This window comes from Anopheles coluzzii, chromosome 3 (assembly GCF_943734685.1).
Source record: "Anopheles coluzzii chromosome 3, AcolN3, whole genome shotgun sequence".
Taxonomy (NCBI): Eukaryota; Metazoa; Arthropoda; class Insecta; order Diptera; family Culicidae; genus Anopheles; species Anopheles coluzzii.
The window spans coordinates 84,341,745-84,413,388 of NC_064671.1; the positions used below are offsets into that span (position 1 = coordinate 84,341,745).

Here is a 71,644-nt window from a genome sequence, read left to right on the forward strand (position 1 = left end):
ATGCGATAAACAGCATGTTAACAGTTTCGATAATAACAATAATAAATTGCGTCGAAAGTGATTACTCACGCATCCCACTGGGAATGGGGAGGGAGTGGGGGTAGAGAGTGCGACGGCGCGTGTGTGTGCATGAGAAGCGAGAAGCGCGATCGAGTCCTGGCAGTCGGGATCGTTCCGTACGAACTGGACCTCCCGGGTGTTCGTGACGGAGTTGTTACTCCTGGCACGGCGGACGGCAAGGGTGGTGCATCGTGTAGAGCGAATTTGCATTTTGCTCCTTATTTTGCGTGGATGAGTGTTTTTGTTGTTGTTGTTACTGGCCTCATCGCCACTTCATACTCGTTTAGTTTGTTCAATTCAGTGGCATCGATCATTGGCCTTTGGTGGAACGCGCGCGAGAAGGAAGAAGCCTGAACGGGGAAGATTCAATTATATTTAATTAAATTTCTTGCACACCAACCACTCACCACTCTCAACACAGTTAATAGCTGATCAGGCTTCAAGTTAGGTCGTGTTATCGGTAATCTTTCCCGTTCCCGAGCGGGGTTCTTAACCCTTTTGGGAAGTTTTTCAGGATGTTTTTGTTTTCTGAGCGTGCCTGATTTATTTCGCAACCTCATGTTTGTGGGTGCTTCAGGGGCTTTGCTTTTATTGCTTATTTTCGGGATAGTGTACGAAAGAAACAACAACGCATGCCAGCATTAAACATTGATTTCGTGTTAGATACGATCTTCCCAAGACGAAGACTCCCCAAATAACTGTGGTAATGGGTTTTATTAGCAACCTCTTTTTTCGGGATAAATCGCTCTTTCGAACATGCATTTATCGTGCATTCATGGATTAAAACACAGATAACTGCAACGCTGCCCGGTAAGCGACGAACCCTTACGAAGAAGGTTTTTGTTTTTGTTTTTTTGTATTTTACCTTTCCAAACAATTACGCATTGTGCGAACGCGGGCAGTGTAATGTAACTTATTTACGACCGAAAAGCTCAACCACACCTCCAAAACCTTGACTCACACTCTTCGCTTCCTTCATAACACCTTATCCACGTATTGATCCAACCTCGCGGAGGGTCGGACGATTATCGAACCTCCAGAACGAACGTATTTACGTAATTACAAACAACCCATCAAACGGACGGCCGACCCGTTTGGGCTATGTATTGTGCAATTTTTGATCGGTATATAACTCTACCCTTCTGTCAGTAGAGAAGCCAGCAAGTAAAAAAAAAACAGTCTGCCCCGAAACGAATCGAAATCTAAGCGCGCCCGATTTCTCGGTAGCCACCACACAAACGCATACCCGTATCGAACCGATTAGGGATGAATCGTAACGTGCACGCGGAAGCATCACGTGCTAGCCCAATCGACAAACCTCGATCGTCGGCAGCGCGCAGCAGGTGCGAAGAGACGCAAGCGCATGCAAATGTTGTGCAGCTTCGGTTTCGGTTACGGACGGTATGGTTATGCGGGCTGCCCTACTGCACCGGTGGGCAAGATGGTAGAGAGAGAGAGAGAGGGAAAAAAACTCCGAAGCGGAAAGTATTGAAGTTCAATAGAAACATCGAGTGGAAATGGAAAATTGGTGGTGATGGTGCAAAGCGTGCAGGAATTTTCACGCCTCGTAAGTGGGAATGGGAAAGAAGTTGACGAGCGAGCTGACGAAAGAGTGGTGTAGCTGTGGTGAATTTAATCATGGTGAATTAAAAGCCGTGATGTAGACGCATTGCATACTTTCAGGCGCAATCGTTGTTTGAACCGACAGGGTGGCTCTGAGCATTAAATTTTACATGAAGAAATTTAAATACCAATAACAAATAAAGTACATAAACTGTTTTTTTAATTTAATTATCAAACACTTTTTTCTTTAACAGGCTGATTTGTAATATTTCGAAGAAAATAATCAGGAGAAACGGACCATAAAGGTAGGGTTGTTAAAAATAATATGAAAAACTGTAAAATATACTAAAAGCCGTAAAACAATCAGTACTAATATAATCAAAATTGTTATATTACAGTCGTTGCCGTTACATTTTCACTCTAACTCGCCTAATTTTGCCTTGAAGGCACCAATTTTTGGCAGCTTAAGTAGTGAAAAATTTCATGGAAAGAATTTAAAATATAACAATTTTTCTGACAATTTTCAATGTTTTAATAGAGTGAAGAAATGGCATGTATTTTTAGGTGTAAACAATGGAGTTAGAAATCAATTTTTTTTTCCTCAAAAAGCAATAAATTTACATGGTTTGTGTATTGTTTAAGGGATTTAAAATTACAATTGGCAAAAATCTGCTCAAATATCTTAAAAAATTATCATGATTCCTATAAATGTAAAAAAAAGATGACTTACAGACAAAAATAGGTGCGTTAGATTAAAAAATTGATGCCTTAGAGCTAAAATTAGGTAGCAACGACTGGAAATGTTTGTTATTGATTCGTGGCTAAGCTCTAGGAGGGTAATTAAAACTATTCTGCATTGATCTGTCAATGTGAATAACTAAATTATAATTTTCAAACATAAAAAAACTAATTATAATTATATAATTGGAAATAAATTGTTAACATTGTTAAAGATATTCATGTAAAAATAAAAAAAAATGTAATAACAAGCACAACTAGAAACTACTGTTGATAGGTGAACAACACAAAATAACAATTTGAAAACAATTGACACTGTAGAACTCAAGCGAAGGTCACTCTTTACAACCTTTAACCAGTATCATTGCACTCTTATTAAATCGTTCAAGTATTCTCTTAATACCTTCACGATAAATCACCTAAACTTGCGTGCGGCTGCAATCAACCCAGTTCCGTTATGCTTCGAGCACAATATGAAATCCCCATCCCATCCCAGCCCGTCCCACTTCCCACCATCGTTTCACGTGCAAGCGAGCGTCTTAAAATAAACCCACCGTACCGAACGATCTACCCGGATCTATTCAAGTGTAAGCCCACCTTGGCCGCGACTAAAGTTCACCTCCGTTTTCTTAAAACATCTTCCATCTCTTGTGCCGGTTGCTGCAGCCAGGCTAGGGTATGCATTTATGTAATCGTGCGCGGCGTTTCAGTTGGAAAATCACAGCCAAACCTTCTCCAGACTCACTGACACAACCAAACACACACACACCTTCCATGCATGTGTGTGTCGTTTCGTTTTGGTTGGTTTTCGTTGTCGCTTCGCTCCGTGGTGTAATCCACCTCCGCTGTGGCGGCATGCCTGAGCGCCACTGACGTCAGTGTGACGTTGTACAGATAAATTGGGACTTTTTTTTGCATAAAAATCTGCCACATTAATAGTGGCGTGACAGTCTTACCACCTGACGGGCGGGTGAGTTGCGCTGTTGGTGTTGCATAATGCCAAATTCCTTTTGCGGGCCTTCTTCGAGGGACCGTGCGTCGTTTTGAGACGTTCGATGCAGTCGAAGGATTGCAATTTAATGTGCGCACGAAAGTGAAAGCAGCAAAGCGACATGATGATCGTTACCACCCAGGACATGTTTAAATTGCGCAGTAGAAATGCAATAAAATGAAGCTAGCGTGGGCTTAACTCCGATTGCAACCCGCAAATGGGACTCATTTGTTGGCAGTTGTGAAGACGCGTGAAGCTCACCCACTACTCTGCGCACATGTGAACGCATTGTGTCAAAGAACCGTCTGTTCACCTCAATTCCAGTCGCGTGGTTTTGTGATGAGCCCACTTTCCAAACGAGAGAAAGAAAGACAGCATAAAAAAAGTCGCTACTGTACTGCACCGGAAAAGGGAAGTTACAGACGTGGCGCGTACGTGCAACAATGAGCTTCCTTCCTTGGTAGCCATTGAGTGGTGCTGGTTACAGCGAGACCAGTAAAAAGTAATCAAATTATATTGCAATTGAATCAATTTAAAGACTCAGTTCGGTTCGGTTTCTATATAAATGAAATAGAGACACGGAAAATAATGAAGAAATTGTCCTTGTTTAGTGCTAAAGCAGCAGCAGCAGCAGTAAACTTTAACCAACAAAATCTCAAATGAATCTTACTTTTTCTAGTCTTACACATTTTTTTATGAAATAGATTAATCCTAATAACATTCGTTCATGTTTCAACGGAAAAGTTTTGAAATGACGTGAAAATAAAAGAGAAAATCTGGCTAAAAAAAAACAGAGAGTAGAAGCCTGTCTATTCCATACTGCATCTCCGTACTACTTCTATGCAATGTAAATGAACGTCTCTGACGCACAATTGTTATTGACACATAAACGAGGTCAGAGGTGTAAATACAATCTTGAAATATTTACCTACAGCTTGATTGTGGCCTGACTTTGCGGTGCAAATTTATTGCCAACCAGTAAGCCACGGAGCGGGCACAATCTTCAACCCGCCCGTACACGAGGCATTGATCTTTCGAAACGAAAAGCGTCCAATGAAACCGTTAGAAGTCCGAACGATGTAAAAAGAACGGTAACATTCTCCGACACAGCTCTGCGGCGGTTAATTCGATGCGAAAAAGATTATCAAGCATCATACTTGACGCTTTCCAAATTGAACTTCTCTATTAACGGTAGAAGCTTTTATTGACTTGCAAGCATTGTACTGCTGCGGGATGGTTGCGCTGTTCTCTACGCTTCTTCCGTTTTTCATGGTTCGTGCTGTGAAAAAAAAACCAGAGGTCACCGGGTACGCCGGCGGGCCCGTTTGGCCCGTGGAAACTAAACCAAACGGCCCCAACCCGGCCGTGTGCGTGTGTGCCTTCCCTTGCGCCGTCGTCACACATGACCCGCGTTCCGTTTGGCCGTGCGGCGATGCACAACAATGAACTGCCACGCCAAGCTGCGCGTCCCCGCTCTTCTCAATGGAGCTTATTCCAATTGGAAATCTCACGTTCCGCACCCGTTCTACTGCGCACGATATGACCCTTCGGCGCTTGCCAGCTAACTTTATGGTTATATTATTATTTTTACACGCACACTCACACACACACACACACACACAAAAGCGCCTATACCGGGTACGTAGAAACACGAACTCGCTCCCTTGCTTGTATTTCGTGGAGCCCTCGCCACACAACCACCACCGTACAGGAGCGTTTTCTGTACACGGTTGCGCGTATAGTTCGCATCCGCGATTGCGTTTCCCTCTTGGAAAGCTTAACATCATCCCGGACGACCTTGAGATGTTGAGCAGCAGCAACCAGCGATGCTGTTTTAGAGATCGTTCGAAGATCGCTTACGCGACTGACTGACAAGCAAAACCAACGAAACTCCAATACAATCTAAAAAAACAGGAAACTTAAGCGCACGAATAGGACACGAACCCACGAGATGGCGTGAGATATTTTCGAGGTGAGACATCGATTTGGCTTTGGTTGGTTGGGGTTTAGTTTTATTTTTTTGTTGCTTGTGAATCCGGTCCCACTAGAATTGATTAATATTCCAGTCTAGTGGGTTGACGGAATTGGGTAGAGTTTAAATTGGATTTTTGGATTGTGGTGTGGTTGAACAAAAAATCAGCAACAAAACAAGTCAAAAGACTTCAACGCTTTGTTCGAGTTTGGGAGGAATAGAATATTAATTAAAAGTGCTTTGTTTTTTTTTTGCTTTCGTTGAAAATACATTCATATAAAATGGATAGCTGCTTTCATTATTTGACCAGGTTCAAGGACTTCAGATCAACGCTAAACATGGAAATATTTCGATTTGAGGGTCTGCTATAATTTATAAATCTGATTATTGGAACACGCGCAGCATGTTGAAATCGTATGCAGAATGTTTGTGAACAATAAAAAGACTAAAATGTGATTAAAAACACATTTTGAAATTCCACTTCCTTCTTGGTGCAGCATTGAAATCTTTAGTTTTACTAGCAGTTCACACCCGAGATTGGCATGCACTCAGTTAAAATTGTTTAACCACCAAATCCAGGCTTCGGGTTAAGTAATTTATACTTTTTATTTATTTTTCCTTTTCTTTTCTGAACCCAGATTTCATCACACCATGCAAATTGGCATGAATCATATGACCGTCCAGTATTATGAAAGCTTGATCCCAATCCATGTTGAGCTTAATGTCATACGATTCCCCAAATTTTGCGCCCCTCCGAATGGCGTGAGATACACGAAACGAAAGCAAAAGCAGCTGACCCATCCTCCCGATCGGACAAGGGGATATCACAGCCTGGTCACAGCCTCGCCGAGACCAGCTGAGCTTCCATGGGGATGCTGGCCACACAGACACACACAGACAGGAGAGATGGCACGGAAAGCAGGGAAGCCTGTTCTGGTGAGCCTTTCAACTTTCGATTCGTCTTGCCGCATTGGATTGTCGGAGGGGGCGGTAAGAGAGCGGGTGTATATTGTTTTTTTTTACTTATGTTGTGTTGTCACAGATACAGATTTGCTGCGAATATTGGTGAATGGGGGTTGGTTGATGCTGCTGCGTTGTGGTGTTTGTGTCGGCTGGAAACAAGGGAGAGCGAGAGCGAACGTGAAAGAGAGACAATGAAAACGGGGTGTATGTATGTGTCAGCATAAAAAAAGAAATAATAATCATTTCCTATTTGCGAGAAGTACAAGATCAATTGAAAAAGTTTTATTTATTATTAACATACAATAATTGGTTTTAAAAATAGAACAAACAATTAAAACTTTATAAAAGCATAAACAAACATCTTTCAACCCTTTTCTCTCGCTCTTCTATGCTCTCTTGCGAGAGCAAATTCAGTTGAAAACGGGGGAGCTTACGCACACCACCGCAAAGCTCAAAGATCTTTTGCAGTCGTTCAACGAGCAACGCACGGGTTCGTTTTCATTTCCAAGTTGGCAGCTACGCGTGACAGGCCGATTTTCGACGATACTCAAACCGGGTGTTTCGTGTAGGTTATTTTTTGTCGCCACCCCTTACCCCAACCCACACATATACGAAGCGGGAGAGGGGGGGATGAGGGTTGTTTCAATGTTTTGTAGTGCGTCGTGTAGCTTAGCCGTACACAGATTGATCGGTTGTTAAGGGCTGTTAAGGGTTGCCAACGTTAAATCTAAACCCACTCCACGGTAACACGTGCAAAAAGTGCGAGTTACAACGTGTGCTCAGCACACCACCATGTACGGATTGAATATGTGTGTTTGTGTGTATGTTGTGTGTGTGTTGTTGTTAGAGCTGTTTGATCGTATCCGTAGTGTGTTTGGAAAGGCAACGTCGCCTTATTAGCGGGCGCTCAAACAATAGGTCAAATTGGTGATTTTTGTGTTGCTGCTAATTTGTGTGAAACTTTCCCAGGGAAAGAATTTTTCCATGCTTAGAGCGAGATGGAGATAGTAACAGGGCCCACGGGCTGGGCGGCAGTGTACATTGTGGTTGTACGTGTTTGAATGAATTAACACAGAAAAGCTGGTGCAAGTGAAGTGGTTGAATATTGATCAATTTCTGTGCTCAAAGTCTTGTTTTATTTTTTATTTTATTGAATTAAATTTAACCACACACACACAATCTGTGACTGTGACGGGTGACAAAATTGTGAAGGTACCCCTTGCGGCAAAAATGGAAACAAAACTCCGTTGTAGCGGAATAGGAAAGTCGAGTGTCGCGAAGAAGTGATCGCAAATGGATGGATCGACCTATACGACAGAGTGAAAGAGTCAACAAGTGCGGAGGGGAGACTGAGCAGCATAAATGTGAAGAAAGCAAACCTCCCCCGGAACGGGCATGTGCGCTAGAGCAAGTGAAAGAGAGAGAGAGAGAGAAAGCATGAAAGGGGTAGAAACGAAACACATACACACACACACACACCACACCACCCCGTGGTGTTCAAGTGAAGAAGGGAAAAAAAGAGAAATCGGTAACGGTGAAATGTTGGTGACGGAACTGCGCCGTGAAAACAAAAGGCAGCCACCGAGAGGGAGCTGGAGGAATGTTGCAACTGCGTCCGCCCCACAGTTTCCACCCATAAATGCACCATTCTCCTCACTTCCTGCCTCGTGTTTCGTTGATTTGGAGGCAAAATTTTACTTCGAAAAGTGCGCCCGAGACGGACTCGGACAGTCTTTCACCGGTTTTTTTTTTGTTGTTTTCTTTATATTGATGCGGTTCTTTCTTGACACGAAACGCGAAAGAAAACGGAGGAAGTAAAGGAGAAAATTGTTGTGCAAAAATATCGCTCACACACAAACACACACCGCTGATATCACACCAGACTGACGGCGGATGACGTGTACGGCGGGTGCATCGATTGGTGGGGTGCAGCGCAAGAGAGTGGGGAAAGAAATCGGAAAGATTGGAAAGGGTTGATGGTTGATGATGATGATGATGATATGCGCAAGGATCACCCGATCGCCTCAGGGTCAGTGAAAGAGAAAACTGCCACCCCGCAATGCCGGTCCGGTGTGTGTGTGTGTCTGTGTGTGTGTCTGTGTCTGTATGTTTGCCATTTGCAATCTTTTTTTGTGGTCTGCAGTGCTGAGAAAGCATCCATCACTTGATTGTTTTTCCATTTGCAATTTCACCCAATTTAGTGGTGCATTATTTTTGCATCTCTTGCTGTTTTTTGTTATGTTTGTGTGCTCGGAAAAAGGTATAGATTTTCAATTAACAAACGTGAAAGGAAGTACAGCGAAAAAAACAGCATCAGAAGGAAAGATGAGAGGATAATAAGAAACAAGCGAAAAGCGGAATCAGTGCACAACAAAACGCAAGCAGCCCGTGAAAGCATAACGATTGTCGAACAGTCAGTGGAGCATTGGAACAAAAACAACAACTTAAAAAACGCACACACACACACACACACACAACTGCACGTTCACAATGAAGACTTTGAATGGTGGAAATTCGGGCACATAATCGGCTTACTCCGAAGCTTTATCAATTTACTTACTTTCGAAAGCACTTGGCGCTTGCTTCGGAGCTTCCGTTCAGCAGGCAGGAAAAAGAGAGGAAGTGTCAGTTGGTGCCGGACGGCTGGACGGATGGGTTAAGCAATGGAAACAGCTTTCCTGGGGCTCTTTCCAAGGGCGATGACTTTATGAACGTATTGTTGAATCGGTGTTTTTTTTTCATCGATTTTAATTCATATATTTCCTTCTTGGAGCGATTGGGCTTTGCGTGTGTTGGTTCATTTATCCTCGATCTAGCCTGTGGGATGTGTTAATGATCTCCAATCAACGCGTCAAATTAAATCAATGAAATTTTCCAACTGATTGAGTGATATGAATTTATTCAAGTATTAAATTGTCTTGTAGTATCAAAACCCATAAAATCAATTAGTTTGAGGAATTTGTTGTGTTTTTTTTTATTTTCTTGCGAGTAAAAATCAAACCATAAATGGTCAACCCACTAGATGTACATTGTAAGGCGAGAATTACAGCAAAATTGTAATTTCAAAAAGCATTAAGAGTTGATAATTTATTTAAAACTTAAATGTTACTACACTTCATCCGTAATTTGCACCAAGTATAATTGATTCAAAAGCTTGCAAAGTTCTATGTCAACTTTTACCTATTTCAATGACGGATTTAAAAGCTTTCGAAACTTATTAGAACCACAGAGCCGGATAGCCAGATCCGGTTACGAAGGAACAGTCACAATACGCGAATTGAGCCCATGAACCCCTAACTGGAATGTTTTTAAATCATACGAGTTGACGACTGTACCACGGAACCGCCAGCTTGTGTGTGCATGTTTCAGCTATTTTAATTCAACAAAAGCCTTGCTAGCCTAATTACATACAGTACGAGAATCCTTTCTATCACCAATATTAAAAGCTCAAAATATTATTTTTAAAGAAATGTTGAAATCGTGATCAACAAGATTGTATCTTGGCATTTAACTATTGTCATTTCCTTTGTGTTCCTTTTGTAAATGCTAAATCGATATTCTTTCAAAGTAGCTTCGATTGATTTGGATTGGTTTAGATTTTGGGTAAATGCCTCGGAATCCTTCAGATCCAGATAGTATATATCTGATTTGGCCTTTCGATTTGAGAGCTCTTAATGAGAACAAGATACAAAACAGAGATGAATATCACATTTCAAGGAGTCGAATGACACCTTCACATTGGCAAGAAAGAATTGAAAGAAGTGCATCTCAAAGAACTGGATTAATATAAACCTGTAATTTGTATGATATCTACGTCAGAAAGAAGCTACAAAATGTCCGTATAGTGTTAAGTTCAGTGCGAATAAATGTAATAATGCGTGTTTTAATAATACCTCAATGAACACTAATTTTTTAATTGTATATTCCTTTTACCTAGTAACCTCAACCAGTGACAGTGTCTGCCATCATAATCCGTCGAAACGGCCATTCCAAAATGTGACCAAAACTGTGGCTACATATATCTGTACTGTGGCTGTGGCTACATGCTTCAATCGAGACGTTACTCTAAGTGCAAAAAGCAAAACAACTTGTGGTCCACCTATCTACCCTCCTGGTCTCACATAACCGGTGTGAACCCGTGGCTTCGGCAAACCCAAAATGTCGCCCAGCGCGGCCAGCGACTATGTAACCGAAAGTGAAACCGGACGGCACAAGATAATCGTTGCTGTGACAAGTTTCGAGATAGTTACGTAAAGTGTCGAACACAAATCCCGAAAGCCCCAGGAACACACACACACACATACAGACCGCGGGACAGGGACGAGGAGCTGGTGAAACCAATCTTGTTCCTGTCTTCCTGCCACTTCCGCACAGCGGCGGAAGGAAGGCGAGAAAGTGCCAACGAAAAACAGTAAAACTGCCAACTAAACGAACGACAGAGTGTTTGTGTGTGTGAGTGAGTGTAGTGAAGCCAGAGGTTACTGCTTCGCGGGCACCCTCTAAATGACTGCGCGTGACGACGTGAAGAACTGACCCGCCAGGACAGAAGCTGTTCCCAGCAGGAGCTGCCGCAGTGTTCAGACTGTTCTCATCCGAAACGGAAGAACGATGGCATCCAGCGGGCGAACGCGAATGACGTCAGCCGACGTTCGGCTGTGCATCAAACTGCGCCACTGCCTAACAATGTTTGCGTGGATGGCGATCGTGCTGCAGCATCCCGGTGCAGGTAAGATCATCGCTAATGGAAGCCTCCGTGTAGGCAAAACAATCAAATCGTGTGTAAAGGCCACTTGAGATCGCAATCGAGATGCGATCGTACTTCGCCAGACACAATCGCAAAGAGCACACACATACACGATCAACGCACGGCAATAGAAAGCGAGTGGCACGGCGACCCTACGGTCAACACGTTGCGTGTGTTAAAATGAAAGTGGTCTCCCTATAGGGGAGGTAGCGTTCTCTCTCGCTCGCTCAAGTCTTCCCCTCTTTATCTATCCCTCTCTTCTGGCCACTGAAAGCGGTCGAACCGGTTTTTGCACCGGATCACTACCGCAAGCCGTCTGAATTGCGATCAGACAAAACAGCACACCATCGCACCGATAGCGACCGAGACAACAAAATATTTTGTTTATGTCCGAGTCCTTCAAACCGTTTGTCGGAACTCCCTGCGGAGGCCTTCACGTTCATTACTGAAGCCGTGCCATCGTTCTCACCGGTGTGAGGCTGCGTTGCTACCTGTGCCGCCGTCAGAATCACTCTTCTGGCGGGGTCTATAATTTTAGCTCGCTCAATGACCATGACACTTGCCGACTATTATTATGATTATGGCTCCAGGTCTAGGATCCGCCTCGTCTAGGCTTGTGCACTTCCCGCTCCGTGTAGGGTCCTTCGGAAGTATTGTGAGTGATAGGAAGTAAATTTGAAAATTATTCAAAACCCAGCTTGGGGGAGCCTTCGCTAGGGAAGTCATTTGTTATCGTGTCACTCGCCCCAAACCTGTCCCCCATTAAAGACCTTGGCTGGGGATTTATTCACCAAACCGGTAATGAAGCTCTGTTTGCGCTTCGATAACGCAGCGAACGAAGCTTCATTATCAGGCATGGGTTGTGTGCATTGACATTTTAAGGCGTACTTTTCATACCTCTCCTGCACATATTCGCGTCCTTTGCAGATGCTCAAGATCTCAACACACCGCCAGTAATCGTGGTGGACCGGCACTGGCGCATACCGGAGAACACGACCGTCGGCACGATGATTACGCGCGTCAATGCGGAAGACAACGAGGACGACAAGCTGGAGTTTGGGCTGGACGCACTGGTCGCCGGCCAGGAGCAACCGTTCATTATCGACCCCAACACCGGGTTCGTGTTTCTGAACAGCAGCATCGAGGGCCGAGCTGGGCAGAACTTTTTCGTCTACGTCACGGTGAGCGACGGCAGCGTCACCTCCAAGAACGAGGTGTACGTGAACATCCTGAGCAAAAACGCGACCGGTTTGTACAAGTCGCGCGGGTCGCAGTTTACGCCCAGCATCGATAACATACGTCAAATACTGCCACCGGGCATAAATCTGCCTGGGATTAGCTCGCGACCACAGATCCCACTGCCGCCGCTACCGTCACAGTTTACACGGAAACCACCGACCGTACCGGGGCCGGGTCTGGAAAGTGCTGAAGCGACTCCAACGCCACCACCGCCGTCCAAGCAAACCAAAACCTATCCCGATCGACCAATCGTCACAGGAAATGCGTCCACGGTGGTAGATTCTTCCCCCGCGACACATCCCGTCGAGCCGAGTGTCTACAATGGAACAAAGCTGTCTCCCATTCCACCGGTGATTAACACTACCGCGCCGCATCCCACGATTGCTGGCGCGAGCAGTACACCAACCACTCCAAAGCTACCGCTCCAACCTACGATAACCACCGGCACGGTACCGATCCATGCCCATCCGCACGAGGAAACCAACACCGTCAAGATACTGCTCCCGGTGATCATCTCCGTGGCGATCATCTTCGTCACCGCCGGGCTGATCGCGATCTGCTTCTTCCGCAAGTATCTGTGCGCGCTCAGCAAAACGCTCAAGAAGAAGAACAAAATCGATAAAGCCAAAAAGTCAAACCAAAGCAACGGCAGCAGCAACATTACCTCCACCGCCGAGGATAGCCGCAACTCGATCGGGCTGAGCCACTGGACGGGCCCGATGGCGTTCAGCAACCGGTACACCTCACCGTGGGAGCGGGACACGAACGGTCACCTGCAGGCGACGTCCCAGCTGTCCGAGGAGTCGAACGGGTCGATCGTGAAGGATCGCTGGGAGTTTCCACGCCACCGGCTGAAGGTGTTCAACATCCTCGGCGAGGGTGCGTTCGGGCAGGTTTGGCGCTGCGAGGCGACCGATATCGATGGGCACGAGGGCGTATCGGTGACGGCGGTCAAAACGCTCAAGGAAAATGCGAGCGAGGCGGAGCGGAACGATCTGCTGTCGGAGCTGCAGGTGCTGAAGTCGCTCGAACCGCACATCAACGTGGTGCGGCTGCTCGGCTGCTGCACGGAGAAGGATCCAATCTTCGTGATACTGGAGTACGTCAATATGGGCAAGCTGCAGACGTTCCTGAGGAACTCGCGCGTGGAGAAGTAAGTCCGATGAGTACACCATCGTCCAAGATGTCACTAATTGATGTTTTTCGTTTTGCAGACACTATGGAAATACTCACGGCAAGTCAAAGATTCTTACCTCGGGTGATCTTACCTCGTTCATGTACCAGGTCGCACGTGGGATGGATTTTCTAACATCCCGTGGGGTAAGTAGTGTCGTCGCGGAGTATTCCCAAGAGCTTCTGTTTATCCTGTTCCTGTATTCCCAACAGATCATACATCGTGACCTGGCCGCCCGTAACATTCTCATCACCGACGACCATACGTGCAAGGTGGCAGACTTTGGGTTCGCCCGCGACATCGTCACCTCCAAGGTCTACGAGCGGAAGAGCGAGGGCCGGTTGCCGATCCGCTGGATGGCGACCGAGTCACTGTACGACAACATCTTCACCGTCAAGTCCGACATCTGGAGCTTCGGCATCCTGATGTGGGAGATCGTCACGCTCGGCTCCACGCCCTATCCGGGCATTGCGGCGGCGGATGTGATGCGCAAGGTGCGCGACGGCTACCGACTCGAGAAGCCGGAACACTGCCGCCGGGAGCTGTACAACATCATGTTCTACTGCTGGGCGGCCGATCCGAATGAGCGGCCCGGCTTCCCGGAGGTGGTCGAGATGCTGGACCGGTTGCTGCAAACCGAGACGGACTACATCGAGCTGGAGCGGTTTCCCGACCACAACTACTACAATATGCTCAACATGAGCGGCGAGAAGCTGTGAACGAACTGGGGTTGCCCGAGGCTCGGAAAGCCCATTTGATAAACATACTCAAACGAGCAAAGGCGATAGAAATTGAAACCTGCACCACACGCAACCACAAGGTGTGCATGGTTTGCAAGTAATCGACTAGGTTGTGATAAGATTGAGGTCTGATTCCGATCGTAGGAATGATCGTTTGCTCTTATTTATACGAGCTCGTTCGGGAGTTGTATAGCGACAGAGAACAAATAGATAAAGTGTACCAGCAAATCCCGCTTCTAGTGTCTAGCAATAAGTACGATTGTAAGTTTCAGCTGGATTTAACCTGATTTTATTAAGCATTCATTTCTCTGTGTACATACATTGGCGTTGGATCAGATGATCTGCGTGCAACCCCTCCCCCCCCCCTCATCTTTTTTCAGCGTTCGGATGAAATTTGTTATTTGTAAGCATTTAAGCAGTGCGGTGTTTAATAAACAAGTGAATATACAAGAATATTGCGTAACGAGCAGATTGATTTTTTTTAAGTTATAACAACACTGAATTGAGGGACACCAGTGCTGCAAAATGTCGCTGTCATTGTCATTAAAAAATCTGACTGAAATAAAATCCACGTCAGCATCACGTACTCAATTGTGATGACCAGAGGTGATGCTTAAAACGAATGGTGTGACCAATGCACGCTTCGTGGCATTTTTACGACCAACGCTTGGTCAGTCACTATGTCATGACTTTTTTTTACTGTAATCAGTTTTGCAAAATGTCACTGACATAGTCATGACAAATTCCGGCTGAAACAAAACAATGTCAGCGTCACGAGCTCTACTGTGATGATCAGAGGTGAAACTCAAACAGTTGGTGCGATCATCACATGCTTGGTGACATTGTGTGCGACCAACTCTTGGTTAGTCACTTGGTGGTGACATTGTCAGTCGGTGATCATTATGATAGTCATGGGAGATATGCGGTGCGTGCGAGTGGTAGCAAGAAACGAAATGAGCATGGTTTCTCGCTCTGTTAAACCCGACAGACCATCAAACCAGACAGAGCGAGAAAGCATGCTCATTTTGTTGCTAGAGCCTACGCGCCAAGTATATTCCAAGAATATCGTGATTATCATTGGGATAAAATGTCGCAATCAAATAAGTGATCAAGAGTTGGGTGCTAAACAAAATGTCATCAAGCTTGTGATTTTTCCACCAACTGCTTGAGTCTTACCTCTGTTAATCTCAGTTGTGTACGTGAGCTGATTTGAGCTTCGTTTCAATCATGAGTGTTGGTGACTGAAACAGTGGCATTTCGCAGCACTGTTCACAACCAGAAATAATCATGAATATGCTTCCGCTGGCATTAAGCTCAGCTTGTCATTCAGAGTATCGCAGTTGACTCAAGCACTCGCATATCGTGTTCGGCATGTCATGACGCACTTTCATTGAGTAATCAGCAATGAGCATCAAGCTATCACTGATATGTTCATTGTTTTCGTAGGTGAATATCTCGATATTGTATTTAAGGATATTTATTAATCCTAAAAACTAATCATCCTTATTTCTGCTACATTTCTGGAATACAAAATGTATATTTCTGTAAAATAAAATTCTATACAAAAAAGAACTAAAACTACAAAGCTTTGCCGGTTTATGCATGAGATGGAGTTGTTTACCCTCCACCTTGTTTCTATTTTTTCTTTCATAGTGTTTCACCAACATTATGTCAATCGTAGACTACATAGTCGGAATCACTTGGTCAGATGCACGATTATTAACACCATCGGACAACTGTACCACCAGATCGGCTCACATTAAATTAGACCAGTTTAATTGTTGAAAAAACTCTTTTTTTAAGATTCTTGTTCATGGTTGTTTCCGCTTGATGGTTTCTTTCCACTTAATGGTTTCTTTCCGCTAGACAAAATAAGCACAACATTGTTGATGTAAACTGTCTATTTAATGTGAAAATACTGTCGCTTTGTCATACATCAGGAATTATATCCATATCAGCAATCGCGCATAATATTAAAAGCAGCATCATCGAATATGTCACCTATACAACCGATGTTTGCTACACAATTTTATGTTATTTTTGATCATATTACACGCGTCAAATTCTTCATTCCTCGCACATTCACCATACAATCGTTCTAAAGGAGTTGCCCATGAACAGTCAATCGGATTTCCCTCCATCGTGAGACTTGTGACATTAAGCGAGGAATTCTCTTGGTTGAAGCTCGAAATGAAATTATTGCTTGCTTGCACTACTAAGTCCTGCGCCAGAATGAGTGACAAATCTAGCAGAGTGAGATTATTGTTGTCCACTATGAGCTTTTTTAAATTCGGAGGAAAGAATACACTGTTCAGCTCAATTTCGGTTAGCTTGTTGCATTGTAAATATAAATTGGTTAAATTGCTCATCCCCGCCAATTTGTCGATACTGAAGCTGGTGAATTGATTGTGGTTCAACATGAGAGACGAAACACTTTTCCAATGGTTTAGGCATTCCGGAATCTTTGTAAAACGGTTTAAAGAAAGCAGCACCGATTCCATTGATGGCACATACCAACCACAAAGATCCAAATGCTCTAGCCTATTTCCACCCATTAAGAGATTTGACAATGAGTCGAGAGCCAATTGGCCCGTTATCGATACGATTTTATTGTTGTAAAGACTCAAGGCCTTCAATTTGGTAAACGCATTGAACAGCTCCATGTTCACCGTGGTGAGCATATTATTACCTAAGTTCAACAGTGTGACGGAACTATAGATGCTGCAGTTCCTTTTCGACGTGTTTACAACGTACCGTATCTTATTACCATTTAAATGAAGATCGCGCAAATAAGGATAATCACAAAACGTTGCCAAATCAATGTTGCTCAGTTTACATTTATCGATTCTGAAGTATGTCAGGTTTGGTGCATTACGAATACTTCGTGGAAGTCTCGTCATGTCACAATCATAAACATCTAGCTTCGTTAATGAACTGCCCTCGAAAATATCGATCCTTCGCAAGCCGGACTCTATGATGTGTATGACATTCATTGCTTTTGGGACACTGATCCTTTTCAATCTGTCTGACGAGTGAATGCTTAGCTCAACAATAAAAGCAGGCAGTTGTTCCAGTATTGAAAGATCCAAGTGCTTCATCAACACATTTTCCATGTATAAATTTTGCGAGGTGTTAGATATTTGCTGAAAAGCGAACGTATCTCCTTTTTTTTGAAAGTTAAAAAGGAAGCACAGATTAGGGCAACTCATTCGAAGACTCTTATCGCTTATGCTTGCTGCGTTTACCACGATCAGTAGTAGCCTGGTGTGTTGGGAATAGTATCGTTTTTAGTAAAAAAAAAAATCCGTTATTTCTTCGCATGTTGCATACACACCACACAGTCCATTGCACCATCTGAACACTTTTGCTGAAGTAAAGCTGCAGCTGAAATGCGCGAAACACTACAATCACTCGTTTTGCGTGGCAAGTTACGTGTGGGCCCGTTGCACCGAGTTTTATACAATAATGATAAAAACAAAACGAAACGCAAACCAAACCTGACCACCAAGCAGCGATTAATTTCGAATCGGTGTATCACAGCTCGAAGTAATGAGGTAATTTCGTTATTCGTTATTTAATGGCTATGTAGAAAATGCTTCCAAAATGTTCTTTAGTATACAAAAAGTGTCCTATTGATTTATCTATGTATCTGTGTATCCCATCAGTACACAAAGCCCTACAAAGACGCATTTGTAGAACGTGGGTAATAAAAAATCCATCACATTTAATGTCTATTTAATTTCCACTTCCTGTGTCGTGGAACCCTTCCGGTTGTAGATACTTCACTCAAAGCAAAAGGAGTGGAGATAGGGAGTTGCAATCTGTAATTGCACGTTAATACGTAACGTAATTTTTAAGGGGATTTCTTCCAATGTTACATTTTCGTATTCAGTATTGTTGGGATAACTCAATTGATGATAGTAGGTTTTTTACTGTTGAAAATTTTGAGGTCTTTATTAGGCAGCGGGCAACTTTGTTGCCGGCCAAATTGAAACCAATTTGATTTTTGTCTGGCAACATTTTCTATTTACCTTGGTCTTGGTAATCGGGTGTATCAAATGACACAGCAGCAGTGTGCGTTTTGTTCACATTCGCTAAATTTGTAATTTAAGCATTTAAATACATTTTTTGTTGTATATATTATTTTTTCAACACTTTATTCAACAAGTGAATGACAAAAAATAAACTCTGAGCTGTTGTTTGGCTATTTTTTTTGACGCTAAACAATGTCCAAGCTAAATGTTGTCAGTAACATTCTTAGACCACCTCAACGTAATGTTTCTGAGCAACAATGTTGCGCGCAACAACATTAGACCAATGCCTTAATACGTAACGTAATGTTTAAGGGGATTTCTTCCAATGTTATATTTTAGTATTCAGTATTTATTAAGTTTCTTCACCGGACGTAGGAAAAGTGCTAATGAACTAGGTGCTAACAACCTACGAGACGAACACGCAAACGCTCACGGAATGCAGATTGACTTGACTGAAGACGATTCGCAACTGGTACAATATTGTTACGCACGATTTTTTTTTTTTTATTTCAGAGAGTGGTGCGCACAACAGGCGCGGTAAGCATTGCTACGACATTTACTTTACCACGTCCTCTACGTTATGCTCAGAACGGACTCCTCCATTAGTATACAGCTAAAAGCAGCAATCATGTTGGTTTCAAGGCTATTGATGACAGACTATGGGCGAATTTGCGCGCAGGGATATATCTAAAAGGTCACTTGTTCCTTGATGGAGCCACATCCAACTAGGATCGACAACGTGATGGTAAATCGTCGACGGCAGTCGTGTATGTTCAACGTCGGAACGTATAAAGGAGCCAACATCGATTCCGATCACTGCTTGGTTGGCCTAGTGATATGCTGTAGAATCGTCCGTCGCCGCGCTAATGAGGGTGGAGAAAGTACGCAGCCATGGCTCGACACGAACTAACTTAAGGAATACCACTATCCAACAGGCATTCATGCCGTTTTAGATGAGCTTTAGATCGTGGCACCACCCACGGCCTTTTGGTTCTACTCTAGCAAAGGCTCACTACGTGGGAGTGACGTACGGATATGTGAACGTACTTTTGGAATCTGTAAAGATTTCTATGCCTTCACCTCAAAAGATCTGTCGCGACAAACGAAACACGTGCATAGTATCAGTAATCGGGCTCAGCCCGAAAAGTCCTTCTAGACCGTTCACAAGAACGACCCCCAGAAGGGTCCTGGGAGGCCCAAGCTAAGGTGACAGTATGGCGCACAGGCATGTGCGCGAGGTTATGGATGAGCTTTCGAATGATGACTTACGCGGTTGAGAATCATAATGCAAGAGAACGTTTATTCACTTTTTTTATATTAAGACGCATATAGGACAAGAAACTTATGCACCTTGTTTACACCGACGAGCTGAGCGATCTTTTTATAAGCTGCTGTCGAGCAGTACCCTACAGTCCCATTTATACATAATATTGCCTAGCCATGTGGTCGTCGCATCTTTTCGTATTTTCGTCGCGCAATTTAATAATTGATTCATTTCTAATGCATTCACCGTACAATCGTTCCAAGCATGATTCCCACGAACAGTCAATCTGATTCCCTTTCATTCTTAGACGTGTTACATTCGGCGAGGTGGTGCTCGCATCGAAATTTGAGATTAAATTATATGCCACTGATACTTGTAACGATCGTACCGGTATGAACGACAAATCTAACGATGTGAGATAATTTCGACTAATACGAAGCGAGCTTAATTTTGGAGGAAAGTGCACACTGTTCAACATTATTTCGGTTAGCTTGTTGCATTCTAATTCTATTGACACCAGATTGTTCATTCCCGCTACACTTTCGATACTGAAATTGGTAAACTCATTAAAGCTTAAAATGAGCTGTGAAACGCTCGTCCAATTGGTTATGCATTCCGGCAGTGTCGCAAGGTGGTTTGCGGTAAATGAAACTATGTTCATTGATGGTGCATCCCAACCGCACAGGTCTACATATCCAAGCTTGTTTTCATTCAACGCAAGAACTTCCAAAGAGCGATGTGCCAACCGTCCCGATAGCGTTGTAATTTTATTCATTTGTATATCCAACTGTCTCAAGCTGGCAAACACATTGAACAGCTCCACGTTTACTGTGGTAAGCATATTGTCTGATAGCTGTATCCCAGTCAAGGATCCGTAGATGCTGCAGTTTCTTTTCGACGTGTTCACAACGTAGCGTATCTTATTCCCATCAAGAATAAGTTCACTTAAATTTGAATGATCACAAAATGCTGCCAGATCAATCTCACTTATTTTACTCTTTTGCAATCTCAAACTAGATAGCATTGGTGCATTTTTAATATCGTATGGAACTTGCATTAGGTCGCTACCAGAAATAACTAAAATGTTTAATGAACGGTTAGCAGCTATGTCGATCCTTTTCAGACTAGTGGTTTTTATATGTAGGCTGCCCAATGCATTCGAAACACTAACACGTTGAAGCTTTTTGGAGTTTACTATCTTTAGAGTGTGCACATAAGGTGGTAGTTGTTCAAGGATCCACCGATCAACCTGCATCATCTGCACATTATCCATATTCAGTACATGAATGAAGCTGGATATGTGTTGAAACGCGAACGCGTCTCCTCCTGTTTTGAAGTTAGAAATGTGGCACTCGGCATAGCAAATCATTTGAAGTCCAGTAATACTGCTTGCGGCGTTTGCAACGATCAGTAACCTATTGCATGAAGAGTAACGGCACGTTTTGTTTCCAATTACAATCAATGCGATACTCTTTAAATGTATTAAAAACACACCACACTACCCATCGGAACATCGATGACACTGTTGATGAAATATGAAGAATAAAAGTATTACTCTCACCACCATCCACTAGTTTTACGTTGACATAGACCCATTGCAGAGAGTTTTATACGAAAATGGAAGAAAAAGAATAAGAAATAATTGGTTTTTTTGATCATCAAAAAGCGATTACATGACAATTGCTCTGTCAAGTGACGAAAACAAAGTATGTAGCAAATGTTTCGGATTTTAGTTTTGTTCGGGTTTTAGTTTTGATTGCATGATTTCTTTCATATTTCTTTCATTTATTCGTTTAAAATACAGGGTTTCGAATCATACAAGGGAATAGTTCAACCACTTAGGGGAATGTTGCAAATCGGTAGGGGAATGTTGCAAGCAAGCTGTGGATGTTTGCAATCACTTAGGGGAGTTTTTCAATCGACTATTCATAACACAAAATACAGCCGGGATCTCTGGCCGTCGCATGTTTTCATTCGTTTGTTGCGCAAAAGAATAATGGAATCGTTCCTAGTGCATTCGCCGTATAATTGTTCCAAACGCGTTTCCCATGAACAGTCAATCTGATTCCCACTCATTCTTAAACTTGTTACGTTTGGCGAGCTATGATTCTTATCAAAACTTGAGATTAAATTATATGCCGCTAATACGTCTAACGATCGTACCGGTATGAACGACAAATCTAACGATGTGAGATAATTTCGATTAATACGAAGCGAGCTTAATTTTGGAGGAAAGTGCACACTGTTCAACATTATTTCGGTTAGCTTGTTGCATTCTAATTCAATTGACTCCAGATTGTTCATTGTCGCTACACTTTCAATACTGAAGTTAGAAAACTCATTATAGCTAAAATAGAGTTGTGTAATGTTCGTCCAATTGGTTATGCATTCCGGTAGTCTCGTAAGGTAGTTTGCGGAAAATGAAACTGTTTTCATTGATGGCACATCCCAACCACACAGGTCAATATGGCCGAGCTGGTTTGTAAACAGCGGAAGAATTTCGAAAGAACGAAGAACCAACCGACCCGATAGCGTTGTGATTCTATTCATTTGTAAATCCACCTGTTTCAAATTGACAAACACATTGAACAGCTCCATGTTCACTGTTGTTAGCATATTTTTCGATAATATTATTTCGCTGAGTGCATTGTAGAAACTGCAATTCCTTTTGGACGTGTTCACAATGTAGCGTATGTTATTGAAATATAAAAACAGATATGTTAAATGTGAGTTATCACAAAACACTGCCAAATCAATCTCACTTAATTTACACTCATACAGTTTCAACATGTTTAGTAGTGGTGCGTTTCGAATGTCCAGCGGAACTTTCGTCACATCACATCCTAAACAACTTAGATGGTTTAATGAGCTGTTGGGAGCTATATCGATCCTTCTCAAATTGGAGTGCATTATTTGTAAGTTGCGTAACGCATTCGGAACACTAATCCTTTTCAGCTTTATCGAGCCTGCTATTTTTAGTTTATCTACATAAGGTGGCAGTTGTTCCAGGGTCCACCGATCGACGTGTTTCATCTGCACATTTTCCATGTTCAGAACATGCGCCGTGTCAGGAATGTGTTGAAATGCAAACATATCTTCTTTCGATTTGAAGTTATAAATGTGGCAATTGGCATAGCAAATCATTTCAAGCTCAGCAACACTGCTTTCTACGTTTGCCACGATCAGGAACCTATTGCACGAAGAATGGGGACAGATTTTTCGATTAGAATTAATGTGATACACTTTAAATGTACTAAAAACACACCACACTATCCATCGGAACATCGGTGATTCTTTTGCTGCAATATGAAATATGTTCACGAAACGGTATGATCACTCGTTTGCCATGTCATGGGCTTGCTGCGCCGAGTTTTATACACCAACTTGTAAAATGAAAGTGATCATCTTGTGGTCGTCAAATAGAGATTAATATCGAATTATCGAAATGTCACAAATCTACCTCGGGAAAATATACAGTGGATGTTTTTACTCTTGTTGATGTTTTGGGTACATTTAAAGTAATGTTAGCGATGAAAATGTGTAGTATTAATAAGTTATGTAAATTTTTAGTCTATATTTTCAACAATTCATTTAGATTCTTAAGACCGGGGGACATTATCCGCACTCAGTAGTGTAATATCGATTACTAATAGCGCATCTGGCGGCGGCTGGTGGAAGCTTTTTTTTGGTTATCGAGGGAATAGTCGTGCCGGATCTGAAATTAAATTACTTTTTAAATCGTTTTACGATGCAAAAATGGACGCAATGCAAGTAGAATATGTGTATCTACCTTTTACAAAACATGTCTATTCCGATTTAAGTAAAAACCATGGAAAAATAACATATTTTCTGAAGCGGCTCCAAATTGTTTCACAAAATGCTTCGGTCAGCCGCCGCCAGATGCACTAGTGAAAATCGAAATTACGCTAGCGAGTACGGATAATGCCACCCGGCCTTTATGTTTTTTTTTTAATAATAAAAAAAAAATAAGGAACGAATGAGGCTCCACCAACAGAATTGATGACATAGCTTGTAACCCATAATACCGCATGACAATAAACTGTCCGCTAGCTGTTGGAGGCTCAAACAGTGGAAAACAAACCGAAGTCTTACATGTTGGGCGTATTTTCTAAAAAAAAAAACAGTTTTATCACTGCTCGTGTATTATAGTTCCAAATCAATGTCCAATGAAAACAGCACTATTTAACGCTCGTGGGGTGTTTTTCAACCGCAGCTGACATACAACGCCCGCATGCTACGACATGAAAACCGTCAGAACGTGAAGAACTACAGATGACTGAGGAAACAGGAAACCCTGCTCTTCCAGGCCAAGCAGCGCCGTTTTGAAGAGTCAGATGTAAAGCTGCTGGAGCAGCTAGCAAAGCCGGGGAACACTCGCTTGTTCCACAGGAGGTTGAAGGAGGCACGGAGCGAGTTTGCTCCTAAAACCGCAATGTGCCGAGATGCTCAATGACAGACGAGCGGGAGATGATCGAAAGGTAGAAGTGCTACTTCGAGCAGCTTAAGAGCAATAAGTATGCTGGTAGCGATGGGCTGGCGGACGAGCTCTTCAAGGTTGGAGCGCAGAGACATCAGCTGATTATGAAAATCTGGGGGCAGGAAAAGCTATCGGAACTAAGCCCCGCTCCACTAACACCGCCAGGAACCCTGCCCTCGAGATCCCTTTGGCAAAGGTTCGCGCTTCACAGCGACTGATGGTTGAATTTGCGTGTTTCCGACAGCTTGAGCTCTCACTCGAATCTGCCTACTCGATCGACATATATGAGACAAATCTAAGCTTCATCAACTTAAAACTGCCGACGGAAAAGCAACTTGTCAAATGATAGCAAAATGAACGTTCGAGTGAATTTTCTTGAATGCCGAACGCAATATGATAGGCCTGATAACACCATTACCAATCGACCATAACAACTTCATGAACATGAATCGTTATCTATCAGTTTTGATCCCTTCAAATATAGCGTAATGAACAAAGAGATGTGAGCAAGGATGCACAAGTTCATCGATGCGTGTGAGAGAGTAAGGCTGATGAGTAGAAAGAGATGTCATGATTTTGTGTTCATTATCCCCGTTCATTAAACTTTCGCTTGGTTACTTCAACCTGGGCATCATTTATCATCACCGATCACGAAAAGTTGACCAGTCCACATTTGATGGATTGGTTGACCAGAACGTTAAAAAAAACTCGATCTCTAAATGACGTTAGTAGTAAACGGAGGATGCAAAACAGCTGATTTTTTCGTGTGCTTCATTGCTTACATCTAAAGCACAAATGGTGCCTGAAAGAGTCCTGCTTCGAAGATGCGACGGAAAGTAATCGAAACCCTGGACCTGTGGACCAAAAGTGTCCAAAATCGTTGGGTTCAAGAAGTCTGTGCTGAACCTGATGGTAGGCGTTAGTTCAAAAGTGTAGTCATTTGCATACGATTATGATTTTTTTTTTTCGAGAATAGTCCAGAACACGACTTAAACACGGTTTGTCGTGTTCTCGACAACTAATATGCTAGATTATTCTCGAACAACAAAATCGTATTAAAAATTAATCGTACTCTAATGACCAAATTTTTGATCTGAAGCCTCTCATGAGGTTCAGCACAGACTTGTTCTCAATGATTTTGTGTGGTCAGTTTCCATGCATCATAAAGAATGATTCATTTTTTGTAAGTAATTCAATTTTGACTTAAAAACTTACTAAATTTCTGTAAAAAAAATATTTTTGCTTGCTTTTTAAATCGTGCTTATACTTTATGGTCCATCCATGGAGACATTCTATGGAAAACCAGCAATAAATTTTGCTCCAAATCAATTTGCACGATGTCGAACATCATTAGTATTTTTTTAAAAGTAAAAATGAAGTGTTTTTAAATTAAAGTAATTGCCTTTTGATGATCACAAAACGAATACTTTCCCTTTAGGATTTTTTGTATAAAACTCGGTACAAAGAGTGCATACCACGCAATGCGAGTGATCGTTGTGTTTCTATTCTTCATACTTTATCCTAAGTTTCACCGATGTTCCAAAGGGTTGTGTGGTGTGTTTTCAGCATTCATTATGTATCGCATTAATTCTAATTGAAAAAAATCGTGTCATGCAACAGGCTACTGGTCGTTACAAACGTTGCAAGCAGCTTCAAACGTTGCAAGTTTGAAATGTCTTGCAATTCCGAGTGCTACATGCTTAACTTCAAATCGAAAGGAAATACATTCGCGTTGCGACACATCCCTGCCCATGTACGTGTACTGAACATAAATAACGTGCGGATGAAACACGTTGATCGGTGGACCCTGGAACAACTGCCACCTTATGTGCATACTGTAAAGATAGTAAACTCCAAAAGGCTTCAACGAGTTAGTGTTTCGAAAGCATTGATCGTTCTTTATGTGAAAAACTCCAATCTAAAAAGCGTCGATATTGCTGCCAACAGTGCATTAGGCGCATTAGCTATTATTGAAAGTGAACTAATGAAGATTCCACTGGACATTCAAAATGCACCACACCTGAGTAGTTTGAAAGTGCAAGAGACTAAATTAAGTGAAATTGATTTGGCAGTGTTTTGTGATCACTATAACTTAACTGAACTTATTTTTGACAGCAATAAGATACGTTACGTTGTGAACACTTCGAAAAGGAATTGCAGTTTCTACAATGCACTCATTGAAATAACATTATTTCAAAATATGCTTACCACAGTAAACATGGAGCTGTTCAATGTGTTTGTCAATTTGAAACAGGTGGATTTACAAATGAATAGAATCACAACGCTATCGGGTCGGTTGTCTCATCACTCTTTGGAAGTTCTTGCGATGAGTATGAACAAGCTCGGCCATGTAGAACTGTGTGATTGGGATGTGCCATCAATGAAAACAGTTTCATTTTCCGCAAACCACCTTACGAGACTACCGGAATGCATAACCAATTGGACGAACATTACACAACTCTATTTTAGCTTTAATGAGTTTACTAACTTCAGTATTGAAAGTGTAGCGAGAATGAACAATCTGGAGTATATAGAATTAAAATGCAACAAGCTAACCGAAATAATGTTGAACAGTGTGCACTTTCCTCCAAGTTTAAATAACCTTGTAATTGGTAAGAATTATCTAACATCTTTAAATTTGTCGTTCATTCCGGTCGAATGGTTACAAGTATCAGTGGAACATAATTTAATCTCCAGTTTCGATAAGAACAATTGCTCACCAAATGTAAGACGGCTTGTAATGACAGGAAATCCAATTGACTGTTCGTGGTTAACGCGTTTGGAACAATTGTACGGTGAATGTATAGTGAATGGTTTAAGCGTTCTTTTGCGCGACGAAGAAATTAACCAATGCGGCAAAAGCATTTACAGGATTCACTAAATGAATCTCGTCGACTGAGTTATGTGTCGTTTGATATTCATATTGCAGAAAGCTCGGGAATAAATCAATCGAATGGTTTAGGAATGTGGTGACTTACATAATTGATGGTAAAGCAGGATAGGATTTTCACTACACTTAGCAGAATATTGAGAACAACTCTTCCATCATGATTGAAAACAATTAAGCTTTATACATATAAGTGGTTATTCTAAGCTTAAGTGGTTATGTAAAGCTTAAGGCTTTAGTATTAAATTTACGTATAAGTGGTTATCCTTTCGAAAAAACATGATATTTGTTATTGAACATAACATTACACAATACTAAAGCCTTAAGCCTAACATAATAAACAATTGTTAAAAAAAATATCATGTTTTTTCGAATGAATAACCACTTATACACGTATAATGCTTAATTATTTTCAATCATGATGGAAGAGATGTTCTCAAATCAAGGACCTTTTTAACAGGATAAAGATAGCTTATTGATGAATTGTATTGCTTTGTTGAACTTTTATCCTCCAAAACACTGTTTTTTTTCCAAAACAGTTGTAGAACTTTTATCTTGCAAAACATCTTCCAAAACATCTTCCAAAACAAACAGAGCTAATAAATTCTGCAGAATTAGTGTTCTTGATTTTGTCTTTATAACGCCTATTTTCGAGATACGAGCCTACATACGCTTCAAGGCAAGTAGCTAATGGTTAACACTATCAAAGGCCGCTGTTGGAGATTGATCATTTGAATTTATTAGTTCGAATTCGAAATTCGAACTCAATTTAGAAATAGGATAACAGAATGAACTCAAAATGAATTATGTAATGAACTCTTGACAATTGAATATACAGTAGCAAACGGACATTTGAACGAGTCGCATTCATTTTTCTAACCAAGTTTTTGGAATTATCGGGAAAGAAAACGAGTTGTACCACGTAGCCGAACATTCGTGAGGTTTTCTCACAGCCGCTTTAAGATCGGTATAAAGCGTATCAACTTGAAGCCGACAGTCAAAGGAGCACACACATGATGACACAAAAATTAACAGGTTTGGAGTAGTAGAGCGCTGGGGAACAAAACCATGTTGATTAAATGAAATAACTGACCTGCATTTTTGTAGTAGAGCTTTATGAACAGCAATTTCGAAAATGTTTGCTCCATCACACATGGATGTTAAATTATGCAAGAGGAACAGCGGCGGCTGTTGGTCACTTCTAAATTACTTGCTCTCAAAAACTCCAAAAACCCTATCATTTGATAATAAGGAGAAGCAGCACCGGTTGTGAAAATGGGAGGGGAAATTGTGAAATTTTGGGAAGTTGAGAATTAACGTCGGCTGAACCATCACTTTGCTAATGTTTATTCAGTTGTCCGTTTGAGTTCATTCGTACATGCTATAATTCATTCTATAATTCATTTATAATATTCATCTAATCCCAGTATATGTAAGTACATCTAGCTTTCAAGGGTTGTGTGATCTTAATACTGTTACCATAATCCCATAGTTCATGCCATAATACACATATAATACAATACAAATGATCATAATAAAAAGGAGATATTCAAACAGACCCATGTAAAGATATTTAATAGTTTGCAATGAACCTATTGTTGACGCATCTTTTCATCTCTTTGTCACGCAAAATAAAAAATGACTCATTCCTAGTGCATTCACCGTACAATTGTTCCAAACGCGTTTCCCAATAACAGTCAATTGGATTTCCTTTCATGTGCATGCGTGTCAAGTTTGGTGAGCTGTTGTTCATATCAAAACTTGATATTAAATTATATTCCACTGATACTTGTAACGATCGGACCGGTATAAACGACAAATCCAACGATGTGAGATAATTTCGACTAATACGAATCTCTTTTAATTTTGGAGGAAAGTGCACACTGTTCAACATTATTTCGGTTAGCTTGTTGCATTCTAAGTCTATTGACTCCAAATTGTTCATTCCCGCTACACTTTCGATACTGAAATTGGTAAACTCATTATAGCTTAAATCGAGATGTGAAACGCTCGTCCAGTTGTTGATGCATTTCGGCAGTGTCGTAAGAAAGTTTACAGTGAAAAACATCTTTTTCACTGATGGCACATCCCAACCACACAGGTCAATATGGCCGAGCTGGTTTGTAAACAGCGGAAGAATTTCGAAAGAACGAAGAACCAACCGACCCGATAGCGTTGTGATTCTATTCATTTGTAAATCCACCTGTTTCAAATTGACAAACACATTGAACAGCTCCATGTTCACTGTTGTTAGCATATTTTTCGATAATATTATTTCGCTGAGTGCATTGTAGAAACTGCAATTCCTTTTGGACGTGTTCACAATGTAGCGTATGGTATTGAAATATAAAAACAGATATGTTAAATGTGAGTTGTCACAAAACACTGCCAAATCAATCTCACTTAATTTACACTCATACAGTTTCAACATGTTTAGTAGTGGTGCGTTTCGAATGTCCAGCGGAACTTTCGTCACATCACATGCTAAACAACTTAGATGGTTTAATGAGCTGTTGGGAGCTATATCGATCCTTCTCAAATTGGAGTGCATTATTTGTAGGTTGCGTAACGCATTCGGAACACTAATTCTTTTGAGCTTTATCGAGCCTGCTATTTTTAGTTTATCTACATAAGGTGGCAGTTGTTCCAGGGTCCACCGATCGATGTGTTTCATCCGCACATTTTCCATGTTTAGCACATGCACAAAATCAGGAATGTGTTGAAACGCAAACGAATCTCCTTTCGTTTTGAAGTTAAAAATGTAGCACATGACTGAGCAAATCATTTCAAGCTCAGCGAAACTGCTTGCTACGTTTGCCACGACCAGGAACCTATTGCACGAAGAATGGTGACACATTTTCGATTAGAATTAATGTGATACACCTTGAATGTGTCGAATACACACCACACAATCCGTCGGAACATCGGTGACCTTTTTGCTGCACTATGAAATATGTTCACGAAACGGTACGATCACTCGTTTGATATGTCGTGGTCTCGTTGTTTAAACACCCTTGTTTTATACACCAGCTTCCAAAAGTGGAAGTAATCTGTTTGTAGTCGTCAAAAAGCGATTATTTTTAAATTATCGATTTTTTACTAGCGTTGATGTTTTGTGTTACATTGAAGGCATAGTTAGAGATAAATAATGATTTTTATTGTGTGGCCTGAGGCGTGGAGTTTGAGGTTAGTGCTGTATGAGTCGATTATAAAATTCTCGAGCTGGTTAGAGGTTTGTGACTTCGTATGGTGATGGCACGATAACTGAGCATTGATCGCCAAAAACAGTTTAGTTTGCAGATCTGTCCAGTGGCATGCGTCACAACTCTAATGGTAGTCTATCTTCTGTGTCATCGGTGATCTCTCGCAACACGGCGACGGGCCGCACGCACGATTAATGTCATCTGTGACACGAGTTTCTACCGCCGTACGAAATTAGTAGAAATTGTACTCGAGCCGGTGCCATAAACAAGAAAACATAAACGATTCTGACCCGAACTCCCCGAAACAGCCCACCTACAGATGAACCTAAAATTCTTTCTTTTTTTTTGTAGTCCTTCAATAAAAACGGCAAAACTTAACTTTGCGTTCCCTTTCAAGTTGAAATCAAACTTGAAATAGCCTTTCTTTTTTATTTATACGGGAAATACAAGGAAAAGAGGGTTTTAAATCTGACCGAAAAGGTAAATATTATGGCAAACAGAAAAAAATGTTATACTGCATCGTACGCATTCTATGCCTTACTTGAACGCACACATGCTTAAAGAACACAACTATTCGGTTCGGTTCGGTAGACGCCGGGTGGACGCTGGAACACAATTGAGCAGACTTTTTCATGATTTCGCAAGACTTCGGTTGTTTTGGACGACACATGTGTACGCTCGTATCCAGACCCATCCGAACAGACCTGATTCGGACTGCTCCAGACTGATCCGGAGTGATCCGGAGTCGAATCCGGTAATGATCCGGAGTCGGATTCCAATTTTGCGCACTGGAGTCAGAGTTGATACACGACTCCACTCCGGATTACGCATCAATAGATTAGACCAACAGATTAATTTGTAGTTTTACAGATATGTTCTGTTTGCAAAACAACGAAAGAACCGAAAGCATGTTCACGTTCAAAAGAGCCGAAATGCCCACCTCTAATTCCAATCCACAAAAGTATCACGAAAGTGTGTTTTCTTTGTTTTTTGTTTGTTTTCTTTCCTCATTGTATGAATAATTTAGCTAGCCCTGACAAGTTTTAATGTTTTGCCTTTTTAGTGTTTACAATTACCGTTGTTGGAAAATTTGGAAAAAAGCCCCGAGCAAAGTAACGAATCGAACCTTAATTCCAATATATGTAAAATGATCAATTCCACAGTATTTAGATAGTATATTGAAACTATTGATGGTATGTTAAAACACTACCCTAAGCTTGCATGCGAATGTTATGCTTTATTCGTTATAAATTACCCACAGTACGTGCAAACCAACAATACAACAGATCGATATTTTAAGTTAAAAAAATATACAATATCAAAAAAAACCTAACACATTAGAAATACACACAAATTCCTAGCTAGTGCGGCAGTACTGACTCGCTGGAGCTGCCTCACACGGATTTATCACTTTCGATTTCATTCGGAGCAAAGCTGACATTGGCCAAGCCGCCGGCGTTGACCGATTTGGGAAACTTTATGTTAAACAACGGCTTGCCGCCATTCCCGACAGCGATGTGCTGCTGTTCCACCTCCAGGATCACATCCGGGTAGTGCTGTTTACCTTTCTCGTCCCGCCTGATGATCTCGATGTTGCTCGTCTTTGGCTCTGCAAAAGAAGAGAAAAAAAAATCTCAAATAATATGCAATGTTCATGCGATTTGTCCGCAGCTTTTCGTTCCGTTTGTGGCCCCTCCTTTCTTACTTTTTCGATTGCTCTTGGACACGTACTCCATGCAGCACTGGTACAGGAAGGTGTACTGGTCGAGCGTTTGCACCATCTTGACGCGCTGGCGCCGCAGTTGCTTTACCGTGTCGTACACGTTGATCTTCTTCTCCTGCTGCAGCCGCTGCAGCACAATGTCCAGCGCGATGAACGTGCCGGTACGGCCGACTCCCGCACTGCAGTGCACTACCAGCGGGATGGCGTAGCTTTTCCGCTCCGCGCGCACAATCTTGGAAAACTTTATCAGATCCGCCGTACTGGCCGGGCAGCTGTGATCGGGCCATTCGAGGAAGTGATAGTGGAACACCGCTTTCGTTAGATTTCCCTGCCAAACCAAACCAACCAAATCGTTATTATTACTACGTCACCCGAGCGTCCTCCTTTCAATCGGCAAGCGATTTCCAATACCTTCGAAACGAGAAACAGACGCTTGTAGTAGAGCGATAGGTTCAGCTCCTGCGTGCACTTGACGCGAATGTCCCCATAGTCGGTGTACTGGTCGAACCGCGGGAAGTACTGGCAGCACTTGTTCTTGTCGTGATCGATCGGTTGCGTCAGCATGACGATCGACTCGATCTCGTACTGCAACACCATCCGCCAAAAGTCGGCGCACGTCTCCTGCTTGGGACCCTGTGTCGCTATGTACTCCCGCTGGTACTTGTAGCCCTCGATGAACGAGGCGTTGATGTAGTCGTTCGCACCATACTCACCCTCCTCGCCGTCCTCATTGCTGTCCAGCAGTACACGGTTCGAGTCGTACGGTAAGATGTTGACGTACCGATTCTTGCGCTCATTCTCGCGCGCACTCTGGAAGCTTACCGTGTCCTGCAGCGCAAAGTCGGAGAAGTAGTTGATGGCCTGGAACTCTTTCGACACCTTTTCCCGGTTCGACTGAAACAGCTCGTCGTACTGGTGCGGGAAGTTCTTTACCGGTATGTCGGCCGGCTCTTCCGTGGGAGCGCCGCGCGTTTGCTGTGCGGGAAGCAGCAGCCGCTGCTTGCGCCACACCACAAACAATCCACCGAGGAATGCTAGCACCAGACACGCCAACACAGCGCTCACAATTAAACCGACCTTAATCAGTGAGTCCGTACGGAATACCTGCATCTCGGAGTCGGTATACCCGCTGCGGGAAAAGATTCGCACTATGAGTGCATACTCCGTGCCCGGCTTCAGCGGTCCATTGCAGTACTCCTGCCCCCTGTCGCAGTTTTCCTTCCCGATGACGTACTCGATCAGTCCTGCTGCTTCGCGATCGGTCGTCGCCCGTTGGCCACGAGCCATTGGATTCCAGAACTTTGGTGTCGTTTGGTACTGCTCCGCACAGCGCTTTTCGTTCGCCAAGTACCAATCCGACACGCTGGGCCACTGCGTACCGCCAGTGCTGTTGATGAAGTCCGTACGCGGTGTTGGGTCGGGCTGGCACAGCCGTTCCGAAACTAGCAGTGCCATGTAGCGGATGCTGCCAATGTCCGACGTGAGCGTGATGTTGCCGAGCATTATGCGGGCCGTGTTGGTAGGATTGGGTGCTTCAAACACGTCCACATTGAACCATTCCTCCTTCTGATCAATAGACGGAACTGAAACAAAGAAATATGGTTAAAAGAACCCCCTTGACTAGATGCAAACGTCCAGCACATACTGCCTGCCGGTGACTCGAACTGGACCTTCACTTCATCACTAAGCTCCTCAACAGCGGCCACTTCCACGCGTATCGCTACCGTGTAGTTGTACTCAGGCTTCAGGCGATCTTCCACGTAGCTATACACATCCAGTATCTCTTCCTCCTCACCCACATTTACCTCCCAGGTTAAGGCGTGCGGATTGGAAGGATCCTGCTCGCGAATACCGTACATCTCACCTACGAATCGCTTCAGCCTTCCGTTCAAACCGCACGGCAAGTCCCAGCCAAACCATACCGACGATTTGTACGGCTGGTTCAGCTCGGGGCCTTCGATTTTATCGATCCGAAAGCTTGCAGTTACGTTGGACACATCGGGTAGAGTGATCACCTCCACCGGCTCGGTGTACGGACCAAAGCCAGCCCCCGTTGCCGCAGCCACCTGCACCATGTACAGCGTGTAAGGATTCAGCTTGGCAACCACATGCTCAAATTCGATTCCATCCCAGCTGCGTGACTCGTCGGGATTCACCTCGTCCCGCAGGTCCACCGTTTCGTTGAACTCTTCCAGCGGAGCGCACAGCTTGGGCAGTGGGTACTCTGGAGCGACCATACGGACGTGTATTCGATAGCGGACGACAACTCCATTCTTCACAGTAGGCGCCTTCCATATGATACCAATCGATCGGTTCTTTCCGATCAGTTCAATCACGCTTGGGCTTTCGGGCACTACAATGATAAGCGAGAAAACCACCAAAGTGTGAAAAGATCATCTGAGGATCATCATCATTTTGCATTACCATCTTCGGCCGTTACAAACGTGTACGCTGGAGTCGGATCGGACCAGCCTGCAATGTTCTGAATCTTTGCGTTGCATTCGTACGTGGAGTACGGTACCAATGGCTCTACAATACCTTCAAAGGTAGTGTTGCCATTTGGAATGACGAACTCTTTGATGACCTATAACCAAGTAGAAGACGGCCAAGTAAAATACTATACACTGTTTCGGGGGAAAAAATCAATCTACTGCAATTAGTACCTGCGATTCGGGAACTGGTACACCTTCCACCATCTTGGTGCAGTTGAACGCTACGGTCACCAACAAACAATTGTTGTTGTTTTCACTGTGCAGCATTGTAGACAGCTCTAAACTGCGTGAACTCAACGCAATCGCACGGATCGGCTCCACATGGTAGAAGAGGATCGTTCGTTCCTTCGTTTTGATCGTTCCGATCTCGTTCAGACCGTCGTGTTTGCTGATGGAGATCGGTATGACTTGCACCGTGTACGACATGCAAGCGATCACCTCCCCAAACGTTACGTGCTGATCGGTCGTGGTGTTGGAAAACACTTCTGTAACATCTGCACTGTTTGCGGGATTGTTATACCACGCCACTACACGGTACGACTCCACACAGAACGTCCCATTCGTTGGAGGTTTCCACTTGACGGACAGTGATCGTGGTTCCACCTCGTTCAGTTCCAGCTCCGTCACTTGGGATAGCTGTTGGAGCTCACGCACCGTAGCAGAAATGCTTTCTGGCGTTCCCTTGTCGTTGGTATGGTCGATAGCGTTCACCGTAAACTCGTACGTCATGCATGGCTCCAGGTTAGTCACATTGTAAACTGTTCTCGATGCATCGATCGTTGCGCTTTCGGAGGACCACGTGATAAGGTACTCCTTGACGCAAGCCGCACCTTCCTTTGGCGGTCTCCATGTCAGCAGGACGCTTCGGTCGAGATCGGTATTTGCGCGCAGATCACGCACGGGTCCGACGGTTTGCGGTTTTATGATTACATCGCCGGACGATGATCGTGTCCGAAGACCCGGACAAAGAGGTGGAATAGAAGAAAGCACTTTTGGAATTGCGTTTGATGGTAATTCAATGTGCGATGGTTTAGGAAAAGCATCAAGAGGGAATTGTGGAGTAGATACATCTACCGGAACTCTAGTGGGTTGGAAGTTCGTGTCGGAAACAGATTGCTTCCCATGAGTCTTAGTCTTATAGGACTCCTTTCGTCCATATTTAGAACAGACTTTTCTCGTTGTGAAAGGACGAGCAATGTGATAAATTTGGAATGTTTTAGGGTTATCATTGATCACTTCGCCAATTTCATTGCGATGTTGTACATAGAACTCCAAGCCACATCTCCATGGGTTTAATGTTGTTCGCTTTACTGGAGATTTTACGTAGATCTCTAGGAGATGTTGCACCTTGCTTGCATTTATGCAGATTATTTTCAGCACCACTCGATACTTTTTTCCGGCCTGCAGTCCTGACATTCCAACAAATGGAATGTCCAATGGAATGACGGAACTTCCCACCAGCAACTCATACCGATGCACACACGCTTGGTCTTCCACTTTCCACGTAAGGGCGTAGCTAGGATTATCGTTTCCAACTTCCATCACTTCAATATCAGTTATTTTACCACACTGAGGTTCCCATTCTCCACAGACACAAACGGGTGTACGCAGATCTCTCTGGCAGGCCTTCAGTTTGAGTAAACTGCACTGATCCCGCACAGGGAGCGCAATGTTTTGCATCAACCAGGCTGTCAAGTTCGCGTTGGAGACGGTTGCGTTTGGTTGTATCCATTGCACCTCCAAGCGGTAGAACACATTATCGTCCTTTTCATCGCTCCATTCTTCAACATTCACCACCGATCTTGAAACGGTTATATTCAATGGCTTCAAATGACAGTGGCCAATTCGTTGGTCTAATTCGTCCAGATCATCAAATGTCTGGGACGGTAAGGCACTAATTTCCATAGAGTTCTCGTCATTGTAGACGTCTCTTCCAGTATGAATCAAAGTCCATACTCTACCGAGCAACACGACGAGAAGCAGCACGATTCCCTTCACCACCATTATTACTGCGTCTCATCACTGTTCGATACTATTCAAACACAGGCACACACAAAATATTGATTCGTTCGTTATTCACTCTTTACACCGTTTCGTTGCTGTTAGTCACTCCTCCAAAAAGACTTCGGATGCATCATGCACAAATATTCAATCATACTAAAAGGGGTGGAGAGAGAAAAAAATGAAACAACGCCATTACACACTAATCCATTGCCGTTAGCGCCTGGTCATAAGAATATCAAACGAATTTTTAGATCATAACACTGACGCACAGGCAAAATAACACAACCCTAAAACAATATTCCATCACACTCACAACATCTTCTTATCATACCACAGACCAATCGAAAAAGTGCCTTATTCTATATTGCTAACACGTCGCCTTCTGCTACTAACGTCACCACCAGACCAACAGCTCGGACTGTTGTTCCCACGTCGAGGTTCAATAAAGGTTCAAATAACTGAACTGAGATTTTTCGTCGCGTTTTCTCAATAGAGTGGCACAATAATGGCCACCAACCTCCAACGCCCAAGCGGTTACGATCGGCGCTCGGCACTCGCACAGAACGACGGGGCTATCAATAAAGTTCCCCGTCAATTAATCCATCATTCAGCGACGTTATCGGGCCAGTTGGTACAATTACAATACAATCGCCTTGTTGAATCGGTGGTTCCTTTTCGCCTTGCCGCTTATCGATTGAATGTTGTATGCACAACCGTGCGCAATATGTCAGTAATTCAATCACTGTTATTTGTGGATTACGATCTTTCCAGAAGTTAACGTTTAAAAATGTAAAAACACACCGAATTCCACTGATTGTATTTCGAACCGATTTTGATCTAATGCCTGCGTCACACCTTGTATTGATCGACCCTGAGAGCACGCGTGGATGATGATGCCACGTCCTGTCACGTTCGCGAACTTGTAACGACTGTCTCGCCGGAATCGGTACGCCGTTCGGGCTTGGGCTAGCCGGCCCTATCTCCTCGTCAACGGGTAGTTTGTTTTATCAGAGCTCGCGAACATCGCTTGTTAATATGCGTTTTTCGTACACATTCAGCACAATATGGTAACGAATGGCTTCGCTTTCTATAGCTTTCTGATAAGAGGTACCGTTTTGTTGGAGACTTTTTTCTGTCTTCTTACCTGTAGCAAAGGGAACATATGTGAAAAGATTAGATAAGATATGGCACGGCACCGAATGTTTCAAAACCCGAACATTCCCGAGGAGTACGAAGCCAAGACGTAAGGTATGTTCGCTTCTTCAAAAGTACTCTGGCCAACTCTTGGGAGAGCAAGAGAGTTAAGCTTTTGTAATTGGGAATGAGAAAACGACTTAAGTAAGCCAAGGTAACTCACAGTGCGCAAGAGTGCATGACCAAACGTTTGGTGAAGAGTGAGCTTAACTATCTCTGCCCCACCCTTGCTTACTATCATATCTTCACGATGAACGGACCCCGAATGGTGAAGGCGATAATCGATCGGAAGCGCTCTTATCGATACGGATGGGGGAGCTGCTGGGGACTCCGTATCACGACCGTATGTTGAATGGGTCATACCTTTCTAACACGCATACAAACGATAGAACCATCTGGCGCAGGACGTACGCTTCTAGACGAACACATTCGATGCTCAGTACGATAAAAGCTGTTGCTTGATAGAACACGCTGCCGCCAAACTGTTAGCGGTCGTTAAAGTGGAGAATTTATTTCCACGACAAAGGGCATCCGACATCACACCGGCGCCTGGGCGATGCAAAAAATAACCAAACAAGACTCATACAGTGATACCAGATGGCGATCCAACGGCAGCCGAGTGAACATCGAACGGAAGAGAATGGTAAGCATCGGACAGGTTGTCCACTCCTGATATGGGGGATCTTATCGGGGAAGCGATTGCGTTGCTTTCCGGGCGTTTATCATGCATCGATTTGCATTAACAACATATTTCCCGCCAGCACACACACACGGTCGTGCGGGACATTTGTTTGATGCGTGAATCGTGATCGTAAATTGGTGGTGAGGAATATATTTTGGAAGGAGGTTTGTTGTACGACGATTAAGTTGAAGTTTGATCGTCATTTATGAGTGATTTTAAATTATTCAGAGAACAGCATATCTTTTGGTCCTTTTGATTGGTTTTGGTGGTCACGGTATAAACCAGAAGCCTTAAATTCTTAGAAATGCATGCCAATACAGTGGAACGTCGTTTTTCCGGGTGTCCGTATATTCGTGCTGTTCAGAAATGACAGTTAATTACAAAAGTTGGTGCCAAAAAGCAGGTTTGAAAATCGTTAACAAACAGGTTTTTAGGTTTGAAAATCGTTGATCCAACTATCCCTATTATCCGAGTGTCCTTGCAAGGTGAAGTCCCAATAAGTCGGGATGAAAAGCGTTCCATTGTGTTTATAAATATTCTATGTTCTCCATAATTAGACATTAAATGTCTAGAAAATTTGCTTCTATTTCGGACATTTAAGTTCAAAAAGTTTTGCTATGGTAAAACATAAATGTCAAAATTTTACATACATTTACAGTCGATCCCTGCTTGATTCTACCGAATCAATGCCTAATCACTCGGCGCTCATAATGTTACACTTGATTTTTACAATTGCTATACAGTGAGCAAATGACAACCATTTGACGTACTATAATATGCCCTGTTCACGTGAAAATGGAAAGTCTGCTCGCAGATTGTTATAAATAATGTTAACCTGTAGTTCCTCTGTTCGGATATTCCCAGAATTTTTTTAATCAAATTTACGTTGGACTACTAATTTCCGATTGTTACCTTTATCTGAAAATGGAGACTTAACTGTTCTAAATCTTCTCAGCTGGAAATCTGTAGAAGGATAACAAACATATTCCTGCTATCGCAACCGGTTTGCCTCGTAGCTGTGATACCAATCGATCTGTTCCTTCGTCAACGATGGTCGAACGTCTTGCAGCGCACTCCGAAGGTGTGCCATTGTAACGACGGTTGCATTTAAATCTTCCGTTGCCGCATTCAGTGCCGCCTAAAAGAAGTGCAAAGCAAACTATAACAACTTTTCTCGAAGGCGAAAAAAGACTCCTTCCATTACCTGGGTGCAAAGGTTCTGCAGATCAGCGCCGGAGTATCGTTCCGTCTGTTCCGCCACCAGCTCCAGCCGAACGTCTTCCTCAAAGGGCACGTTGGTTGCTATTTTTCGCAATATTTCCAACCGTCCCTTCCCGTCCGGTGCCGGTACGTGGATCAGTTTGGTCAACCGGCCCGGTCGCAGCAAAGCGTCGTCCACCATATCGGGCCGATTGGTGGCCGCAATCACAACTACCCGCTTCGCATCTTCGCTGAGCGCACTGGCCGCCTGTTCCGCCTGCCCGATACCATCCATCTCCATCAGCAGTGTCGACAGGACGCCCATATTGACGGCACCGGAGCCACCCTTCATACCGCCCGTGCCACGATTGCCGACGAGCGAGTCGATTTCATCCAAAAACACTACCGCCGGTGCATTCGTGCGCGCCTCGTTAAACACGCGTGTGATAAGCTTCTCCGCATCGCCCACGTAGGGCGAGTAAACTTGCGCCGCCGACAGGGACAGGAAGGTCATGCCGGTTTCCGCCGCCAAACATTTGGCGAGTGTGGTCTTCGCACAACCCGGCGGACCGTACAGAAGTATGCCGCGTAGCGGGTGAATACCAAGCCGTTGAAAGCGGGCCGGATTTGCCAGCTGCTCGACTATGCAAAGTCTCAGCAGCGCTTTAAGCTCATCCATGCCGCCGAAAGAATCGAGACTTAGCGTGGCCTCACTGCCCACGAGGCCTGTTGCGTTGCGCAGATTGCTCGGTCGGTGCTTCTTCTGTATCTCGGCGAGGGCCTCTTCGAACGGAAGTTGCTGCTTGTGCATCTCCCGTACGAGATTGTAGTAGAGCAGCTCCAGCTCTGCCCCAACGTAGCCCGCCGTTCGTTGTCCGACCAGGTCCAGCTGTTCGTCGGTGAGCGTACCCCGCGCAGTGGCATAAAAGCAACGTAATATATCAATCCGTTGCTCCTTCGACGGGATGGCGAGCGTAATTTCCTTATCTAACCGGCCGGGACGGCGAAGGCGCGTGTCCATACTTTCCACGCTCGACGTTGTCCCGATGATGATAACATTCTCCGCCGACTCCCTGTACTGATCGACGAGCGATAGAAACTGCGATGCGATCCGCGCGATATTGACGACGTCTTCGCCTTTCTTCGCACCAATCTTTGGACAGATGGTATCGATATCTTTCACCAGCAGAATAGCGGGTTTCTCCCGCTCGATGAGCTCCTGAAAGAGGCGCAATCGAAGGAACGTTTGCCGCAGTTCCGCTTCCGTTTCCCCGGGCAACGATCGGAGAAAGTGCAGTCCGCGAATTTCAAACAGCGGGAGATTTCTCTCACTGATGACCGATTTCACCAAGCTATACTTGCCGGATCCACTCGGCCCGATTAGGAGAAGAGAGCGGCTTTCGGTTAGGGCTGCTTCCAGTTGCTCCCATACACCGTCGATGCCTCCCAATGGTTTCTGTGTGAGCGTTGCCGGGTGGTAGAGTATTTGGTCGATTTTTATCACCGTGTGCCGGTCCACTTCACCGTACACGGATGGTCCCTGTGTTTCCTTCACATAAACACCACAAATTCCCATGTTTCTGTCACGAAGGCAGCCGGTGAAATCGATCCGACAACCTTTACAGAAGAATGTTCCTTTAAGAAATGTGGCCAATGTGTCTGCCAGGCACTCTTTCGTCAGCAGTAGATCCACTTTAAGACGCGAACAATCCAGCTGAACGTCGACGGTCACTGCTTGGAAGTCTTCTGGCGCTGGTTGTATTGGTCGTATCTCCACCAGGATGTTTTCTTCACTGGCGATGTCGCTCGAATGGGCTTCTCTTTCCAATTCTACCGTCTGGTAGGCAAAGTAAGCTTCTCGGTGCGTAGAATTTCGATCCAAGTGCGAATAGACGCGCCATAGCAAGCGGCGACCATTCTGTAGACGGCATTCGGCCGGCACTCCAGGAAACAGTGTCCATTGGTTTCGTTCACTTGCTTTCGGCCAAATGTAGCAGGATTGTGGTAAACTGAAGGCTGGTTCGAGTTTTGTGTTAAACTTTAACGTTAAACTATTTAAATCGACCATATCGGTGCACTAAGAAACGTGTTGCTTGCTGGTATCCAAAAAAACCACCGGCACAACATGTAAACAAACCCGTCCGTGTTGTTTTGGCTGTCAAATTGAACGTAAACATCAAGTTCGAATCAAATGTCACATTCAATTTCGAAAACCGTGGAAAATTATTTCAAAAATTTTGGTTATTGTTCTGTTCTGTAGCTAAAATACACAGTTTTGGGCATAAAAAATTGATTCCAAGTTGATAAAATTTTTATAATGTGCTAGCAATTAAGATAACGGTAAAAATATCAATTTCCAATGTGTTGAAATATGAGTTGAAATGTTTCATGAAACATTTCGCTTGAAAAGAAAATTTCGATTTAATATGACCGTTTAAATTTGCAAATTTAAAGTCAATTTCTATGTTTTATCTTTGCAGACTATTCTCCATCTCTTTTAATGTGGGGTGGGCTTCTTTTTGCGTTAATTTCTTGCCTGATATTTTTTGGAAATGTTTTGAATGCCGATGAAAGGATTGAAAGGAATGACAAATTAATACTTGTGGGGTAAGTAAAAATGTGTAAATTTTTTTTTTGGTTTTTTTTTTGTTCTAAATTTGTTCTTTTGAATTCAAGACACAACAGACTGATTATGAACGTAGCTAATGTTACCAACAATAACCTACGAGAGTTTGACCTCAACTGGGACCTGCGGCGGCATCCCGTTTGGAGCAAGATTAACACCTCCCGCACGGATCTGATCCGTCTCCGAGCTGGACACGTATATGGCCAGATGTGGTACGTCGGTGCAAACTGTACCGATTCTCCCTCTGAAGCGACACAAAGAGTGTTTGAACAAATCGACACACTAAATCGTTTGATCGAAAAACACCACCATGATCTTTCGCGGGTCACATCCCTAACTCAGATACTGGATCCTATTAGGCGGGGAAAAATAAGGTCCCTGATCGCTGTGAAAGGCGGACATACGATCAACTCGAAGCTCGGACTGTTACGCTCACTGTACGCACTCGGCGTAAGATGTATGTCCCTGGCATCGGAACAAAATTGCTGCAACTGGGTTGACTCATCGCTCGTTGACATCGCGGACATCGATTCTACCCACCTGAGAACGGATCTTTCCCTTTGGGGACGCCTGGTTGTGTGGGAAATGAACCGTCTCGGTATGATCGTGGATCTGTCGTACGCAAGCTACGGGGCAGCATTGGATGTGCTGCGGTATAGCCGGGCCCCGGTCATTTTCAGCAATGCCGGGGCGTACGCTATCAACAGGCACCATCTGAACGTGAAGGAAGACGTACTGATCCCGCTTGCCACACAGGGAGACCTTCGACCCGGAGATTCTGGGAGGATACACAATCGATAATGTGCTCGGTGAGTAAGATCTTTGATTCACGTTATCAATCAGTACTACGATCGCGCTCTGTTGTCTGCAGAGCATCTGAACTACCTGAGGGACGTCATCGGATCGGATCACATCGGAATTGGGAGTGGATTTGAGAGCTTCGATGGCGCCATCGATGGGTTGAAGGATGTGTCCATGTTTCCAAACCTGTTCAACGCCCTCCAGCAAGGAAAGTACGCCGATGGGGAAACATTCCGAAGAAGAACTCAATAAGCTTGCAGGAGTAAACTTTCTGCGCGTGTTCGACGAAGTAGAGCGGGTGAAGCGGCAACTCTCGCACGAGCAACCGTTCGAAGACGATGACTCGGAAGATGCGTTAGATTGAAATAAAATTGTTTATAGTCGATCCGTGTAATCAGTGATGATGGTGTGGCGTTATCATTTCGATTGGTAATAAAAGCACCTGGAATCAGTATCTTTGCGCCAGCTGTGTGCTATCTAATCCGCCCCAGTCGTCAGAAGCACATTCACTTCAGTAGGTCGTTAGCGTCGGTGAGGTAAGGGTCCGTTTTCGGGATGATTTTTCAAACAAGTGAGTATTAAGCATTTTCAAACGTTGAGAACTAGAAATTTATGAATAAAAGTACAACAGTTTTAAGCAACAAAAAGCTGCTCACCGCCTGCGTGATTGCGGTAGTGATAACGATCTGCGCCATCGTCGTACCGATCGCTGTCGTAAACTCGTATGATGAAGCACCGAAGCCAAGGAAGTTCTCCGGCCGAGAAGTGCTCGATGAAGTGCCACTCATAGATGGGTAATGATACTCTCTCTTGACTCTCGTGACAATTAGAATCGATCTTGAACCACAACACTCTCTGATTTCATTCACAGCCATAACGATCTGCCCTTCAGCATATACCTGGTGGAGAAGAATTTAATCAATCACTTCAACCTCGACTCCAATCTTAAGCAGCATCCCGTATGGGCCAATGTGAACACCAGCCACACAGACCTGCCTCGGTTGCGGCAGGGCAAACTGGGCGCCCAGTTCTGGGTGGCCTACATCCGCTGTGCCGACACGCAGTACAAGGATGCGGTCGCACGCACGCTGGAACAGATCGACGTCACCAAGCGCATCATCCGGAAGTACCCGAATGATCTGAAGTATGCCGACTCCGCGGACGGTATTATGGAAGCGTATCGGGAGAAAAAGCTTGCCTCACTGATCGCCGTGGAGGGTGGCCATTCGATCGATTCCCGGCTGGCGGTGTTGCGGCTGTTCTACGAGCTCGGTGTACGCTACCTAACCCTAACGCACTCCTGCAACACTCCGTGGGCCGATGCATCGCCGGTGGATGAGCAGGTACCGGCCCCCTCTCTGAACAACCTTTCCGCCTGGGGCCGGCATGTGATCTGGGAGATGAACCGGCTCGGCATGATGATCGACATCTCGCACGTCAGCTACGGGGTGATGCGGGACGTGCTGGCGCACAGCCGGGCACCCGTTATCTTTAGCCACTCGTCGGCCCATGCCGTGTTCGAGCATCATCGCAACGTGCAGGACGATGTGTTGCGGGAGCTGGCCCGCAAGCGGGGCATTGTCATGGTCAACTTCTACCCCCTGTTCGTCGGGGGAAATACCATCGATGACGTTATCAGTGAGTTGAAGATGGAGCGAACGGGAGGGGGATTTTTCGAAAGGGGAATTTATGCGCCATTCTTTTTGTTTTCCTCCAGAGCATCTGAACCACATCCGCAGCATTACCGGTGTCGATCACATAGGGCTCGGTGGGGACTACAACGGGGTGGCTGTTACACCGGAAGGGTTGGAAGATGTTTCGAAGTATCCCGATCTGTTCGATATGCTTGCGGACGGTGTGCTGCGCACGGGGGAAACGTTTGAACCGTGGACGCGCGAGGATCTGCAGAAGTTGGCCGGATTGAATCTGCTGCGTGTGTTCCGCGAGGTCGAACGCATCCGGGACAGTTTGGTGGAAGAGGACCCGTTCGAGGATCTTATTCCGTACGAAGAGTTCGTGAGAGCGAATGTAGCAGATCAGCCCTGCATGACGGATATGGAGATGCACAAGAGCTAGGTTTCTGATAATTACGTCAGTATAATTACGTATAAATAAAGTAAAGACGTCAAGAAGGTTAACAAAACAACAAGAAGCTGTAAAGTGCTATCTCATCCATTATCTGTTTTGATAGACACTCCGACAACCGATTGTCATTATAATCGCTTTTACAACAGACGCCTGGTCTTAATCGATATCAAATACAATTGCCCTCTTTGGTATGTATATCTCTCCACCCTTTGTTTAGTATCTCTCTCCACCGGTACTCTCGGCTTATCATTCTTACGAGATGAATGACGATAGAGCCCCGATTCGCGTTAGGTAAAGCCGAGTAAGGCGTAATTATTTTACAACCATTATCATATCACCGTAGTACACGGGAAACTGGGACGGTGAGACCGCGAGTTCAGGTCGCGCGCGCTACTACCGGGCCTGGTTTAGTAGTGATCGGGCAGTTGCGTGAGACGGTCCAGACACTGGAGGAGTAAGATGTCGTGTCTTGCTAAAGGTAATTAGCGTGTAGGCGACAAGTGGTAACGAGTTGTTGATTGTGATCAGTGTGGTACAAGTGAATTAAGAGAGACATAGAATGCGATAACCGCTGGTTTCGAGCGTTGCTATAGGATAGATTGAAGTTATGAAGGGTGTTTTAGTTAAGTGAAGCATGTTCTCGCAACAACGTGATCGATGTTGCGTGTTAAAGCTGCATAGTCATGATGAACCACGCAAGCAAGATGTCATCATGCCCCCTGTAACTGAAAATTAATGATTACCAGCGAAACTTTCATTAGCATTCTATTGTAGTGTAGTATTTTTGTATATTTGTGTATATTTGAACATATAATATAACTTTTTTTACGACTTCTAAAGAAATTCTTTAAACTAAAAACTAAATTCTTTCTTTTTGTATCAAACTTTATCTTGTTCAAATAAACTGTATTTCAAATTTTACAGTAATGGCATACAAAAAGACACTAACGATGGGTGTGTTGATACTGTTGGCTGTGCTCGCGGTGGCTATTGCCGTTCCAATAGCGACGAACAGCGACACCGATAACAGTTTAGCGCCACAGGTTAATCAATTTTTCGGCCGGACAGTGCTGGACGAGGTGCCATTGATTGATGGGTTAGTATGCCTTCGTGGCGAGATCCTATCCAACCTTCAATAATGATCACATCTTACTCCTCCCATCCCAGCCACAACGATTTGCCCTGGAATCTGTACAACTACGAGCGGAATCAGATCAACAAGTTCGAGCTGAACGCCGACCTGAAGGCACATCCCGTCTGGGGTCCGGCCACCAACAGCCACACGGACATTCCACGGCTGCAGGCGGGCAAAGTCGGCGCCCAGTTCTGGGTGGCGTACGTTGGCTGCAACAACCAGTACAAAGATGCGGTCGAACGCACACTGGAACAGATCGACGTGATCAAGCGGATGGTGCGCAAGTACTCGCAGTACATGCGGTACGTCACCTCGACCGAGGGCATTATGGCAGCGTTCCGGGAGGGGAAGATCGGTTCGCTGATTGCGGTTGAGGGTGGCCATTCGATGGATTCCCGGCTGGCGGTGTTGCGCATGTTCTACGAGCTCGGCGTACGGTACATGACGCTAACGCACTCGTGCAATACGCCGTGGGCGGATGCGTCACCGATCGACGATCAGCCGGAAGCGACGCTGCGCAACGTAACGGGCTGGGGCCGGAATGTGCTGTGGGAGATGAACCGGCTCGGTATGCTGATCGATGTGTCGCACGTCAGCCACGGGGTGATGGTGGAGGTGCTGGAGCACACGAAAGCGCCCGTCATCTTTAGCCACTCGTCGTCGTACTCCGTCTTCAACCATCATCGCAACGTGCGCGACGATGTGCTGAAGCAGCTGGTGCAGAACAATGGCATCATAATGGTGAACTTTTATCCAGGCTTTGTTGGGGGACGGTCGATTGACAATGTGATCGGTAGGTTTACTTGGTACGAGATACACATAAAGCAAATAGATAATTAACAACTATTTACATTACAGAGCATCTAAACTATATTAAAAGCGTCACCGGACCGAACCATATTGGACTCGGTGGAGACTTTGATGGAGTTACGGAGGTTCCGGATGATCTGGACGATGTCTCGAAGTACCCTGATCTGTTCGATATGCTAGCCGAGGGTGTGTATAAGAACGGGACCACCTTTGCGCCCTGGACGCGGGAAGAGTTGCGCAAGCTAGCGGGTGAGAACTTGTTGCGCGTTTTTCGCGATGTGGAAGGGGTGCGTGATAGTATGGTGGATGTGGAACCGTACGAAGATTTGATTCCGTACCAAGATTTCGTCGATGCCGGTGTGGCCGAACAGCCGTGCATGAGCGATTTGGATATTCATAAGCAATAAAGGGTGGAGCTGTGGTATTGTATGATAAAAAAAAACGGTTTTAGAACAGATCATTGATCATTATTACTTGCAGAATAAGAGATTGCATCAACTCAATAAGTTCACTTACTCTAAAAAGCATTGGAGTTCTCATTGCTGAAGTGTGACACAATAACTTACGTTAATGATGTCACCATACGATTGGAATGATTGTTCAAGTCACTGGTAAAGATGTCAGTTTGATTTCGATGATCGAATGATGACAGCAAGCAAAATACAAGCAATAGATTTCGTTAAGGTCCTTCAATTCATCGCATTAAATATAAATAAACTTCAACGACATTGGTAAACATCTGAAGCTATCCTTTATTTCAATTAAGATAAAAAGGAATCGTGTTGATACCAGGTTAATTGAATTATTCAAAGACAGTGTAAAAAATGAACTATTTTAACAATCCTCAACAATAACAAGAAGAGAGAATAATTATTTATGTTTTATCGTAACAGGTTTCTAGCACAATTCAAAAATGGAGTCGCCTAAGGCCTAATCTTATACTTTTTATACGTACAAACTTGCTGGAGAAAAATAGAGCTAATTCGTATCACAATACAGACAACCCGTCATCAATATAACAATTTTAAAAGTTTCCTCACATACAAACTACGACCTGTATCGGCTATGTGTACATAAATCATGGCCATAAACCGTCCAGAGGCTTCACTGTCCAAAAGGTGCACGCTCAACTGAGCAAACCAAGCAACCCCGTCACCAAGAAAATGTGCAACTCTTGCGCATTGTTGCTCGGACAGCACGGATGCGTATAAAGCCTGTCCCTCTTCTAATGACCGCTCCAGTCCTTGTGCGTCCGCAGTGGGGTGTCCTGACCCTTTTGTGCCAAAAAAAATGGCTGTGCTTAAAAGAATGTCCACCACACTGGCCAGTTGCACACGTTGTCCCTTCAGAAGAGCAACGAACAAAAAAAAAAGGACTCACCCATTGATTGCAAAGGGACAGTTGCTGTGGCCCGGTAAGGGTTGTAATTCCGCCTGAATGAGTTACGCAAGCTGGCCAGCAAAAAAAGAGGCCCTAAAGATGACCCTTCGGTAAACCCTTCCGAACATTTGGTATCGCTTCGGTCTGCCCCGGGGCTGCGTAGCAAACAGCGGGGACACCGGGGACGGTCGGCCATATTGCACAATGGACAGAACGGGAAATAATAAAATATAAAGTAGAATAGGACATTATTACCGATTATTCGAGGCCCATCGGATCCACAAGCACAGTTGTGTTGGTTTTGTAAAATTGTGTGCGCTGCATTAATGTCCGATGCTCTTTTCTTTACCCACGTGCAGCACATTCCAGCAGGGGTAGCAACAGCAGCATTGGAATCATGCTGATTTCCTTCGACTTCGAAAACTCCTTCGCAGAACAATGCGAAAGGATAAGAATTCCCGCTGACCCAGGGTAACGGGTATACGAAGAAACTGGGTAGAAGGATACATCCGATACCGTTTCAGGACGCCCTGGGCCTCGTAACCATACGCAACGCATAAGCTTTTGTAGCACGATTTGGTATGGCTTCGAGCACAACTTCCCGGTTTTGGGCTTTAAAACTCGTTAGCATTCTACAGGCAAGCGTGTTACTGGAGCATAACAGCATCCCGAAAGCGTCACCAGGAAACAAGTTAATTTAAAAAAAGAATCACAGATGCATCGCTCGCTCTGCTTGCTTTTTGCATCATAAATTATCGTTTCATCACGGTGAGCCTTTCTCTTCCTGCTTTACAAACGACGATCAGCTAGAAGCAAAAAAGTCACCTAAAATGTTTCAGCTTTCACGTACTTGGGAAGGACACATTTGGGTGCGTGGTGTGTCGATAACAAGAAAAAAATCTAAACTCGAAAAAAAGGCCAGAAATATAACACTTTGCCTATTGCGGAGAAGTACTGTCGAACCTGAAAGCAATAAAAAATTAGCCACGCAATGATGAGTTTCATCTGTGGTGCAGCTCCGTGCATGGTTTCCGTCGCTACGATCGTGTCCTTCTCGTTGAAGTGGTTTCAGTCTGTGAGGATAATTAATTATCAGCTCACGACCGATCGATCGATCGAGCGATCGAATGGGTCGTTCGCACCGGCACAAAATGCCGACTGAAAATGGCCAAATCGCAACCCGAAACCTCAACGGCGGGAAAAAAAGAGGATCGCGCGATCGAGTTTCTTGGAAGAGTTAATGATTTATCGTGTACGGTTCAGTGTAGCGAAGGAGTAAAAAGAAGAGTACCACTCTTAAAACTGAAAGGAAAATGAACCGAGAAACTGACACCCTGCAACGATGAAAAGGATGCAGACGTAACACGCGCAAGGCAAAGTCATGATCTAGCGCCTTCTACACCGTGTCCCAAAGGAAGATCTTCCAGGCCCTTCGGGGCAGATGTTCAGTTGGATTTCTTCCTCTCACACAAGATTGCGAAGGCGAAAAGTGTGAAAGGATAACACTCATCCCTTTTATTTCCCCTTCCCGCCGGTACGTCTTCGATCGAAGGGTAGAAAAATTGATGATCAGTTTTATTGATTTTGGCTTTTGTGTTTCGCGCCATGGCCAGAGGGTCCAAGACGTGCAAGGTTGCAATCCAAGTCCCTGCACGGCATTGTACTGGATGAGGATTTTCAAGGATTTTTGGAACGTTTTCCCTTTCAGTTCGATGATAACCATCGGCCGGGACGAGTGTTGAATGTCACCGTTTTTGGTCTGATGTTTGGGTAGAATTGTGCCGTAAGTATACTTTGAAGCGTGACGAATGAAGTTTTTAAAGTTGCATGACATGGTGGCACTCGAACTAAAAAAAACAGACAGCTTGTGCTGGAGTTGGTAGTTTTGACAAGGGAATGGATTAAATTGCACCAAGAAAGGATGATCTTGTTATATATGCTTGGAAGTAGTCGTCTATAAATTGCGACGGAGATAATTTAACGATCCTTTTTACACAGTGTCGACGTGGATAAACAGATTAGTGTAACAAATAATGCGTTAAACTAGAAGGTAAACACATAAACTGAAGAAATTACCAGCAACTCTTGAAACTATATCCCAGGAAAATCTACAAGCAATAATTGTGTTGATTGCAGTATAGGTTTTGATTTTAATTTGATAAATGAAGTCCAATCAGCACTGCGTGCTAGAAGAAAAACAAATGACTATTTGTTATTTGAGTTATTTGAATGAAACTGTTCTCAAAATATGTTACATCTTAACATTTTTACGTATAATTTTTTGTTATGTCTAGAATATAATGTAAGGTAATATAACAGTCGATGAATATTTTAGGGCATAAAGAATTGCCCACGGATTAGGCCAACACCACTGAAGATCACTGAGGAAAAGTTGTTCCTAACAAACCATTCCAAAAAACCTGCCCAATTCCATGCCACCAAAATTACACTTTCTCGACCGATATGATTGATTACTTCATTTCCTGCCATGTTGTGACACATGTGGTTTGTGGTAGTGAGCTTCTAAAAACGGAAATTCCTTAGCGCCGGCTGATCATTTCCCTACCCTCATAAAAACGATCTGCACCGATGGAAATCGGTTTCCGCTTAGTGGAAAACAATCCATTAGGACATCAGGAAATGATTTGGTTTTTGTCGTTGTTTTTCTACATTGCCGTCTTGTCTGATTTCTAATTAAATCTTCCCTTAAAACACGATCCTTTCACTGAGTAGTTCTTGCAGAGCGACAAAACAAACACATGGAACCACATGTAACAGTATGATCGCTAGTGATCCAGATGTGTTTTTTTTTTCTTTTTTCGACAAGGACATTCTTCGTCTGCATCTGCACCGCTAGCTCTAAAAGTGATTAAATAGTTAATTAAAACGAAATAAGTCTTCCGCTCGGGTGTATTGTGGGCCCGTTTTCAATGCTTCTTTTACTGCTCTGTGTCAGCAATGTGTTTTGAAAAGAAGTTTAATTTTGTTGACATTCTTGCCAGCCCATCGGAGATGCGGAACTACTGAACTAAAAAAGCCGACTTTAGTAGTTGATTTGTTGCTCAAAGCTGGGGTAGTTCAATTTCCCACTATTTCTTCCCTCATCTTGCCCCCGGGGTTGAGTGAAAATGCAAACGAAGGAAAAACTACATTACACGCTCTGATAGGCGGCTGACAAACACGTCGCAGTGTCGGGCCGAGCATCGCCAGCCAGATACAAAGGATGGCCGCCGAAGGGAGGAAAAAGGGTCGTCCGGCAAAAATTGGGAAAATAGACACTCACATGCACGCTGCTGCTGCTGCTGCTATTGGGTTATTTTCGACAAGCGTTCCTCCTCCTGGAAGCGAGGAATATGTGTTTGCTTCAGCCCACTGCTGGTAGCCTGTTGCATGGTTCCCACGCCAAGCGTGTTACCATGACTGCTTGGTTACCGACCCAAGCTCAGGCCCAGCCCGACCGATGCCCTTCGGCTGCTGAGTGACAACGCCATTTATGATTTCGATGCTGGTTTCCAGTCGAAAAAGGATACGATAGCAAATTTCTCTTCTCTTCCGTGCTAGTGTGTGCGGATCCACTTACTAAACGCATTCGTGTCACTCTGGGGGGAGTGCTGATCTTACAAGATCTTCGGCGGTGTTCGTCATTCATCACGCGTACCCGCTACGCTGGGAGGGAGATAACCCCCCAAACCACCGTGTGGCACCGGTGTTTCAAATTTAATTATCCGCACCGTTGAGAAGGATTCGAGCTGATGGTGAGTAATGGCTCCGATAAATGGATCTAATTGACGACCTTTCAACAGTCGGGTGGGGATGGACAATCCATAGACGACTCCCTTTACTCTTAATGTGAAGGTGAAGGCTGTTGTAGTTTCATTTACTTCCGAATTCTATTTCTGGATCATGTCGGACGTTAAATACCACATGTTTTATTTTCCTAGAAACATGCGGGATGTATGAATGAACTGGAACTCAAGTACGAGCATGTGCTAAATGTTCAACAACCGTTACCCGATGAAAGATAACTTCCTGAAAATAATTCCAAATGATGTAAATCAAAAACAATCCAAAGTATCACCATATAGAAATGAGTTTCATCGCCAAAATATCATAACAATCACAAACTTAATGCTTAAAACAGATATTTGTAGTCATTCTTTTGGATAAATATGATGTCACATCTTTCAACAAAAGGCAACAAAACAGAGTTGCTGAAGATATAAGATAGTATTCCGTATGATGGCAACTCATTCAATGAAAAGTGATGAGTTCGATCCATTATTTCTAAGTGAGGTTTGTCATTTGGTGGCGTACATTATTTCAACATTCTAAACAACACGAAATTTGAAGATTTTTAGCGTATATAAATAAGAATACCATACAAAAAAATAAGAAACAAAAGAGGATTTGAAGTGCAAGATAAGTCATCAAACTCATGTATGATAAAGTGCATTTGTTAGTTAAGACTGGAAAACACAATCGGTTCCAAGAATGTGAAAGCCTGAAGGCAAACAATTTGAGTTCAGTAAGTTTGAAGATCAGAGAAGAACTATAGAACAATACAATACATGTTGCATTTTGTTTCACAAATCTCAGTACATCATGTTCAACATTACCTTTAAATAACAATATTGAAAAGTATGTTGGTAGTACAACAATAATACACAAAACATATGATAATGTAGGTTTTATACCGTATACATTACCCAAAAGAATCTTTCGAAAGGACCAATTGGCGTTTCATTCCGGTTTTACACCATGCAGTCAACAATGTAAGTGCTTAGAAAACTAAAAAACATATGTCCTCACTTTTAACAACCATTTTGCTGCACCGTCATGCCAAGCAAGCAACGGTTAATACGCGTAAAACCCAACCAAACAAATTATGGTTCGCTGATAACTGAACCAGCGCGCGAGTCCCACTCCAAAATACATCTCCGCAAGGCGTCAAAACAGCCGTATTGCAAGCGATACAAAGCAAAAAAAAACAAAAAAAAAATACAAAAATCCTTCCCCGGTCACGCATCCTCTCGAGCAACCTGCCGGAAGTGGCATCATAATCAGCTCGGAAATTGGTCTCCCGAGGCACGCGGGCGGAAGCGCTAAAGTGTCGAGGAATGTGTTTCTTCGTCGTCGCCGTCGGGAGACATAAGGGTAGGGATGGCGTAAAAAAGAAGCCTTCGTTCTAACCCGACGCTAAAACAATCTATGCGCGAGCACAAGTCCTTAGGTCGCGCAGACTAGGATGCCGCTAGCAGCAAACAAGGAAGAACACATCCGCGCGGGAATGGGAGATTAGTCACAATTTTTTTTGTTCTGGTTCGTATGAATGTTACCATACTGTCGCCAACCGCGCCAGGAAGCCTTCTCCAGTTACGTCGCGACCTTTTTTTTTCGCTGCGCTCTTTCAAAATGACCTCTCTTTGTAGGGGACTTTTTTTTCTGAAGTACCGTACCCATTATATCCTTTTTCCGCGAGACAAACTGTAACTCATATGGTGATGCGTATGGCTTAAAAGGACAATTATTCGGCAAAGGGGCTTTCGAGACGGCAAGAGTGAAAAAAGGCCGCCTTCCTGCAAATAGGAGGGGGAAAAATCTCGTGACATTTCTTCTCGTTTTCAAAAAGCCGTTGCGCATGGATGACGCTGTTTTATGAATATGCATGTTCGTGGAAGTCGCTCGGGTTCGGATGGCTTATGCAAAACTCAAATCTCTGCCCTCGCTGCTCGCTCGGTTGCACATGAAAGCCAAATCAACCGACAACCGGCCGGTTGCCAAACGTCCACGTCGAGCAGGGCGGCAGATCAATATCTTAAGTCCACCACGTGAGCACAGGTTTGGGCATCCGGATCCCCGCACTCAGGTGTCTCAGGCCGGCACAAGGTCTTTATTTTGGTGTGATATCTCACACCTCTTGCCACCATGTACTAAGATCCATTGGGACGCCATTGTTGTTTGTTGTTGGTGGTGCGAAATGCGGCACCTTCTTTCTTTACTTTCTTTTGCCCGAATCTTGCCAGCTCAAACGGGGCCGCTAGGATAAGCCGCTCTTAGGGCGGGTGAGACCAAGCCCGAGCGAGTAGTTGAACTGTTTTCCTTGCAATTTCCAAAACAAATAGATCTACTTGCCCCCAGATGCCAGGGAAGATCCGCCGCGTCCTGCGTACTTATTGATGGGCTCTCGATTGCCGAAGTTTGCAATCCGTATCGGTTAAAGCTCAGCGTGCAACAAAGAGCTTCCCGGGGGTATATGCCGTGTATATGCCGGGCGACTGTGTATAATCCTTTTCTTTTTTTTTTACTCATTTTTCAGTGCTCACGATCTGCAGCTACCGCTGGCGGTGGCTTTCTTGCGCTTACTCGCTTCTCTCTATGCCTGTCTCCTTGCGCCTTTGTGGAATCGGATTGTGAACCGACCTTCGGTTGAAGGGTTTCGATGCCGATTGTCAGGTGAGACGGAGACCTAAAACAGAGAGGCGAGAATGACTAAAGCCGTTAGTTAGCAGCACAGTTAGGCCTTTGTTTTCCAGCAAGGCGGCAGACGTTCGGAACGCAACGCAAAAGCCGATTAGCCGCCTTGGCCGAAAGGTTTAGAAGCCACACAGTAACAACGGAGCCATAAGGGGGGGAGGGTAGAGCCTATACCTTAGCACACGGAAAAGGATTAAGACGGCCACGAACGAAACCCGTCACTTGTGAAATGGAACGCCGTGGCCGTGAGGAAGTTGACGTGGCGTGGCGTTGACACTTACACTCGATTAGTGCGCGTACGCGTTCGTTCATTCCCGTTCGGTATTGCGGGGTTTCAATGGTACCGGTGGGTGCGAGTTTTTAACCACACGCTGTGCACTGTGTCTGGTCACATGTTGTGGCCACCGTAACTTTGCTGTTCAAAGCAAAAAGGATTTCTTTGGAGGGGTTTCTTACGATGTTTTGGTTTTTCTTCCCCCCAACAAAAAAAGCACAGAAAACAACAGTCTGCCAGCTCATACTTTAGTAGAACATTGCCCTATGGTGTTCGAAGCAGGGGTAAAAGTATTACGAGAAATACAAAAACCAATTCCAGTGCCCATCCAGTTTATACATCCCGGCCTAGAATGTCTGCCAGTTAATGCTGAACGAAATTTAGTCCTCAATCCATCCACTAACGACGCACGATTTACAGCATACGACCACTGGCACTGTCCGCACACCGCAGATGACCATTTGTGGCGGATTGTGAGAGTTACTTTTTTGTAGCCTTCACCCAAAAATATACGTTTCTGAGTTGCTTTTTTTGCTCACTTTTTATTTCCCTATTTTACCTCGCTCCAGCGGTTCGGAGACTTTTTGTTTATCCAATCTTACACCTACATCCAGTGAGCTAGAGCCACCCCGTAGTAAACGATGTTTTGGCAGTGTTTTTTTGTTTCCTTATACCTCATTTTTCAGACAGCCAGGGTAAAGCATTCGTCAAGAGTGGAGCGTAAGCCATTTATCAAACCCACTCTGATAGTGATGCGGCCACAACGCATTACCGAATCCGGACAGTGTGAAAGTGTGAAGCACTCGTTTGGTTTATCCTTACTGATGCGTTTTTTTATCTATATGCTGTGAGGTTCGATGTGTCTAGTTGGATCAGACTCCGAGGGTTGGACCCAAAGTGTTGTCACTTTCACTGATTCGGTTGGCAATCGAAAGTACGTCTGGTGTTAGCTGTTTGATCACTAACAGAAGGAAGGACGGCATTGATGTTGATAAAGTCGTTTAGATTGGATGTGTCGCAAGTGCCATTTTTTTACCGGCAATGTGCGTATCACATCCACAGATGACCAAAGAAGGATATCGTTTTTATAAAGAGTTTAGACCGTTGCCATTACAATTGGCTTGATCATTTATTTGTATACTAATACTTCTTCTTCTTCTTCTTTGGCACAAAAACCGCTGTCGGTCCGGGCCTGCCTGTACCACTAATTTAGTTTCTTCTAAAGTTAGTGAAGGGTGACTTTGGGTTGCTTGCAATTCCATCCTTTTTAATAGAATAAATAAACAAAAAATGCAAAATAAGTCTATATATTGAACTAAATCCTTCAAACAATTAAGATGCAAAGAAAACATACATGACAATTCTGATGTTTTTTCTGAAGGTAATGTAAATTTCTGGAGCGTTCCATGGACTCTTTTACTATTGATTTTTTAAATGATTAGTCTATTTTTACTCACAAAACTAAGAATAACAAAACCAACTATTTAAATAAATGACCGATGCACTCAGTCCAAAAGCTAAGTTAATTAAACTTTCTTTTATGTGTAAGAGTATATCATAATATTTCATTAATACAAAAACCAATACAGCACCGATTAAGAGTAGTGTGACAGTAAAAATGTTAATTGAAATGGTTTATATCCATTTAAAATTATACTGAAACATTAAGTAAAATACATCATATGGTAAATAGTTGATTTTTCACTTTTTGTTCATATTTTTTAGCTAAGTTAAGTTATTTACACAAAACTTTGTTGTGTAATCACGACTCTTTTTTCAATCAAAACTTAAAGTTATTAAAAAATAGTAATAGGAGACATTAACATAGTTTTTTTAGCTATGAAATGATATTAATTCTTGCGAACTTGTTCAACTTGTTCTTGTACTTGTTACTCTTTCTGCTTGTGTGTTAAGACATATTCAAAGTAAAATATGCTTCATTTTCACATTCACGCTACTACTGTTACCACCTTAAAGAATATTTTTTAGTTTTGTTTTAAACATCTTGTTCCACAAATCGAACAACTTTAATACAAATCTTCTTAAACTGTTGTGATTAACTCTTAAATAAACGATCTTCACTCGCTTCGCAACAACATTTTGCTTCTCTAATCTGATGACACGATAGTAAAAAAAAAACCTTCCTCAATCCCTACAACACATACGGAACTACATTCACATACAAGAACAGATAAAAAAACCAGCACCCACATACACAAGGAAGTGAGTTAATTTGACAACTTCAATGTTAAACTCCTCCGCACAGCTCCTTAACCGTGTGCGGCCACAGCCTCTCGTAAAGGGAAAAAGGATACCGCATCCGCCGCACTGCCCCCTTTCGAGAGGCATCGGCGGAAGATAAATGTTTTCCTCTCATCTCTCATCTGCAAGATCACACCGACACACAATGGTCCGTTGGCGTTGGCGTACGACGGCACCGCCCTGCACTGCACGCCTGCCTGCCTGCCAAAGATCATTTCTGCCACGGATGGATGATAAAAAAGCGGTCATGATTTATAACGTCCAAAAACTAATCTCAACCGAAGCGAGGTAGATGAAGTTGGTTTTGGTATAGTGCATAGCTGGGGCACAGGATACGCACAGGATACGGGAGAAGAGATATAACTAAATATAGGCTTAAGGGCAGGACGCGTAGAAGCGATTTGTATTATTTTTCGAAGGAGAAAAACTAAACAACTGGGACTGTTTTTTAAGAGAGACGTATAGTAACTTTATTTTGTTTTGCAGTAATAGACATGGCATTACAGCAGGTATGTAACATTAAATGCTGTCTATAGCAAAACCGACCAATTCATAATGACAATAATGCACAATAATGAGAGTGATTGCCCATTGCTTGTAGGCACACTTCCATCAACGCCATTTTTTGCAACAAAACTCCGATTGGGATGGATTGGGAACGAAATATGGGAGCATCGATTGACAAATATTTATCATATACCACCACCACGTCAAGAATAAGGGATGACAAGGCACCGCAACTAGGACGACATTATTATCATCAAATTACTTCGCATCGGAATCGAACGCCCGTCCCTCCCGGAGCTCCGGGAGGTCATCGGCCATGTCGTTTGCTCGTTAAGCTAAGAAACCGTTGGATGGATGGATGGATGGATGAAAGACTATGCGCCAACTGTCAAGGCCTATAGGCCAGTACACCCGACATGTGACTTATGCAAATACGATTAAGCTACACCATACACGCACCGATAGCAACTACCCATCATCATCCATCTGCAGTATCTTGCGGCTCTCCGGACGGTCACGTCTAATGAGCCCGAAACTCCGGCTCGAAGGACCAACATACTACCGGAAGCTTTCTGCCACCAGCGCCAGGGTGGATGATTAATCGATGCCCCGAGAGGCCGCCATCACTCGGTATCGGTTTCCTTGCCCGGGCGCCACTAATTGGCAGCCTGTTTGCTTTCGCTGATGTGCGTTTGATTTGGTTGCGTTTCGGGAGAAAGAGGATAGCGACGAAGTAGAAGAAGGCAAAGGAGCATAATGAGCCGAACCAAAAACCGTTTTGTTTTGGTATTGTTTACCCCGTTCGCTGCGAAAGACGAACGCCAGATGACGAGGAGGTCGCTCCCTCGAGAGCGACCGTTGAGTGACGTTTTGTTTGACAGCTTGATGGTTTCGGTCGCTGGCTCGGTGCAAGCAAACTTCGGCGTTAAGTGTAGTGCGGGTAGCTTTGTTTGCTGGTGCAAGATCCGTGCTCCGTGCAACCCCTTTTCTCGAAGGACCACGCGCGCCATTTAACCCTGCGCATAAGTGGATACGGTCGACAAACTGTTTTTCACCCTGTTGTTCCCCCGTGTGTTTTGGTACAGGTTCCGTTGTTTGTTGTTTGTCAGTTGGTGCCGGTTGGGTTAAGACCCCTTTTCAGGGAATTCAAATCCTTCCATCCACAACCAAAGGACACCCCCACAGGCTAGGCAAGGTGTGTCACCGTTTTAAGTGGGCTCTCCTTGCTACGAGTATGATTCAGTCAGCCTTGTGGCCTGCACCCGAGTGGCTAGAGTTCGATTGGAAACAAATTGTGCGTTAGAGTTGAAGTGGCGTGTGAAACGGGGGAAACCACTCGCTTTCGATGATAAACTGGTCACAATTATGATCGATGTTAAGTGGAGGGTTAAGAGGTCGCCAGATCGAGAAGAATGCGGTGGCGATTGAAAAGGGTTGGCGGGTTAATGTTTTGCTAAACGGTGTAAAATGATGCGGTAAAGGGATAACAATTTCAGCAGGATAATTGTTTCGGTACCGTGTTTGACATGTTGATGAACCCTTTGAAAACATATAGATACTGTGGAATGTGTTTGAGAAATGGGTTTTCATTGTTATTGCTTTCGATAAAGGTACCATACGTGGTTTTTGTTTATGTTTATTTATGTAGGATAGGATTATTTTCTATTTTCAATAAAACAGAATTCGTAGCAATGACTAAAACAAGAAGGAACGCTTTTAAATGTAGACATATGTATTGCAATGTATAATATTTCAATACTTCAAAGATATTAAATAAAACCATGGCTTCATAACTAGACACTTAACCACTAAGGTTATCAATATTTGAAATTTCAATCTATACATCTCATATTCAATAAGACATTCCAGAAAACTACATGTTCATGTGGAAGACGCTCTTGATTTAGTAGAGAAATTACTAATATTTAATCGTTACATAATTACATCAACAATTAAATTTTCGCAAGATACATGGTACATCACAATGCTATGTAAGAGTCAGAGGTGGGTCATCATCTTCATCAGCTGAATTGTGATCAACTAACTGTGACTGATCGTAGAAAAATAAATAATACTTTAAAGTATTTTCACTCGTCCGACTGGAAAAAGCCATTTGATTTCTTTGATTATTTTTAAGCTGAATATTACATGAATAAGGTCTTATAGAATTGTAGCTCAATCAATGAAATATTCAGTGAGTTTATGAAGAATACTCGTAAAAATGAATAAAAAATGATTACTACAAAACTTCCGTAAAACAGTTGATTTATTCTAAATGAATGTTAATTTTAAACGTTTTAAATTCTATTGAAATGAATATAAATGTCATGCAAATTTAAAAATGCTCTCAATTTTTATTAGCATAATCTCAGCATGTGACACGAAAGATCCTAGACGCATCTCGAATGCATTCTCCTCGGATAACACGTCATAAAAAATCCATTTGTCTCTAGCTGTCCGCTCTGGGCCTCATATCGTATGATTTATTTGTCATAGAAATATTTTTTTTTACTACACCGCTTTAGAGCATTGAAAACAGTTTTACCTCTCGACAAAAACCGAGCGCAAAGCGTACACCCTGCTAAACGATATCGATCGTTAGGTGATCTGTGACAGTGAAATGTACTCATAAAACAATCAGAGCAAATGCCCACAGTGCCGTTCCAAGGTTCGTGACCCGGAAGGATCATGCATGCCAGCGGATTGATCGTCCACGGCCAAGTCTACCAGGCTGACTTTTCCTCACTTTACGTAAGCTTCGCAAAAGGCGAAGGTTGATTAGAGTAGTGAACCTTCTTTTTTCCCCCGGCATTTACGATGCAGTTGTAAGTTTGCAAATTTTCGCACGACTTTCACCATCCATTCCAAGGTCCCGTACCAAGCAGGAGTCGTACGCCCGGCCCCGCATGGGCTAAGAGTGGTTGTAAAAAACGGTACCAACACACATTTGCTCCTCATGGCTCTAATTGTTTCGTGCTGCGCTTTTTTGTTCGACGACCATGATGCCTTCCACCTTCGCAGTACCGTTAGAAGTCGGACGGCCTTGCCATCAGTTGGGCAGTGACTGCACAGCAAAGGTCACCTCACTTTCACCGGGACGGGGGAACAAAAAAAAAAAAAGGTTGCAGCATGTTAGGCAAATTGTTTTATTTTGTCACTTTCGGTTGGTGCGGATGCAAACCATCCGCTCCAGATTGGTAGTTGAAAGGAGATGAGGTCCGAATCCGATTTCTGCTACCTCGTACGGGTACCAGGGGCTACCTGTCTTACGACGACGGGGTCAGTACATCACCGAGCGGCACGGGAGGTAGAACTTTTGAAGCTAATTTTTCGACAAAACTTCAAAAACGATGTCCAATCACTCATCGGTCGCTTGTGGGATGGACGGTTGTATAATAAAAAAATGTTCAAAAAATGCAGTCGACACAATTTATGACGCTTGAAAGTGATCTTCTGGTTCTGGGTAGCGTGTTGCGTGTCATAAAGAATAGAGCAGTGTTTGTTTGTGCCTTTTTTACGATCTCGAAATGATGCTCACTTTTTATTGAACTCCAAACTTCTAACATATTATTGTGCTACCCCCACCACCTAGACGATCCGGTGTCGGCTGACTAAAATCATTTCCAGAGGTAAATCACACGCATCACAACACCGGGAGGGCGGCGCCTTACCATGCGATCGTTTGTGTGTGTGTTTTTTTCCCCGGCACACGTTCTAAGACAGCACCCAATCGTGCACACGCTTCTCCGAATCGATCGTAAAAAAAGTTGACGTTATGGTAAAAAAGTCGATGTTTAAAAAATGGCTTCTGCTTTTTTATGCTTTCAGTGCACTGGGTTTATTTTTTATGCTGTTTTTTTGGCACCCTATTCTACCCCTTTCGGTGTGTCATAAAAAAGAGCTATTAGGCGGAAGGTAATACAAGGAGAACGGAGCAATTCCGAATCCCAAATTCGTTATTGGTGGTTGTTGAGCTACTGTGCAGGGAAAAAGGGGGAAACACTAACCGTGTAGGTAGGTAACAAATGAAAGGGGTTAAAGAGGGAAGTGTATGGGTGTGTGTGCTTGGGTTATTTATGGGACGTGAGCCATTTTGTGCGAGATGCGTTAGCGAAAAGGGGTACTATTTCACTATTTCAAAGGGTTAAATTCGGAACAAAAATGGCTACTAACTGGCTTGTGGAACATGCTCAGAGCTTGGAACAACGTTGATACTAAAATAGAGATAAAAGGAAATATAAAAACGTTCAACTGTTAATAAACACGACTGGCCAAAAGTAACATATAATTATCCGGAAAAGACAAGCATTTTCTATCACTTAAATTTCTTCAGACTTCTGTTCATTAATACTACCTAGAAGAGGAAATGTATATCAGTTTTCGAGGATATTTGCAGTGTAAACTATCTTAAACTAACTAACTAATATATTTATTAAAAAAACCCAATATCTAATCTTCAAGCTTGCTTGGTATGAACGTTTACACAGCTTTGAACCATAAGGGCTATCTTTTTGCTTTTTTTTATATTTCAACGATTTAGCTAGTTTGATTCTGTCATTGTTTACTAAACCTTGTTTTATTACAATGAACATATTATAATAAATTATATACTTCGGCGTTAGAACCATGCCTTAAATTAAATTGGATTGCGAGTAATAAATACAAGTATGTGTAAAGTTTTGTATGTGTAAGTATGTGTAAACAAATAGTAATCTTTTCGAAACGATAGAAGCTTGAAGGTCCAATGGTTAATATAGGTATAGTCGATATCTGTTTAGTCCAGTCCGTCTATACGTTCGATAACTCAGACTGGATATCTTTTACATATACGAAGGCACTAATAGGAGGTTTTTGACCGAGCAAAAGACCGAACAAGACATAGGTCAGCAACGAGTAACAAGAACAAGTTAGAACAATACACAGTTTTAACAATTAAAAGCACTTTTTTGATTTTATAAAAAACCGTCATGATGCCCTAATTTAATCTGACTACAAAATTTTCACCATGGTAGAATATAAACAATTGTTTCTTTTTGTTAATGGTCGTAATATCTGTACCATGAATACTTCTTCAAAAACATTCGTGTTAATTACGCCAAATAGCATTCTTCACCATCTACAGCATTTTCACACCATCCAACTCATTTTATTACCCACCAAACTTCTCGAGTCCGCAATGGACTCCTGTTCCCCATTCTCCCCGAAGAAGGAAAAAAAGAACCCAAAACAACACACGGCTGAGATTTGAACAAATTGAATTATAACCCAGCAACCAGCAACCCCGGGCCCCACCGCTAATGTTGCTAATGTGGCCGATACTTATCATGATTGCTCGATTATTTCAGGCAACCCGGCGTAAGTCGGACGATCATAACAGCTACAAATTATCGCTGCTACACGCATTCCGCAACCACGGTATGCTTCGTGAGGAATTCCACGACGAAGAAAAACTAAGAGAAACCCCACCACCCACAACACAGCAGCAGCAGCAGCGGTGGAAGAATGAAGCAAACGGAACGAAATCATCTCTTCATCCAATTTCAAGGCGCGCTGGAATGCGCGACTGGGATGCCGCACTTTCGCATCTCACCGCCGCCGCCGACGAGGAAGCCTCACCTCATCGCGGTGAACGCCAAGTACGGAATGCTTGTCTTTATTTCGATATCCATCACCCGGGTGGCGGCCGGTTTGCCGGTTCTGTAAATAATATATGCTGCGTGGTTGGACGATATTTACATAATATCGGAATAAAAGGCAATTTTTTACGCACATGCACACACATGCGGTTGCGTTTTGGGGGTTTCGAGGGTCCAATAAGAGGGTGCTCGTGTGTGTCACCCGCAGGCACGCTAAAGAAACAACCCTGAACGGGAGCTGCCAAGGAGGTTTACTCACTTCTTAAAGCAAGAAAAAAGAAAACTCCCCTGTACAAAGTGAAGTCGTCGAACGTCCATGGCATGGACGGTAAAGGAATTATACCCTGTGAGTGTGTCGGTACGAATACGTGTCGTTCACCCGGGCGCTGAGAAATGCATCCCACATTTCATCGACGGTGCATGCAACCGTAGATAGGTGCAGGTTTTTTGTTTCACTGTGCGCCCTTAAAAATAAAACCCCCCCTCCTCTCCGGGAGAATGGAACACAACCCAACGCACTACACGGGGAGTAGGAATAACGCACTCTGGGGACAACTCTCCCATTCCATTAACCCCAAAAAACAAATGCGCGCACGGGTTTTCCGCGTTCAAGGGAAGCTATTTTTAGGCGAACCAATGGGAGGGTGCCAGTCTCGGAACATGTTTCCAGGTTCCAGTAACAAAAAAAAAAAAACATTTGAAAAAGGCAATGCAAGCTTCTCGGAAAGTGTAAAAATGCAGCTCCTCAGTGGTAGCTCATAAGAAATAAAATTGCATTAAATTATAGCTCTTCCGAAGAAAACAAGCAAATCTTAAACATGGAAATCAAATTAGCATGATTTACCATCATGATCGTCCCCATTTTTAGTACCCTTTTTGTCCTACGGCTCGCTGCAACACAATGTAGCAGCAATATTGGTGTTTTTTGTTATGCCAACAAAGACACATCTTGTCTAAAAAAAGATTCTTCCCCTTCGGTCTTACAGCCGGCCTCATGACTGACGCCTCATTCTGCGTTTAAAAAGTGGCTGAAGACGCGTGCCATGCGTGTGCGTGTGGGGCGGCATGTATCAGGAGGGACTCTCCCTCCGTTCAGTCTTCAAATATGTAAACATAAATGTCGTCGACACGCCGCGCCGATGTGAAAGATACAAGCGAGTAGAAAAGCAGGAAAAAGCGAAACAAAAGTACACCATTTTAACTGGTTCACAGCGTTACTCTTTCGCGGGTGCGCGGTTTTTATCTTTGAACCAGCGAAAAGGTTTGCCCCACGACCAGGATTGGCTGCCAGCATCCGAAAGAGGTGGAGCTACTCCTTTCGTTTCGAACGGGTTTTTTTTGTATTGCTCTCTACTATGTTTTGTTGCTGCTCATTTGCATTCGACTTTGAAAAGAGAAAAAACTCAAAGTCTTATACCTTCCCTTGAATCAACTCGAAGGCGCACTCTCGCACTGTCACGCAGTCCGGGGTAGCGCTGTGCTGTTGTTTGCTATTAATTTAAAACATCAACCATCACGACCGACAACACGGCGCGAAAGAGTTTGTTTGCCTTTCTTCCATTCCACAGCACGAAACGATTTACTAAAACGGCAAAACTTCCGCGCTGACAGACGCACTGAAGTGGACCGTTTAAATCCGACGACACACCGTGACGTTGACGTGATGGTGACAGTGGGCAAAGTGTTCTTTTTTTTTTTGTTTGCACATTAGTTTAGTATGCGCACTGGCCATCATCATACTGTTCGTTGTTGTGACAGTTGAAATAGTTACATTTTCGATCGGAATGATCATTTGCATGCCGTCGAAGACAGCTTAACCTTCTTAGATGCGAACGAAAATGGTATACAGAGGGTTGGCTTTCCAGAAGGAAAATTTGATTTTTTTCAAGAGGTGTTTTCTCATAGTTTATTAGCATAGTTTAGTTTGACTAGAACCTAGATGTTTTACATGCTTACTTTTTTATTTAGTTTATTATTACGGCATGGCCGTTTTACGAGACTTTTGCCAACGAGTGGTGTTTTCTCGCTTAATTTCAGTGTAATAGTTTTTCATATTTCCATTCCTACCTCTTAGCTTATTTTCAATAATTATTTTACACTTATTTGTCTACTCTCAAACAAGGAAAAAAGTGGATATAAATCACAGTCGCTGCATCCAAATTTTGACTGAGGGGAATTTTTGACAGTGTGCATTAAGTTTTGCCTCTAAAGCCCGCGCTAGAGTCCCAGTGAAATTGAACGTGAAATTTTAGGGTTTTATGCTATATTTTAATAAATTTTTATCAGAATACGGCTTATTGTACACCAAAAGAAAGCCCGCGCTAGAGTCCCAGTGAAATTGAACGTGAAATTTTAGGGTTTATATTTTAATATTTTTTTTTTATCAGAATACGGCTTATTGTACACCAAAAGAAAGGATATTCAATTCCCAAACTATCTAGATTATTGAAAAACAACATTGAATTAATAAATTAAAAGCATTTACTTGTGATGAAATCTTCCAAAATTGGAATAACTATAAATATAAAATTTTGGAATTGGAATTGTTATATTTTAAATTCCATTATGACATTACTAAAGTCCTTATCTTAAATTCAATTATCTTGAAACACACAGTTTCTGACATTACGTTAAACTGTGTAAATAACGTAATTGACTGACAGTCAAAAATTGATGCAAGAGAGACAAATATTGTGACGCTTTGTCAAAAATTGATGCCTTAGAGGCAACAATTGAGAACCGCTGTCAAAAATTAGTGACTTACATTAAAACATAGGTGATTAAGAGAAAAAGGAGGTATTACATCTAGATTAATCAACCTAAATAAACTATCGAAGTTGTAACGAATAGTAAATCTGCAATTACAAACAATAATAAGAGTCGTATCTAATACGATAAGAATAAAATGCGGGAACAAACAAAATTACGATGATTTTTTTTAAATTTTATGTAACTACAGTGGAACGCTGTTTATCCGAATTCAGGAATCCTTTCAAGGATACTCAATAACACGGATAATCGGTGCAAGCATTTTTTTATCACAAATTCTGGACTTATGTCAGTTTTTATGATTTTCATATTTGTTTAATCAAATTTATGTTTTTTGCTGTATGAAAGTACTGTTTTACTTTTTAAATATTCTCCTCGGCTCTGCGTGTCACCTCTGTATTGAGCTGTGATTTTTTAATAGCAAGGATTTACGGACAGTCGGATAAAAGGTACCCAGGTAAACGACGTTCCGTTTTAAACAGTAACTGAAGTAAAAAAATGAAAAACACAGAATAATATCAACAAATTGAACAAATTAAAACACAGCATTAACTTACTTGAATCTTTAATTTATAGTAAAAACTTAACCATCAACAAATGGACAATCACACAAAGGTTAACAGCATGAGATGTGCTAAGATGTTTGAAAAAAAGGGGCAAACAGAATGGCATGAAATATTACACAAAATTAAATATAAATGTGTGACAGCGAAACGGTTAGGACGCTTGTCGTCGACGACAAGTGTTTACTTTTCGTTTTCCTTCAACATTCAGCGCGCTCATGCACCTCTCACCTTTCACCGACAAAAAAAAACCAAACGTTATGGCGGGTTCGTGGTTTGCTCTTTTTTTTCTTCTTACTTTCGATTTTTAGCAACACGCGCACACACAATCCAATGTCACCAACGTTCCCGAACGCTGCCGCCGGTTAGTGTGTTGCTACAGTAACGGCCGCTATTTACGGGGCTGGCATGTCAAGGTGTCACAAAACAGCCTGTGCCAGTGCATGCATCCCCCCTCTGCCTACGCTCTTGTTACACCGGACAAAACGTTCGTTTGTGTAGTGGGGGAGCATCCTGGCAGTGTGTAGCCGCGACCTGAGACGAGGTGGACATTTAATTAGCGCCATTACACGGTAATTACACCCATCTTATCTCAAACGCGGGTGGTGGTAAAGTTGGTTCCAAAAAATTAACGAAACCAACCGTGCTGTACCGTCCCAACCGGAACAGTTCGACCCATAAGTAGCACCACTAAGAGAGAGAGAGAGAGAGAGAGAGAGAGAGAGCGAGAAAGAGTGAGCGTGTTTGGTGATGCAAAAGCAACCCACCAATTTCGGCTTGACTGACAAGAGACCGTCAGCAAGCCGCGACATTACCGTAAATTGTGTCCCATTCGGTTGCGTTTCGTTTCGAGCGTAAATAACCGTTCCTCCAGCGCGATCTGCTTCCCTTTGCTTTCCCCGTATCCTGAAGGTGCCCATAACCCTTACGTCAATGCACCAACGCGCGTCTTCTACCATCCTCCAAGACGGTTTACGGCTTTGTCGCGTGATAAACGGAGCGATATTCATAAATTCCCGCGGTCCTGGTCCTGCGAGTGGGACCGGGGGCCGGAACGAGTGTTCGCGGATCGGCACTTTCTACCTGTTTTATCCATTCACGGTGGCCAAATAGTACCGCCCCGTTTAGGTCGGGTTAAATTTTATCAATATCATAAACTTTATACCTTATCGGAGTGCTCGTCGTCCATCGGAGTGCCGACCCAGTCAACCGAACGGACAGGTACAAATCGCGGCATCGCTCGATTTGCCACTTATGAGTGGGTGAGAGGTTTTCTTTTGGTTTCTCTTTGATGGCTCGGGGTGGTTTTTATGACACATTTGTTAGTTTCATTTGATAGAGGGCTACTGGGGGGACTGAAATTACCACCACTGGTGGCACTCGCGCTTGGTTATTGAGTGGCACCGTGAAGGAAAATGGCAGGTGGCGCTCGTAAAACTAAAGAGTTTTTCGCTACCCGTTAGCAATATGCGTGAAGCGTGTTTATAGCTAACATACGGAGGAGCGGTGGTGCTTTCGAGAAGTTTTGGAGCACTGTTTCTTCCATAAAGGTGTGTGTGAGTGTTTTTATTTGCTCATAAGTAAGAATGAAAGAAGTTGGCAAGGTTGTTTCGTTTGAGCCTCGTTTTTGGATCAGTTCCGCGAATACTTCTCTTAGAATCTTATCTTATTTGTAGCAATTTTCTTTTTAATTTAGGCATGTTTGAGATATTTTTTATATTTTTGTTCCTTTCATTTATTTATCGTGGAACTCTATTTAAGCACTCTGCCATTTTTTTTATTTAGGAGGAACGGTCCAAAAAAGGCCGTATTACTGGCACTCTGCTATTAAATGTTGCTCTGGTCAAATGTTGCTATTAAAACTAAACATAAATATTAAACATCTTTAAGCTTCAATATTAATAAGTTTTATTTTCAAATTTTCATTTTCATTTCTTTATATTCACATTCCAAATAGCGTACCAAAAATAAGGAGTTTGCTTAACTTTCTACCAATCTTGTTATTTTGTTTAATATTTAATTTCTTCAGCATTTTTCACAATTTTTTGTCACTTTTCAATTGTGTTTGTGATTCATAGATTTTATTAAATTTAATGTTCATGTTATGTTTTTACGAATTTAATTTTATAAATTGTGTTATTACTAAGCTAATATCATTTGGAAGTTTAGATTGGTCTCTCCTGTTGCTGATTCCCTGAAATATTGAAGTAATATTAGATTTTATGTTGTGACCAAACTGTATTATTTGATATATTTTATTTAGTATCTTCCAAGGTTATATTTTTTCCATTTTTAAATATTCCAAATCAGTCTAAAAAGAACCTAAAGATGATTGAAAAACGTCCTACTACTTACAAGTAGCTCCTAATTTAATAAATACCAACCTACCGATTTCCTTCGAAACCTTAGTCCTCCTCTTCGTACCCACCAATTAGCCCCCTTTTCATTCATAAATCCCAAGCATCGGAAACCGAAAGTGATTGATCACAACGTGTTCGAGCGCGTTCTTTCAAGCCCGTATGTGCAGGAACAAATCTTCAAAACCTTTTAATCCTTAAATGAAGCCTCGATGCCATATAATTATCTAGAACCTTTCCCGGGTTCCAGGAATTCCTTCGCGCAAAAGGACAACTCCGGCTTCACCCCGAGCGGTCGCTAAGGGGACGCCGGATCGCCTCGACCGGGTGGGCCTTCCGTACTAATTACACTCGATCGAACTCGGCTCTCTGCGATCGATTAAAGGAAGCTCACACCGGTAGACTCACAGCGGGATGTCAGGAAGTTGTTTTACTTGCGCGAAGCGGTACCAAAAATTCGGTTTAGCTGCACAAGAACCCTAGACGGCGGTTTAGTTCCGATGCAGCAAACGAAAAGGAGACTGTACAAAAAAAAACGAAAGTGGAAAAGTATTAATTTCAACTCGGATGGCGTCGCCAGGATGTTGGAATGCATTTTTTTGGGAAGTTTTTTTTTTCTTCATAAAATGACGCAAAATTGAGGTACCGTGATTAATTTCCAATTAGCTCGCCAAACCGCCAGCGAAGTTCCTGTTTGTCGTTGCCTGTTTTTTGCTCTTTCCATTCATGAATGGTTTCGTTGTAGTGTTTTTTTTTTTTGGTTGGTCCAATTCCCGCTACTAAGATGAAAGCGAAAACAGCACGAACTGAAGGTGGCACAGGCTGGTAGGAAACAGCTGTGGCGACAGCTCAACGCATCGCGCGCCATTCCAGCGTCACACCGGGCGGACCAAAAAAAGAAGGTAAATACACACCGTTGGAGACCCATCAGCCTCCGGTCGCGCACGTGCCATGTGATGAAAGTTGGTGGAGTCCAATGCATTTCACTTTTTTATTTTAAACTGCAGAACCGCAGTAGCTACCACGGAAATGCACCCAACCGGCGGGACAACTGACAAACGTCAAACTGCTGCACCGAGTGGAACTCCACAGGGAGGGCGGCGTTCGTCTGTGTGTGTGTGTGCATACGAGTTTGCTTTTTATAATTGCCACACACAGCACAAACGAAACGTTTTAAATTACGCGATGCGGTTTGCGTTCCGTGCCATGTGCCCTCGATCAAACAAACAAACACAGTTGGTCCGCCCTGTTGTTCTACGGCTGCATGCCAGAGTGTTCGGGGAATGCTGGAGAACGGCAACAAAAAACCTACATGAAATCAAATAATGAACGTTTGAAGGATGCTCTATGATCATTTTTGCAGCTTGCCGTTTTCTGAAGAACGTCGACTTTTTATACTGGTTTTTTGTTTTTTGGGTTTTGTTCAGTAATCCATTTCGCTTGATGAAATACACTCAACAACCTATTGTCCTTTGACTCTCTTCATCTCAACGATGAAGCTCCCCGAGAGCCACCTACAACGCCTCCATAAAATCTAACCATTTCTGTTAAACACATCAATATCGCATCGATTTCAGATTTTGCTAGAAATGAATCAGGCTTTGCTTTACTATGGACACTTTGGTTATGATGGGGAAAATGGGAGGTTTGTTCTTGTTTTTCGAGGGTGCTCTGTCCAATTGGATAGATGGCGAATGTCCTCGTGGGTTTCTTTGGGAAGTGGTCGCCCCAAGTATGCAGTGACAATGGTGATTGTTTCGAGGAACGAGTCGTTGCTCCTTTTTACTGCTCAATATGCTCGGGGAGCATCAGAGAAACGATGGATAGGCATGGTTTTCGAGAGAAGTTTTATTTTGCGCTGGACCGAAATCGTGTTCGGTGAAGATTGGGAAGAGGTTGATCCATCTAAAACAAATCTTCAACAAGGAAGTCACGATGGCAGTCTACCAACATGGAATATGATGTTAGAATAATATATTTAAGGAAAAGTTTATAACCAAACCAAACCTAACCATGATGTTCTTTCAAACTGTCAATGAAGCTATAGTTTAAACTTGCTCTCCGCTGTTTGACCACCAATATTTCGTAAAATGAGTTCAAAGCCTCAAGCTTGAATGTTATTTAGGAATTTTAAGACTTATTGTTACCTATAAAATTAGAAGATTTCGATTCTTACTTCTGTTACCTATAGCATTGATTAAAGATAACCGTTTGCTACATGAAGTCCAATGAGTTTGATGTCGAAAGTATTAGGTAGAACAGGATCATTCAAGAATTTGGCTGACTATGGCTTAAAATGTGAATTCGTGAAGCCTGAAGTAGCAACAAACTAGCATGAAGTCAGTAACACCACTATCCTAAATGTAATAAAATATTCGTTTTGAAATACATTTGTTGTGCTGTTTGAATAAACACGGAAGAATAAGAAAACTAAATCTGAATATAAAATTAAATTGATATTAACATCATGTTACATGCTTACTAGTGAAATGAAACATCATCTTTGCACTGGCCAACTCCGATTCCGAACGATCCCGGGCGACTCCGACTGGAGTTTTTAAAACTTTACCCATCACTAATGTCTACATGTGCGCTAT

At 43.2% G+C, this 71,644-nt stretch overlaps 4 protein-coding genes and 1 pseudogene across 8 annotated transcripts; 3 read left to right on the top strand and 2 right to left on the bottom strand.

The window, feature by feature from the left end:
• Positions 1-6,742: 6,742 nt before the first annotated feature.
• On the top strand, positions 6,743-14,637 carry LOC120958029 (tyrosine kinase receptor Cad96Ca-like). 2 transcript variants are annotated; one of them, XM_040380566.2, is made up of 5 exons: positions 6,743-6,852; positions 10,225-11,013; positions 11,959-13,423; positions 13,485-13,590; positions 13,657-14,637. In XM_040380566.2, exons 2-5 carry the CDS (start codon positions 10,896-10,898, stop codon positions 14,161-14,163), a joined length of 2,196 nt encoding a protein of 731 aa, XP_040236500.2. In that variant the 5' UTR covers positions 6,743-6,852; positions 10,225-10,895; the 3' UTR covers positions 14,164-14,637. The 2 variants fall into 2 exon arrangements, with proteins under 2 accessions (XP_040236500.2, XP_049464805.1); XM_049608848.1 differs by lacking the exon at positions 6,743-6,852 and adding an exon at positions 6,880-7,046.
• A 16,637-nt stretch (positions 14,638-31,274) lies between these two features.
• On the bottom strand, positions 31,275-37,236 carry LOC120955034 (phosphatidylinositol phosphatase PTPRQ). Of its 4 annotated transcripts, none has more exons than XM_040375495.2 (7): positions 37,145-37,236; positions 34,457-36,442; positions 34,218-34,377; positions 33,439-34,146; positions 32,205-33,376; positions 31,776-32,121; positions 31,275-31,679 (listed from the first exon to the last, which is right to left on the bottom strand). In XM_040375495.2, exons 2-7 carry the CDS (start codon positions 36,287-36,289, stop codon positions 31,465-31,467), a joined length of 4,434 nt encoding a protein of 1,477 aa, XP_040231429.2. In that variant the 5' UTR covers positions 36,290-36,442; positions 37,145-37,236; the 3' UTR covers positions 31,275-31,464. The 4 variants fall into 4 exon arrangements, with proteins under 4 accessions (XP_040231429.2, XP_049466651.1, XP_040231431.2 ...); XM_049610694.1 differs by having other exon boundaries at positions 37,091-37,221; XM_040375497.2 differs by lacking the exon at positions 37,145-37,236 and adding an exon at positions 36,683-37,084.
• A 554-nt stretch (positions 37,237-37,790) lies between these two features.
• Positions 37,791-43,246, top strand: LOC120955037 (dipeptidase 1-like). The gene is made up of 4 exons (XM_040375499.2): positions 37,791-38,126; positions 41,846-41,972; positions 42,042-42,800; positions 42,863-43,246. Exons 1-3 carry the CDS (start codon positions 38,081-38,083, stop codon positions 42,790-42,792), a joined length of 924 nt encoding a protein of 307 aa, XP_040231433.2. The 5' UTR covers positions 37,791-38,080; the 3' UTR covers positions 42,793-42,800; positions 42,863-43,246.
• Positions 38,493-41,503, bottom strand: LOC120955035 (spermatogenesis-associated protein 5-like protein 1). Its single transcript, XM_040375498.2, has 2 exons — positions 39,370-41,503; positions 38,493-39,303 (listed from the first exon to the last, which is right to left on the bottom strand). Exons 1-2 carry the CDS (start codon positions 41,431-41,433, stop codon positions 39,157-39,159), a joined length of 2,211 nt encoding a protein of 736 aa, XP_040231432.2. The 5' UTR covers positions 41,434-41,503; the 3' UTR covers positions 38,493-39,156.
• Positions 43,247-43,268: 22 nt separating the features above from the next.
• LOC120955038 (uncharacterized) lies at positions 43,269-47,569 on the top strand (annotated as a pseudogene).
• The last annotated feature ends 24,075 nt before the right edge of the window (positions 47,570-71,644 follow it).

Bases quoted from the DNA above. Each gene is read 5' to 3' on its own strand.
- LOC120958029 (XM_040380566.2), top strand. From the start codon at position 10,896: ATGGCATCCAGCGGGCGAACGCGAATGACGTCAGCCGACGTTCGGCTG. The intron at 11,014-11,958 runs GTAAGATCATCG...CGTCCTTTGCAG, and splicing joins GCTGCAGCATCCCGGTGCAG to ATGCTCAAGATCTCAACACA. The intron at 13,591-13,656 runs GTAAGTAGTGTC...TATTCCCAACAG, and splicing joins ATTTTCTAACATCCCGTGGG to ATCATACATCGTGACCTGGC.
- LOC120955034 (XM_040375495.2), bottom strand. From the start codon at position 36,289: ATGGTGGTGAAGGGAATCGTGCTGCTTCTCGTCGTGTTGCTCGGTAGA. The intron at 33,377-33,438 runs GTATGTGCTGGA...TCTTTGTTTCAG, and splicing joins GTTCGAGTCACCGGCAGGCA to TTCCGTCTATTGATCAGAAG. The intron at 31,680-31,775 runs GTAAGAAAGGAG...CTTCTTTTGCAG, and splicing joins GTCCAAGAGCAATCGAAAAA to AGCCAAAGACGAGCAACATC.
- LOC120955037 (XM_040375499.2), top strand. From the start codon at position 38,081: ATGGCGATCCAACGGCAGCCGAGTGAACATCGAACGGAAGAGAATG. The intron at 38,127-41,845 runs GTAAGCATCGGA...TTATCTTTGCAG, and splicing joins ACATCGAACGGAAGAGAATG to ACTATTCTCCATCTCTTTTA. The intron at 41,973-42,041 runs GTAAGTAAAAAT...TTTGAATTCAAG, and splicing joins GACAAATTAATACTTGTGGG to ACACAACAGACTGATTATGA.
- LOC120955035 (XM_040375498.2), bottom strand. From the start codon at position 41,433: ATGGTCGATTTAAATAGTTTAACGTTAAAGTTTAACACAAAACTCGAA. The intron at 39,304-39,369 runs GTAATGGAAGGA...CACTTCTTTTAG, and splicing joins TGCAGAACCTTTGCACCCAG to GCGGCACTGAATGCGGCAAC.